The 72,089-nt window shown below is 42.8% G+C and overlaps 1 protein-coding gene across 2 annotated transcripts; it reads left to right on the top strand.

Annotated features, from left to right (window-relative positions):
- The first annotated feature begins 16,058 nt into the window (after positions 1–16,058).
- LOC122919527 lies at positions 16,059–28,577 on the top strand. Of its 2 annotated transcripts, none has more exons than XM_044268600.1 (2): positions 16,059–16,403; positions 27,186–28,577. In XM_044268600.1, exons 1-2 carry the CDS (start codon positions 16,062–16,064, stop codon positions 28,137–28,139), a joined length of 1,296 nt encoding a protein of 431 aa, XP_044124535.1. In that variant the 5' UTR covers positions 16,059–16,061; the 3' UTR covers positions 28,140–28,577. The 2 variants fall into 2 exon arrangements, with proteins under 2 accessions (XP_044124535.1, XP_044124534.1); XM_044268599.1 differs by having other exon boundaries at positions 16,059–16,415; positions 27,198–28,577.
- The last annotated feature ends 43,512 nt before the right edge of the window (positions 28,578–72,089 follow it).

Here is a 72,089-nt window from a genome sequence, read left to right as displayed (position 1 = left end):
GAGCGGGAGCCACCGAGCCAGTGTGCCTAACTGCCCATGCCCAGTAGGCCAGTGTAGTGAATGGTCCATGGATTCAATTTCTGATCTTCTTTTGTGCACTGCCAGCCCAGCAGTCTGCCACAGTAAAAAGAAAAAGTCTGGAGTGGAGTCCTGACTGTCCCCAGTAGTAAGTTAGTGAAGTGTTAAGTGATAGATAAGGATTATAGATTATTAGATAGTAGTATACATACTAGTACATACTTTGCACAAGTTTATTATTTACAACTTAAAGGGAACCTGTCACCAAAAACCGCTTATTAAGCTGTTAATACTATTAACAGCTTAATAAGCGATTTTTTGGTGACAGGTTCCCTTTAAGTTGTAAATAGTAAACTTGTGCAAAGTATGTACTAGTATGTAGTACCTTATAGTGCTGATTAGTAGTTTCCTAATGCACTTTTTCATCGTTTAGCCGCATCTAGCCTCCTTGAGAAATCAATGTTTTATTCAGCCGCTGCCCCGTGCTTCAAGTCGGGTTTGAAGTCAAGGGGGCAGCAGCCTAGGCGTCTCCAATCCTGCTCTCCCCGCCTCCCGCCCCCTTTATTAACACGCCGGATCTCAGTGCTGGAACCACGCTTCCAGCCCGCATGCGCAGTAAAGGGCTGCTGTAGCGCGATCCCGGCTCCGGCTCGTACACTCAGCCGGCTTCAGTTTCGCTACTGCGCATGCGCCCGGCATCTTCTGTAACTGCGCTAGTATGTAAGGCTGGCGGGCGAATGCGCAGTAGCAAAACTGAAGCCGGCTGAGTGTACGAGCCGGAGCCGGGATCGCGCTACAGCAGCCCTTTACTGCGCATGCGGGCTGGGAGCGCGGTCCCGGGACTGAGATCCAGTGTGTCAATAAAGGCGGCGGGAGGCGGGGAGAGCAGGATTGGAGACGCCTAGGCCGCTGCCCCCTTGACTTCAAACCTGACTTGAAGCACGGGGCAGCGGCTGAATAAAACATTGATTTCTCAAGGAGGCTAGATGCGGCTAAACGATGAAAAAGTGCATTAGGAAACTACTATGCAGCACTATAAGGTACTATTAACAGCTTAATAAGCAATTTTTTGGTGACAAGTTCCCTTTAAGCTCACTTACATAAGGAACGCGGGCTCTGTCTTACAATAGTTGCCGGCCTCCATCCCCTGTTGGGGGTCAGTCACTGTCAGGGACACTGTTATGGGGGGGGTAGATATCTGTGGATGATCATGACACATATAGCACAAGATGCTGGCGCTGCTATATATGTGTGTCATCCACAGATCTTCCCCCGCATCTGTGTCAGATTCCACACAGATGATCATGCCCCCATAACAGTGCCATCCACAGATATCCCCTTAACAGTCTATTAAGGGGATATCTGTGGATCACCGTTATGGGGGGATCTGTGGATGACACACTGTTAATAACAATGCATCACCAACAGTCAGATGCCCCCATAACAGTGTGTCATCCACAGATGCCCCCATAACAGTGTGTCATCCGCAGATGCCCCCATAACAGTGTGTCATCCGCAGGTGCTCCCATAACAGTGCGTCATCCGCAGGTGCTCCCATAACAGTGCGTCATCCGCAGATGCCCCCATAACAGTGTGTTATCCGCAGATGCCGCCATAACAGTGTGTCATCCGCAGATCCCCATAACAGTGTGTCATCCACAGATCCCCCCATAACAGTATGTCATCCACAGATCCCCCATAACAGTGCGTCATCCACAGATCCTCCATAACAGTGTGTCATTTACAGATCCCCCATAACAGTGTGTCATCCACAGATCCCCCATAACAGTGCGTCATCCACAGATCCCCCATAACAGTGCGTCATCCACAGATCCCCCATAACAGTGCGTCATCCACAGATCTCCCATAACAGTGTGTCATCCACAGATCCCCCATAACAGTGCGTCATCCACAGATCCCCCATAACAGTGCGTCATCCACAGATCCCCCATAACAGTGTGTCATTTACAGATCCCCCATAACAGTGTGTCATCCACAGATCCCCCATAACAGTGTGTCATCCACAGATCCCCCATAACAGTGCGTCATCCACAGATCCCCCATAACAGTGCGTCATCCACAGATCCCCCATAACAGTGTGTCATCCACAGATCCTCCATAACAGTGTGTCATCCACAGATCCCCCATAACAGTGTCTCATCCACAGATCCCCCATAACAGTGCGCCTGCACACTGAGGAGAGACAGAAAGGAGGGGAAAGAATCTGCGGAAGCAAGCAGAGGATGGCGCAGCAGACGACTGAACAGCTTCTTTTGTAAGTAAATTGTTTTAATTTTTTTATCTTTTATTATATTCTGGCTTTTGCTTAAAGGGACAGTAAAAAATGTTTTTTTGTTTTGTTTTTAGCTATGTATGATGCTTTTTGATAAATAAATGTATTGGTGCTGTAATGTGGACCCCAGGCCTCTCTGATGTCCTGCAGGCTGGGCTGGCGCTGTGGCAGCATACGGTTGGTCAGGCAGCAGAAAGGCTCTGAGACTGTCATTGTGTGCTCTGGAACTTTTCCCTTCACAGCCACTATAGCAGTCTCTCTCGTACAGTGCAGACTCTGCAGGAGGCATTCCATTTGCTCTCCGTCCTAATAGAAGTCTATGGGAATCAAAACGGAACCATCTGGTTCCCGTTATGCAAGACGGAAAACAAAGTCCTGTCGACAGGATAACAGCATAACGGGACCCAGACGGATTGGTTATGCTTTCTCATAGACTTCTATTAGGACAGAGCAAAACGGAATGCCTCTTAAAGGTTTCCGTTTTGCATTCCATCTGGCTATTCCATTATATATTCCGTTTGAAACGGAACCTATCACGGAATGGCATAACGCAGATGTCAACCCACCCTTAGGAATAGATTGTTTCTCAATACTCAAGCGTACCGAGGAAGAAAGGAAAACTCTTGAAAGCTTGTCTTTTAAGTAGTAGGTTAGTACAATAAAAATTGACACACTGTTATGGAGGATCTGTGGATATAATATATATATATATATACATACATACATACATACATACACACGCGCGCGTGTCGTGTGTGTTTGTGCTTTAGGGTGCACACCCTAATGTAATAGGCTGCGCACGCCTATGATGAGCACTATTGTACACATTCCTGTTCATTATATCTCCGTAAAGATTGCATCAGTTCAGCAAACCAGCGTATCTTTCATTGGGATTCGGCTTATACTTGATGTTAAGGTGTGTACCTAAAGCAACACGCAGTGGAGACATTACAGTAAAAAGGCTTTAAAACGTTGTCAGAAGCAGTTAAACAGCTTTGAATCGTCCTCCGCAGTAAAAGGACTAATAACTCCTTTCAGCCACGTGGAGTGAAACGAAAGTGAAACTAATTTCTCTCACTCACTACGACACTGATACTGCCTGTGTCCAGTCATCATCAATATCCACGCTGCCAGCTAAATCAAGATGCAGAACACAGGGAACAACACTCCGACAGTTAACCCTCAATGCTCCTATAAGGAAGATAACACACACAGCTTGCCAAGAATCAAGTCTAGATGCACAACACTGTCTAGAGCATCCAGTCAAACAAATCTGACTTCAGCTAGCGCCGATTCAGCAAGATCTAAGCGTACTAGTTCTAGACGTTCAGGCATCACCAGTCTGTCATCGGCTAGCGACAAAGCGACTAAGGCAAGAGCAAAAGCAGAGGCAGCTTGCGCCATGGCTTCTTATGCGGAGCAGGAAGCTGAATTGATGAGAGAGCAAGCAAAAAAGTGAATCTGAAGCACTTAAAAAGAAAGCAGAAGTGGAAGCATCTTTACACTTACTCAAACAGCAGAAAAACGCGGCAGCAGCCTTAGCCGAGGCAGAAGTTTTCACAAGGGCTGCTGAAGCTCAGTTTGATGGCATAGAAAACCAGATGTCATCCCACAGCGCAATCCAACGCACCCGTGAGTATGTACAGTCACAAGCAACCATGTACACCGACCAGCAGTCCAATGACGCACCTAGGTCTTCATTGACTCCACCAGCAATAAGCAACTTTGATACTATACAACATTGCAAGACTAAATCAGAATCTCAGTGTGGGAAGTCAAGTGGTCGCATGCTTAGAGACCAATCTGCCAACCCTCCAAGAGTGCAAACGGATGCTCGCGTACTCCCTCCTCAAGCAAATACAAGTCTGGATTATAGCAGAAAGACTTACAACAGACGAGAACAACCACCTAAACAAAGTGGATTCAGTCAAGCGCCTCATCAGCCTTACCAGCCACAACCATACCCTGAGTTTACACCCGAGAATTATTCGCAAGACGCAACAAGTGCTATAGAAGTGGCAAAATTCCTGATGCACCGTGAGATAGTGGGCGCTGGTCTCATGAAATTCGATGACCGTCCAGAAAACTACTGGGCCTGGAAGTCATCTTTCCTGAGCGGTACCCAAGACTTAAATCTGAAAGGAAAGCTTGACCAGCTTGTCAGATGGCCAGGCCCAGAGTCCACTGAGCAAGCCCAAAGGATCAGATCAGTACATGTTCATGATGCAGCAGCAGGACTTGCAATGGTGTGGCGGAGACTAGAACAATGCTATGGATCACCTGAAGTGATCGAGGATGCTCTTCTGAAAAGGATAGAAAACTATCCAAGAATAACAAATAAGGATTACCAAAAGCTGAGAGGTTTGGGAGACCTACTCTTAGAAATAGAAGCCGCTAAGTCTAGTGGATATCTGCCAGGTCTCTCATATCTGGATACAGCACGTGGAGTTGAGCCCATAATCGAGAAACTTCCTTACAACTTGCAAGAAAGGTGGGTAGCTCATGCTTCAAGATACAAGAAAGATCATTGAGTTGCATTTCCACCGTTCGCCTTCTTCGCTGAATTCATAGAAGACCAAGCTGAAATACGCAATGAACCAAGCTTTGCTTTCCTGAACAAGAGAACGGCAAGCTTCCCATAGGTAGAGCAGAAACCTCCAGGGCTTTACAAAGAACGCAGAGCAGCAGTTTCTGTAAGGAAGACAGAAGTTCCGCCTGAATCTGCAGCTAATCAGGAAGACAACACAAGGAAGAAAGCTGAGGAGTCAGACAAAATATGTCCTATCCACAATAAGCCTCATCCACTAAGAAAATGTGGCAGTTTCAGAATTAAGACGTTAGAAGAGCGCAAAGCTTATCTTAAAGACAATCGCATTTGTTTCAGATGCTGCGCTTCAATTCAGCATCTTGCAAAAGACTGTACAAAAACAATACAATGCGCAGAGCGTAACAGTGACAAACACTTGTCAACACTGCACCCGGGACCACCACCATGGAAACAAGAAGTTCAAGCAACTCAAGAAGATCATGGTGGGGAGCAAGGAGAGAGTACAACGCCAGCAGTAACCTCAAAGTGCACTGAGATCTGTACAGAGCAGGGCCGCTCAAGATCGTGCTCCAAGATATGCTTACTCAAGGTGTAACCAGCAGGTTTTAGAGAAAAAGCAATCAAGATGTACACAGTCATGGATGAACAGAGTAACAGATCTCTGGCAAAAACAGAATTCTTTGACCTCTTCGGTGACAAAGGAAGTCCAACTCCATACACCTTGAAGACTTGTTCTGGAGTTGTAGAGACAATAGGGAGAAGAGCAAACAACTACATCATCTAGTCATCAAATGGAAAGACAAAGGTGACTCTACCTACCCTCATAGAATGCGATGAGATACCAGACGACAGGTCAGAGATGCCCACACCTGAAGTTGCTCGTCATCACCCTCATCTGGTGTGAATAGCAGACCAAATACCAGCACTAGATCCAGATGCTGCAATCACCCTTCTACTTGGGAGAGATATTCTCAGATTGCACAAAGTCAGAGAACAGTAGAATGGGTCACACAATGCACCATTTGCACAACGCCTTGATCTCGGATGGGTCATCGTTGGAGAAGTATGTCTAGACGGACTGCACAAACCATCAATGTCTACAGAACACATCTGTTGCAGAATGGTCGTACATCTTGTCTTTGCCCATGTACCAACAGTCTACACATTAAAGAGAGATTAGATAACCTAACACATCATCGGAGTATCCAGAGGTGCATGGAAGACTTAGCCTCAACTGGAAATACAGATGAACTGGGTTGTAAGGTGTTTGAAAGAACACGAGACGATGACAAGCCAGCACCCTCGGTAGAAGATACCCTCTTCCTCGAGATCATGGACAGAGAAGTCCACAGAGGCAAGTCAGGTAGCTGGGTAGCCCCTCTACCCTTCCGGTCACCACGCCATCGCCTTCCTGTCGACAAGGTACAAGCAGAGAAACGCTTCAGTTTGTTGCACCGCACTCTACAAAGAAAGCCAAATATGAAGAAACACTTCCAAGCCTCCATACAAAAGATTTTTGACAACGAGCAGGCAGAAAGGGCACCACCACTACAAGAAAACCAAGAACACTGGTACTTACCAATATTTGGAGTGTATCATCCTCAAAAACCAGGTCAGATACGTGTAGTATTTGACTCTAGTGCGAAGCACGAAGGCATCTCACTAAATGACGTCCTTCTCAGCGGACCTGACCTGAACAACACACTCCTTGGAGTACTTATCAGGTTCAGGAAAGAACTTGTAGCAGTAACAGCAGATGTACAACAGATGTTCTACTGTTTCTTCGTTCGAGAAGATCACAGAGACTACTTAAGGTTCCTGTGGTATGCAGACAATGACTTTAACAAAGACATTGTAGAGTACAGGATGAAGGTACATGTGTTTGGAAACAGCCCTTCCCCAGCTGTAGCTATCTACAACCTGAAACGAGCAGCACAGCAAGGTGAAAGACATGGTCAAGAAGCCAAACAGTTCGTCATGAAGAACTTCTACGTGGACGATGGACTTGCTTCATTCTCCAGCAACGAAGAAGCATCCTGAAAAGTACAAAAGAAATGTTGGCAGAATCCAACATAAGATTGAACAAGGTAGCTTCCAACAGCTACAGAGTCATGGAAGCATTTCCAATGGAAGACCGTGCTAAAGACCTCAAAGACTTAGATCTAGGAACAGAATTACCACCCTTGCAAAGAAGTCTTGGGCTTAGTTGGGACTTAAAGACTGACAGTTTCACCTTCAGGGTCTCCAGAGAAGAGAAACCATTCACAAAAAGAGGTGTCCTATGTACAGTCAACAGTCTTTATGACCCCCTGGGATTCGTAGCACCCATCATCATGCAAGGCAAAGCTCTTTTGAGACAGATCACTACTGAGCAGGGACAAATTGACTGGGACGTACTTCTTCCTGACGAGAAGCAAATGCAGTGGAAGTTGTGGAAAGACTCATTGTTAGAGCTTGAACAACTCTACATTTCAAGACCCAACGTATTTGTTTCCTTGTCTGCTACAAAGAGGAGAGAATTATGCATATTCTCTGATGCTTCCACTATGGCTATTGCAGCTGTAACTTACCTCAGGGTAATAGACACTGAGGGACAAAGCCATGTTGGGTTCATCATGGGAAAATCTAAACTAGCTCCCAGACCTGCTCACACTGTCCCACGTCTAGAACTTTGTGCTGCTGTCTTAGCGGTAGAGATGGCAGACATGATTACGACTGAACTGGACATTGAGATCCATGCAGTGAACTTTTATACGGACAGCAAGATTGTGTTAAGATATATTCACAACGCTTCAAAAAGATTTTACACATACGTGACCAACAGAGTGACACGTATCAGAAAGTCTACAAGTCCAGATCAGTGGCATCACATCAACACGGACAAGAACCCAGCGGATCATGGGACAAGAATGGTGTCAGCCGCTGTACTCAAGCAAACTAATTGGTTCGTAGGTCCATCGTTTCTTGGTAAGCCAGAAATCAAAGAGACTACTCAGGTAGAGACCTTTCAGCTCATAGAACTAGATCAAGACAAAGAGGTAAGACCTCAAGTTGCAGTTTGCAAGACTTTAGTTACCAGAGACAGTCTGGGCGCCCATAGATTTCAAAGGTTTTCCAGTTGGAATCGGAAAACTTATCTGTCCAGCCAGATACTCCTTCAGAGCTACTAATACTGATCAGCGTAGCAACGACCATCTTGAACAAGCCAATGTCGCAATCATCAAATGCGTCCAGCAGGAAGTCTTTAAAGAAGAAATTTAAGAGATTCTCGACACAGTTCGCTCAAGAAGTTGAACCCTATCCTCGACGAAGACGGAGTACTAAGAATTGGAGGTCGTTTGTCGGCAGCGGATATGACTATCCAAGAGAGACATCCCTTCATCATACCTAAGAATCATCACATCGCTATTCTTCTGGTAAGACACTATCACGAGCAAGTTGCACATCAAGGACGACACTTCACTGAAGGAGCAGTACGGTTAGCAGGATTGTAAGAGACTAGTCTCCAGCGTGATCAGCCAATGCGTTACCTGTAAGAAGATTAGAGGGAAACTAGAGGTTCAGAAGATGTCAAACTTACCTGCAGACAGACTTGCTTCAGATCCTCCGTTCACTCACGTAGGTCTAGACGTTTTTGGACCATGGAACATCTCTTCTCGCAAGACTAGAGGAGGCAGTGCCGAAAGTAAACGTTGGGCTGTTCTGTTCTCTTGCCTGAGTACTATAGCGGTTCATATTGAAGTGATTGAATCTTTATCCACTTCAAGTTTCATCAATGCCTTCAGAAGATTTTTCTCTATCAGAGGACCAGCGAAATTGATTTGTTCAGACCGCGGCACAAACTTTATTGGGGCCTGCAAGGAGTTGAAAATCATCTCTACAGACTCTGAAACAGGTTCCTATCTTCAAGATCAAGGATGCACTTGGACTTTTAATCCTCCACACGCATCGCATATGGGAGGAGCATGGGAGAGGATGATTGGAGTAGCTCGTTGTATTCTGGATACCATGCTCCTGAAGGTTGGGTCTACTCGCCTCACTCATGAAGCTTTGACTACACTAATGGCTGAAGTTGTGGCCATTATGAACGCCAGACCTTTGGTTCCAGTGTCCAGATCCAGAGATGCCATCAGTCTTGACACCCGCAATGCTGCTGACCCAGAAGATGGAACCAGTGACAGCTCCCACTGGAGACTTTGACCTCAAGGATTTGTATACTAAGCAATGGAGACAAGTTCAAAGCCTTGCAGACATTTTCTGGAAGAGGTGGAGATAGGAATACCTGGTGACACTCCAGCCACGCAAGAAATGGCAAGATGACAAACCCAACTTACAAGTTGGAGACATTGTCTTATTAAAAGACACTCAGGCCCACAGGAACGAATGGCCTATTGAACTCATTGTGGGGACTGATCCTAGTGGTGATGCTAGAGTTAGAAAAGTTGAAGTTAGAATTGTTAGACAGGGCATTCCCAAGGTGTATGCTAGGCCAATTTCTGAAGTAGTTTTACTTCTGTCCAAAGGTTAGTGGCATAACAAATGGTACGCCAGGTGGGGAGTGTGCTGCCTTTGCAATGTATATTACATGCTTGCCACTCAGTAGTGCCTGTTTCTTTAAGACCCTCCATTTTCTTGAAGCCTAGAGGCGGGTCTTCTCTGTACTGTCTAGGGCTTGCTGGGACATATCCTGTTCATTCCAGCTCTAGCTACTGTAGTGACCAGATCCACAGGACATCTTAAAGCTATTACAGATTGCAAACCTGACGAACACCAAAGCCTGTGAGTAAAGGGGTTTGCTAGTTCAGCTTGTGTAGAGGGATGTTAGACATTGCAGATAGATAATGTGAGTTTCAGTGTAGTAAGCAAGCACATGTTAGTTAGGCCCTATCTTTTGTATTAGCTATGTATAATGTATGTTGCTTGAATTAGCCATGCTTATATTTTTCTTTTTATGTTTGTTTCACAGTTTTACCATATCATCTCATATCATATCATATGAACACTATTGTACACATTCCTGTTCATTATATCTCAGTAAAGATTGCATCAGTTCAGCAAACCAGCGCATCTTTCATTGGGATTCGGTTTATGCTTGATGTTAAGCTGTGTACCTAAAGCAACACGCAGTCGAGACATTACAAGGGGTTAATCCGCCGGCATCGGCTTTTACGGCAATGTCGGCGGATACAGCAGGGGCCCAGCTACCACGGACTGCCGGGCCCCTGCAGTGATCGCGCGGGCACCGCTCCAGTGCCCGCACGATCACTATGACGTACTATTACATCAAATTGCAGGAAGGCAGTGGTTCCCATGACGTAGTAGTACGTCATAGGTCGTAAAGGATTAATCATTCCAATAACAGGGCATCTTAAGAGTCCTGTATTGTTATTTATCGTCACTACCTCCCCGTCGGGAGTGGGTAATTTCTGCGCGCCCCCTCCTTTCCTTAAATTCTTCAGTTTTAATAGCTTTTCCCACATTTCCGCTCAATCACAATTACATTTCATCCATTGATCTCCTTTGGATGTGGTCGCTCTTTCTCATGCTCCCTCTCCGGTCTGGAACCCTGATTTGCCGCTAACTGTGATCAACATGGTAGGTGTCATGTTACATGATATTATTTTTTATTATGTACTGTCTCTTTAATGCCTATCTAGTTTGTCTCTTGTGGCTTTCCTTAGTTTGCATGCTGCTCAGTCTCCTCCCCCTCTTTGCTGTATCAGCCATTTTAATGCTGTAATTCATCTGACCTGTGTCTATTCTCTATACCTGCATGGAAGAATCGTTCTTTTACCTGTTGTAACTTGCATTCTACGGATCATACGACGAATAAACATCGCCAGATCTTCTTTCATGTGAGTTGGGACTGAGTAAGCTATCTGGAAAGGTGATTTGGGATGAATAATCTCTTCAGGGCAATGAGCTCCATGTGCTACTGAAAACCACATTCATAGCCTTTGCAGCCGATTCAGAATAGTAAAAGAACGTATCCAGCAGCCTGCACAGAGATAACTGCGTCACAGGACAGATCATAGTGAAGTGTAACTGTGTGTATTGCACGAGAATTCTGCATACAACCCCAGCACAGCTTGTTACAGCTCCTTACAGTATACAGACCCTCTTCACTGCTACAGTCAAGCCTGTGTACTGCAGGCCATCATGAGTGGAAAGGGCTCAGTGTGTGATGAAACACCACAGCATGCTTCACACAGAGAAAGTCAGGATGAGGACCCAGAGTTCACTGCATCGACCAAACGCTCTGTGAAACCCACTTGGAAGGTTAAAGAGAACTATGAATCCATGAGAACTGAACTAGCAACCAGTTTGAAGCAGATTTGGGATAAAATCCTCACCCACATTGATGTGATTTCATGTCCCAGCCATGAGGTACTGCAACTAGAGGGCGCCATAAAGCATCTCTCTGCTTCATACGAACTGTACCAGACTACAAGCAACAAATATAAAACTATTCTGCAAAGCATCAACACTGAGGAGTCCTTAGAGCAACTTAACAATGCCCAGCTTCTTAATGAGGAAAGAGAAAGCTTTATCCAGCGAACTAAAGCAAAGGCAGAAGCAAAATTAATGCTGCCACGGGACACTGTATCTCACAAATCTGTATCCACCAGACGTTCTAAAGGTTCCTCTAGATCCCGAAGTTCAAAGCACTCAACGCTTAGTGAACAGCTAATGAATGCCCGCGCCGAAGCAGAGGCTATCAAGGTACGGGCCGCATATGCAAAAAAAAGAGCAGATATGGAGACCGAGGTTGCAGTAATGGAAGCCGAGGCAGCGCATCAAAAGGCAGTAATGGAAGCCGAGGCAGCGCATCAAAAGGCAGCAATAGAAGCTCAAACGGCACGTCAAAGGGCAGCAATTGAAGCTTTAAAGGAACAGAGCAACTACGAGGCAGCTGCAGCAAAACTAAAGGTTTTGGAACAAGCTATCGGTGCAGATGAAAATGCTAGCGAAAGGGTCAGCGTCAAGGCAGATGTAGCAGATCCTTTTGAACGCACTAAGAACTATGTTCTAAACCACAGCAGTGAACACTCAATTACCTCCACGTTTCACGGCAACGCAAGGACTTCACCACATCGTCAGGTAAAAGCCGTTCCAGCCACTTCCTACATGCAAACCCACCCCAGTGCAGCTCCCGACTGTCATGCTGATCCCGCATATGTCACAAAACGGCACACTAAGCCGCAAGCAAGTCGCCAGCCTCCTGCTAACAGTACTGTTCCAGACCTTCACCCAACAATTCAGCTGAATGCCCTTGCTGCACCATATCTTCCCACGTCTCTTTGCAACGATACCATAAACAATGCGATCCACAACAATCAACCAGCAACCTCCTATGTAAAGTCAGAGGCAACCGATACAACAGAGGTAGTAAAGTACTTACTTCGACATGAGCTCGCCAAGTCAGGCCTAGTAAACTTCGACGACCATCCTGAAAATTATAGAAGCTGGAAAGCCGCTTTCAAAACTACATTAGGCGGTATCGGTTTTACTGCCGATCGTGAGCTGGATCTGCTGATCGGGTTGCTTGGCCCACAGTCAACAGAACGTGTCAAGAGCCTCAGGTCAGTTTACATCGACAATCCAACTGCAGGTCTCACCGCAGCATGGGAGCGTCTAGAACAGACTTACGGTAGTCCTGAAGCCATAGAGAATGCATTGCTCAAACGATTGGAAAATTTCCCAAGGATATCTGGTAAGGACAATATAGAGTTCCAGAGACTCAGCGACCTTCTTCTCGAAGTCCAGCTTGCCAAAACTGACCCTAAGCTACCTGGCCTCAGTTACCTGGACACTGCTCGAGGAGTTAACCCTATCATTTGCAAGCTTCCGCATGGCCTACAAGAAAAGTGGATCCAAGTTGGGTCATCATACAAACGGGAAAACAAGGTTTCCTTTCCCCCGTTCTCCTACTTCTGCAATTTCGTCAGGAACATTGCTGACACCAAGAACGATCCTAGTTTTGCATTCAATGAGTTCAACACTCCCTCACCTAAAGGTGACAACCTACAAACTAGCTACAGGAACCGCAGAGGTCCCGTGTCCGTTAGGAAGACAGACATTATTCCCACTCCCGCCCCAAACAAGAGCGGCAAGATCGAAAACCCAAACCGATTATGTCCCATCCACAAGAAGCCTCATCCCCTCAAAAAATGTATCGGTTTCAGAAAGAAGCCCCTACAAGAACGAAAGGAACTCCTAAAGACTTTTGGGGTATGTTATAGATGCTGTGCTTCCACCGATCACTTTGCCAAGGAATGTAAAACTCCTATCAAGTGCATAGAGTGCGGTTCCGAGGACCATGTGCAAGCACTCCATCCCCTTGAGTCCAATCCTTCACAACATGCAGACCTTCCTCCTGGGCAGAACCACAGCGGGAAGAGTACAGATCACTTACCTAATTCCACCATGGTATTTTCTTCGTGCACTGAAGTCTGTGGGGAAGACCACTGTGACAAATCTTGCGCTAAAATATGCCTAGTGAATATTCATCACAAGGATCAGCCAGAAAAGACTTTAAGGGTGTATGCTATCTTAGACGATCAAAGCAATCGATCGCTTGCACGATCCGAACTGTTCGATCTATTTTGCACAAAAGGAGAGGTTCACCCTTACACCTTAGGCACTTGTAGTGGAACTACAGAGGTTTTTGGAAGAAGGGCTCATGGATTTATTGTGTCCTCCCTAGAAAATAACCTACAATTACCCTTACCTACACTTGTAGAGTGTAACCAGATACCAGCCAACAAAGAAGAAATACCTACACCAGAAGTTGCCTTCTACCACCCTCATCTAAGGTCAATAGCCAGTGAAATCCCACCACTTGACAAAGATGCTAAAATCCTTCTTCTGCTGGGAAGAGATATTCTAAGGATCCACAAGGTACACAGGCAGGTCAGCGGACCTCCAGAGGCCCCATTCGCCCAGTACCTGGACTTAGGCTGGGTCATCATAGGCAACGTCTGTATAGGCAAAATGAAAAGGCCTACTAACATTTCTTCATTCAAGACAAATGTATTGCCAAATGGTCGTAATACTTACTTTGAGCCATGCCCACATCACTACTGGGTGAAGGAGAAGGTAACTAGCTGCAAGTTGCAACATCGCAACACAAACCTTTCCCCCACCTACGATGACAGCTTTGGTTCTACAGTCTTCAATGTAAGCAGTGAAGACGACAAGTTGGCTCCTTCGGCAGAAGACAAAGAATTCCTTAAAGTAATGGACAATGAGTTCTTTCAGGAAGATTCCAATAGCTGGGTAGCACCCCTACCCTTTCGCCTCCCGAGAGAGAAGCTACCAAACAATCTACATCAAGCAGTCAAAAGATTCTCCTCCTTAAAGCGTACCTTAAGCAGGAAGCCAGAGATGGAAAGACATTTTGTGGACTTCATACAGAATATCTTTGACAGGGGTCATGCCGAACCCGCACCCCCATTGAAAGAAGGAGAAGAATGCTGGTACCTCCCTTCCTTCGGTGTGTATCACCCACGAAAGCCAGACCAAATCAGAGTTGTCTTTGACTCCAGTGCCCAACATGAAGGCTTCTCACTTAACGACATGCTCCTCACAGGGCCTAACTTGAACAACAACCTCATTGGAGTCCTAATTCGCTTTCGTCAAGAACCTGTAGCGGTGATGGCCGACATTCAACAAATGTTCCACTGCTTCATCGTCAAGGAAGGTAACAGGAATTACCTCAGGTTTCTATGGCACAAGGACAACGACATCAACAAAGAGGTAATTGATTACCGAATGAGGGTACATGTCTTTGGGAACAGCCCTTCCCCAGCTGTAGCAATCTATGGACTAAAAAAGACAGCTCAGCTTGGAGAAGCTGAGTATGGATCCGATGCTCGTCAATTTGTTGAAAGGAACTTTTACGTAGATGACGGGCTCAAATCCTTTCCTACTGCTAAAGAAGCAATTAATCTTCTTACCAGAACAAAAGAGATGCTAGCTGTAGCAAACTTGAGACTTCACAAAATTATATCTAACAGCCAAGAGCTAATGAATGCATTTCACCCTGAGGACTATGCTGCCAGTGTGAAAGACCTTGACCTTGGGTCAGACGCACCCCCTATGCAGAGAAGTCTAGGTCTGCTGTGGAACATCAAAGTAGACACATTCGCCTTCCAGGTGTCAACCTGTGACAAACCCTTCACCAAGAGAGGAGTCTTGTCCGTAGTGAACAGCATCTACGACCCACTGGGATTTATAGCCCCAGTCACCATCCAAGGTAAGATGTTATTAAGACAGCTTACTACTGATAACATAGATTGGGACACTCCGTTACCTATTGAGAAACAACGAAGATGGGAGAAATGGAGAGGTTCTCTGAAGACATTAGAACAGCTCCAAATTCCACGTTGCTATGCCCCAGTCTCCATCTCAGCCGCTGTCCAGAGGGAAATCCATATTTTCTCTGATGCATCAGTTGAAGCTATAGCTGCAGTGGCCTATTTGAAGACCTCAGGAGTTAATGGAGACATACACTGCAACTTTGTTCTAGGCAAGACAAAGCTAACACCAAAACCCGCACATACCATACCCAGACTTGAACTTTGTGCAGCTGTGCTAGCAGTGGAAATAGCTGAAGTCATAAAGAGTGAAATGGACATTAACATTGATTCCTTCACATTTTACACAGACAGCAAGATAGTGCTTGGTTACATTTACAACCAAACTAAACAATTTTACGTGTACGTCAGCAATAGAGTAGAACGTATCAGAAGGTTCTCCTTGCCAAAGCAATGGCACCATATTCCCACTGACCTTAATCCTGCCGATTGTGGGACAAGAGCTATATCTCCAGTAGCTCTCCTCGACTGCTTGTGGCTGTCGCCTCCAAGATTTCTTTCTGAAAACTCCTACTCAATTCCCACGGACACTACCTATGAACTGGTACATCCTGACGATGATAAAGAAATCAGGTCTATGTACACCACACTGTGTACCTCTGCGAGTTCAGAACAAAAACTAAAGTCGCATCGTTTTGAACGTTTCTCAACCTGGTCATCAGCTGTTAGGACCGTTGCTTATTTGATACACATTGCCCATTGTTTTAAAAGGAGCTCAACTTCAGAATGTCATGGCTGGCATATCTGTACCAACCTCCCTACTGCAACGGAAATTGAGCAGGCGGAAAGGGTAATCATTCGCTGTGTACAACAAGAAGTGTACATGGAAGAGTTGCACAGATTCAAAGGTGGAATACCTCTATCAAAGGGTAGTTCACTATTTAATCTGAACCCTGTAGTCGATGACAATCAGTTGCTACGAGTTGGAGGTCGAATAGAGAAATCTGACCTGTGCAGCAAGGAACAAAACCCCGTCATCATACCAGGTCAGCACCACATTGCCACTCTTCTAATACGGCACCATCACGAACTAATACAGCACCAAGGCCGACAATTTACAGAAGGTGCTATCAGGTCAGCTGGCTTGTGGATTGTTGGAATGAAGAGATGTGTTTCTTCCCTGCTTTTTAAATGCGTCAAGTGTCGCAAGTTAAGAGGTAGACACCAACTACAACAAATATAAGGTAATGTCGCACTCGAATGAGGTAGGAATCCAATAAGAGGTGCTCCCACTATCAGACAACACCCAGTCTGAAAGTATGAAATGAATAAATAAGATTAAAGTGGGGCACACTCTTTAAAGTAAAGGGATCTTTAATGGTCTATACAATAATACACAGTAAGTTGATAATACAATGATGAATAAAAAAGATGAATAAAAAAGATAGTGACTTTATAAGACTAAAATAAAATAAAATTAAATTGAATTACAATGAATAAAACATAAATCCCATTAAATATGCTAAAATATTCATATAATATTCAAAAAATAATCGATGTAAGATATATAATAGCAATGAAATCCTGCACTGATAATTATAAGTGCATCTGAGAAAAGTGAATCTTGATTAAAACCAGTCTTTTGTATCTCTATTGGAAATTGAGCGAAGTCTTTCCTGATATAGATAAGTTAGTAAGGTTACAACAATGTTGCGATATACTTGTATATATTTGATCAATTCGGAGCATATAGCTTTCAACAGTTCGGATTGCAGCGTATAGCTACAAGATCATACAGCGGCGTCCCGCTGTGTTTGAAGAGAGCGATCGCTTGTGTGGGATCAATGCAGCCTTACCCGGAGGTCTTGGTACCTGACAGTGAGTCCTCGACTCGGTGAAATCAACTTGTGGTATCCCGGTCTCAAGGGCCGTTACTGAGCTGGCGTCAGTCAGGTTGTGTTCCACGCGGTCTTTGGCGTCTCCAATGACGCAGTGAGTCGGCTCTTTTTGTAACGGTGTCCAGACCTTTACCGGGGGTTGCAGTGTCCTTGCTGTCCTTTAAGGGGGATTCACACCAGACGCGTTTCGGGGCTTTGAAGTATTGACCCCTTCCTCAGTGGTTAATATCCCCCTGCTAATGGTCTTCTTTTATAGTAAGTAAGGAGTATACAAAAGACTGGTCTGGAGTTCCTATCTTCCAAGGATTGGAGTTAATATAAATTTTCAAGTACTTAAAATTATAACTTTATTACAACAAATAAAATAACAAAACTCATATATAATAAGTCACTGGGTTACTTGGAGTCAACTATAATATAAAAATAAAAATATAATATAAAACGCACCAGTACTGCATACAATTTAAATGCACCTCTGGTGCGTTTTTTCCAAGAACTTCATTTTTCAAGGATTTTTTCAGAATTAACGACATTGTAGCTTAAATGAATCCAACATCTTAAAAACACCAAAGAAGTTTAAAATTGATAAAGCTTTCATGTATGGACACTATTATCGACGACAGCATACAGTGATAAAAGGATCTTTAATTAATTGATCAGTATATCCCTTAAAATAATGACATATAACAAACGCACTAATATCGCATATAATTTTTGGCTGCGTTATAGTATAAATCTACAAAAATTGGAGTTAAAATTTAGCATTAACAGTAACAGTTAGCCATAGATTCTTCAGGGTAATTCTGGAATACGGAGGGGTACAGGATTAGTCGAGAATTGGGGAGATGATTTTTCAACTATTGTAGAATACTAGGATGGAGGCCAGATGTGGAGGAGAAACTGGACCAAATTGACATATAGTCCAGTTAATCGTCAACAGATGGCCCCCAACCTACAGAAACCCAAACAATTCAAAATCTGCATTCAACCCTAATGGTTGTAGGGTATTTAGTTCGTAAATGCGTTTTGTTTCTAGACGAGACATTTTCTCTACATGATTCCCACCTCTCCAATCCTTCTGTACCTTATCTATCGCTACAAATTTCAACCCCGAAGGATCCTGATTGTGCGCTATCTTAAAATGAAATGACAATGAGTGGGTTTCAAAACCTTTTTTTATATTGCCAATATGTTCCGCGATGCGTTTTTTCAGCGTTCTCTTCGTTCGCCCTACATATTGGAGCCCACAGGGGCATTCAATCACGTATATTACATTTTCAGTACTACATGTAAGGAATTCCCTGATTTTATGGCAATACTTGTTAGCAGTTGATATAATCTCTATTGTTTTTTTGGGGAACGAGGTAAGTTTACAATTGTTACATTTCCCACAACGGAAAAAGCCCTGAATGTTAGCCCAAGATTGAACCGTAGGGACACATGTATTCTTTTTCAAAACAGTGGGGGCTATTTTTATATTTAGATTTGGGGCCTTCGTAAATATAATTTTTGGCTTGGATGGTATAATAGAGTTTAATATTTTATCTTTTTTCAACAGATGCCAGTGTTTGCATATAATGGACCGGACTCTCCCAAAGTCTCCGTTAAAAGGTAAGATTAAACGTAAATTTGAATCTATGGTCTCAACTCTTGTGTTTTTTTTATCAATAAAAAATTCTTTCCTATCCATAGTTTTTACTTTATTGAGGGCAGCATCTAAAATTTCTCTAGGATATTGTTTATCAAGAAATTGGTCAGTCATGATTTTGGCTTCTTTTTCAAATTCCTCGTCCTGTGTACAGTTACGTTTCACTCTCCTCAGCTGTCCTTGTGGAATGTTGATTAACCAATTAGGGAGATGACAGCTGTTAAATAGGATGTAACTATTACATGCTGTAGGTTTTATAAAAGTTGTACATTGTAGTTTACCCTCATGATTAGAAATCCTCAAATCCAAAAATTCCAATGTAGTTTTACTAATGTTCCCCGTGAAGGTCAAGTTCCACTCATTATCATTAATTTCATTTAAAAATTGCTTCAATTGATCTTCCTCTCCCTGCCATATAAAAAATATGTCATCAATATATCTTTGCCAGAGCACCAGGCTCGTCCCCAGCCTGGGTTGAATATTCTCACATTCCCATTGGGCCATAAATAAATTCGCATAGCTGGGGGCGAACCTGGTGCCCATGGCTGTGCCCTGCGTTTGTATATAAAAATCATCTAAAAAGTTCAAATAATTGTGTGTTAGAATAAAATCAATAGCTTCGACCACGTATTCGATTTGTGTATAACTCAAAACACCCTCTAATTGCAGTTGAGATTTAACTGAATTTTTGCCCTGTTCGTGTTGAATTATAGTATAAAGGGATTGAACGTCCAAAGTTCCCATAATCCAATTTTCCTTAAAATTCAGTGATTCTATAATTTTTATCATTTGGGTGGTATCCTTGACATACGAGGGTACTTTTTTTACTCTGGATTGTAGTATCACATCCACGTATTGTGATAAATTTGAAGTCAAGGAACCTATTCCCGATATAATTGGACGGCCGGGTGGGTTATTCTTATCCTTATGGACTTTGGGCAAACAATAAAAGACAGGAATACGTGGTGATCTATTGATTAAAAAATTGTACTCATCTTCATTTAAAATGCCTATTTCTTTACCTTTGCTGCAAAACTCCTTTAATTCTGATAAAAAAATTTCTGTGGGGTCATTTAAAAGTTTTTTATAAGTATCACTATCTGAAAGCTGACGTGAACATTCAGAGTTATATTTCTCTAAATCTTGTACCACTATTGCACCACCCTTATCTGCTGGACGAATTACAATTTTTTCTTCTTTTTGTAACTCTTTTAATGCTTTCACTTCCGTATTTGTTAAATTATTACGTTTGTATCTGATTTTGTCTTTTAATTTACGTATATCGTGCTCGACACATTCTTTGAAACTAGCCATCTCTTGGCTAGTTTCATTTCTAGGATACTTTTTCGATGGTCTTTTCAAGTCAGTATGTGTAAATTTATCATTTAGTATTTCCCGATTAATAGGATTCTTGATAAAATATTTTTTTAGACAGAGACGTCTCATAAATTTCTCAACACCAATAAATGTTTCAAACTTGTTTAATCTATTAGTGGGGGCAAATTTAAGACCTTTATTTAATAAGGTGACTTGTGCATTTGTTAAGATTTTTGTGCTCAAATTTATAATAGAATCATTAGTGATAACGTTATTAATTATCTGTGTCTTTTCCCTCTTCTTTCCCCTTCCTCTACGTATCTTTCCCTTTCCCCTTGATTCCTTGTTCTCATTCGGTGTTCCTGATTGTTGTAGTGTTCCTGTGACTGTATTCTCTCTGCCCTGTAGTGATGAGGTCTGTGCATTTCGTGTGAAGTTTGTGATTTGTGTCTTAAATTGTACTGGTGATCTATTAGTGATTCTTGATTCTGTGTGCGTGCTCTTTGTGATGACTCGTGTCTCGTACGTGTCCTGTGGTGTGGTGGAGTCCTGTCTAAAAAATGTTCTCGTTCCTCCAAGATTTCAAATCTATTTTGCACCGGTATAGAGAAGTCATTTCCAAATTTTTCCCTGTTTTGTGTTTCTTCATTTTGTGTCAGATTCAATAAATTTGGTCTGACTGATATATCTCGTTGTATATCCCCAGTTTCAACCCTTCTTTTACTCATTCTATTCTCATAGTTCATTTTTTTCGTCTTTTTCTCTATAATTTCTTGTTCTATTCTGTCCAGATTGAGGCACAATCTGGACTGATAGGTCAGAAATTCTGTATTTTGAGGTAATTTATCTACCACTGGACGTAATTCATTTATTTTGTTGGTTGTCTCTGTCAGAATTTCTAGTCTTCTCTTAATAATTAGTTTAACAAGAGAGAGAGAGTACTGGTGTAGTGTTTCATCCCATTCTTTTGAAAAGGATTGGTTACAGAGGTCTTGAGCTGGATTTTTTGTTAGTGTTAGGCCTTTGGGGATGCTGTTGCATTCTATATGTCTAGTTAAAGTTTTGACCTCCCACCTTTGTTTGAGCTGTCTGACCAAAAGTTGTTCTAATTCTTTGAATGTGTCTCTCATAGATATATTGTCATTACTATTTTTGGACTCAAAAGATGCAAAGGAGAAATTGTCTACCATTTGTTTTTTCGTTTCTACATGATCCCAAATACTTTTGGACACCTCCTCATTCTGTGCAGACATAGTGGGTGAAAATATAGTTCAATAAATATAAGGTAATGTCGCACTCGAATGAGGTAGGAATCCAATAAGAGGTGCTCCCACTATCAGACAACACCCAGTCTGAAAGTATGAAATGAATAAATAAGATTAAAGTGGGGCACACTCTTTAAAGTAAAGGGATCTTTAATGGTCTATACAATAATACACAGTAAGTTGATAATACAATGATGAATAAAAAAGATGAATAAAAAAGATAGTGACTTTATAAGACTAAAATAAAATAAAATTAAATTGAATTACAATGAATAAAACATAAATCCCATTAAATATGCTAAAATATTCATATAATATTCAAAAAATAATCGATGTAAGATATATAATAGCAATGAAATCCTGCACTGATAATTATAAGTGCATCTGAGAAAAGTGAATCTTGATTAAAACCAGTCTTTTGTATCTCTATTGGAAATTGAGCGAAGTCTTTCCTGATATAGATAAGTTAGTAAGGTTACAACAATGTTGCGATATACTTGTATATATTTGATCAATTCGGAGCATATAGCTTTCAACAGTTCGGATTGCAGCGTATAGCTACAAGATCATACAGCGGCGTCCCGCTGTGTTTGAAGAGAGCGATCGCTTGTGTGGGATCAATGCAGCCTTACCCGGAGGTCTTGGTACCTGACAGTGAGTCCTCGACTCGGTGAAATCAACTTGTGGTATCCCGGTCTCAAGGGCCGTTACTGAGCTGGCGTCAGTCAGGTTGTGTTCCACGCGGTCTTTGGCGTCTCCAATGACGCAGTGAGTCGGCTCTTTTTGTAACGGTGTCCAGACCTTTACCGGGGGTTGCAGTGTCCTTGCTGTCCTTTAAGGGGGATTCACACCAGACGCGTTTCGGGGCTTTGAAGTATTGACCCCTTCCTCAGTGGTTAATATCCCCCTGCTAATGGTCTTCTTTTATAGTAAGTAAGGAGTATACAAAAGACTGGTCTGGAGTTCCTATCTTCCAAGGATTGGAGTTAGTATAAATTTTCAAATACTTAAAATTATAACTTTATTACAACAAATAAAATAACAAAACTCATATATAATAAGTCACTGGGTTACTTGGAGTCAACTATAATATAAAAATAAAAATATAATATAAAACGCACCAGTACTGCATACAATTTAAATGCACCTCTGGTGCGTTTTTTCCAAGAACTTCATTTTTCAAGGATTTTTTCAGAATACAGAATAGTAATGACAATATATCTATGAGAGACACATTCAAAGAATTAGAACAACTTTTGGTCAGACAGCTCAAACAAAGGTGGGAGGTCAAAACTTTAACTAGACATATAGAATGCAACAGCATCCCCAAAGGCCTAACACTAACAAAAAATCCAGCTCAAGACCTCTGTAACCAATCCTTTTCAAAAGAATGGGATGAAACACTACACCAGTACTCTCTCTCTCTTGTTAAACTAATTATTAAGAGAAGACTAGAAATTCTGACAGAGACAACCAACAAAATAAATGAATTACGTCCAGTGGTAGATAAATTACCTCAAAATACAGAATTTCTGACCTATCAGTCCAGATTGTGCCTCAATCTGGACAGAATAGAACAAGAAATTATAGAGAAAAAGACGAAAAAAATGAACTATGAGAATAGAATGAGTAAAAGAAGGGTTGAAACTGGGGATATACAACGAGATATATCAGTCAGACCAAATTTATTGAATCTGACACAAAATGAAGAAACACAAAACAGGGAAAAATTTGGAAATGACTTCTCTATACCGGTGCAAAATAGATTTGAAATCTTGGAGGAACGAGAACATTTTTTAGACAGGACTCCACCACACCACAGGACACGTACGAGACACGAGTCATCACAAAGAGCACGCACACAGAATCAAGAATCACTAATAGATCACCAGTACAATTTAAGACACAAATCACAAACTTCACACGAAATGCACAGACCTCATCACTACAGGGCAGAGAGAATACAGTCACAGGAACACTACAACAATCAGGAACACCGAATGAGAACAAGGAATCAAGGGGAAAGGGAAAGATACGTAGAGGAAGGGGAAAGAAGAGGGAAAAGACACAGATAATTAATAACGTTATCACTAATGATTCTATTATAAATTTGAGCACAAAAATCTTAACAAATGCACAAGTCACCTTATTAAATAAAGGTCTTAAATTTGCCCCCACTAATAGATTAAACAAGTTTGAAACATTTATTGGTGTTGAGAAATTTATGAGACGTCTCTGTCTAAAAAAATATTTTATCAAGAATCCTATTAATCGGGAAATACTAAATGATAAATTTACACATACTGACTTGAAAAGACCATCGAAAAAGTATCCTAGAAATGAAACTAGCCAAGAGATGGCTAGTTTCAAAGAATGTGTCGAGCACGATATACGTAAATTAAAAGACAAAATCAGATACAAACGTAATAATTTAACAAATACGGAAGTGAAAGCATTAAAAGAGTTACAAAAAGAAGAAAAAATTGTAATTCGTCCAGCAGATAAGGGTGGTGCAATAGTGGTACAAGATTTAGAGAAATATAACTCTGAATGTTCACGTCAGCTTTCAGATAGTGATACTTATAAAAAACTTTTAAATGACCCCACAGAAATTTTTTTATCAGAATTAAAGGAGTTTTGCAGCAAAGGTAAAGAAATAGGCATTTTAAATGAAGATGAGTACAATTTTTTAATCAATAGATCACCACGTATTCCTGTCTTTTATTGTTTGCCCAAAGTCCATAAGGATAAGAATAACCCACCCGGCCGTCCAATTATATCGGGAATAGGTTCCTTGACTTCAAATTTATCACAATACGTGGATGTGATACTACAATCCAGAGTAAAAAAAGTACCCTCGTATGTCAAGGATACCACCCAAATGATAAAAATTATAGAATCACTGAATTTTAAGGAAAATTGGATTATGGGAACTTTGGACGTTCAATCCCTTTATACTATAATTCAACACGAACAGGGCAAAAATTCAGTTAAATCTCAACTGCAATTAGAGGGTGTTTTGAGTTATACACAAATCGAATACGTGGTCGAAGCTATTGATTTTATTCTAACACACAATTATTTGAACTTTTTAGATGATTTTTATATACAAACGCAGGGCACAGCCATGGGCACCAGGTTCGCCCCCAGCTATGCGAATTTATTTATGGCCCAATGGGAATGTGAGAATATTCAACCCAGGCTGGGGACGAGCCTGGTGCTCTGGCAAAGATATATTGATGACATATTTTTTATATGGCAGGGAGAGGAAGATCAATTGAAGCAATTTTTAAATGAAATTAATGATAATGAGTGGAACTTGACCTTCACGGGGAACATTAGTAAAACTACATTGGAATTTTTGGATTTGAGGATTTCTAATCATGAGGGTAAACTACAACGTACAACTTTTATAAAACCTACAGCATGTAATAGTTACATCCTATTTAACAGCTGTCATCTCCCTAATTGGTTAATCAACATTCCACAAGGACAGCTGAGGAGAGTGAAACGTAACTGTACACAGGACGAGGAATTTGAAAAAGAAGCCAAAATCATGACTGACCAATTTCTTGATAAACAATATCCTAGAGAAATTTTAGATGCTGCCCTCAATAAAGTAAAAACTATGGATAGGAAAGAATTTTTTATTGATAAAAAAAACACAAGAGTTGAGACCATAGATTCAAATTTACGTTTAATCTTACCTTTTAACGGAGACTTTGGGAGAGTCCGGTCCATTATATGCAAACACTGGCATCTGTTGAAAAAAGATAAAATATTAAACTCTATTATACCATCCAAGCCAAAAATTATATTTACGAAGGCCCCAAATCTAAATATAAAAATAGCCCCCACTGTTTTGAAAAAGAATACATGTGTCCCTACGGTTCAATCTTGGGCTAACATTCAGGGCTTTTTCCGTTGTGGGAAATGTAACAATTGTAAACTTACCTCGTTCCCCAAAAAAACAATAGAGATTATATCAACTGCTAACAAGTATTGCCATAAAATCAGGGAATTCCTTACATGTAGTACTGAAAACGTAATATACGTGATTGAATGCCCCTGTGGGCTCCAATATGTAGGGCGAACGAAGAGAACGCTGAAAAAACGCATCGCGGAACATATTGGCAATATAAAAAAAGGTTTTGAAACCCACTCATTGTCATTTCATTTTAAGATAGCGCACAATCAGGATCCTTCGGGGTTGAAATTTGTAGCGATAGATAAGGTACAGAAGGATTGGAGAGGTGGGAATCATGTAGAGAAAATGTCTCGTCTAGAAACAAAACGCATTTACGAACTAAATACCCTACAACCATTAGGGTTGAATGCAGATTTTGAATTGTTTGGGTTTCTGTAGGTTGGGGGCCATCTGTTGACGATTAACTGGACTATATGTCAATTTGGTCCAGTTTCTCCTCCACATCTGGCCTCCATCCTAGTATTCTACAATAGTTGAAAAATCATCTCCCCAATTCTCGACTAATCCTGTACCCCTCCGTATTCCAGAATTACCCTGAAGAATCTATGGCTAACTGTTACTGTTAATGCTAAATTTTAACTCCAATTTTTGTAGATTTATACTATAACGCAGCCAAAAATTATATGCGATATTAGTGCGTTTGTTATATGTCATTATTTTAAGGGATATACTGATCAATTAATTAAAGATCCTTTTATCACTGTATGCTGTCGTCGATAATAGTGTCCATACATGAAAGCTTTATCAATTTTAAACTTCTTTGGTGTTTTTAAGATGTTGGATTCATTTAAGCTACAATGTCGTTAATTCTGAAAAAATCCTTGAAAAATGAAGTTCTTGGAAAAAACGCACCAGAGGTGCATTTAAATTGTATGCAGTACTGGTGCGTTTTATATTATATTTTTATTTTTATATTATAGTTGACTCCAAGTAACCCAGTGACTTATTATATATGAGTTTTGTTATTTTATTTGTTGTAATAAAGTTATAATTTTAAGTATTTGAAAATTTATACTAACTCCAATCCTTGGAAGATAGGAACTCCAGACCAGTCTTTTGTATACTCCTTACTTACTATAAAAGAAGACCATTAGCAGGGGGATATTAACCACTGAGGAAGGGGTCAATACTTCAAAGCCCCGAAACGCGTCTGGTGTGAATCCCCCTTAAAGGACAGCAAGGACACTGCAACCCCCGGTAAAGGTCTGGACACCGTTACAAAAAGAGCCGACTCACTGCGTCATTGGAGACGCCAAAGACCGCGTGGAACACAACCTGACTGACGCCAGCTCAGTAACGGCCCTTGAGACCGGGATACCACAAGTTGATTTCACCGAGTCGAGGACTCACTGTCAGGTACCAAGACCTCCGGGTAAGGCTGCATTGATCCCACACAAGCGATCGCTCTCTTCAAACACAGCGGGACGCCGCTGTATGATCTTGTAGCTATACGCTGCAATCCGAACTGTTGAAAGCTATATGCTCCGAATTGATCAAATATATACAAGTATATCGCAACATTGTTGTAACCTTACTAACTTATCTATATCAGGAAAGACTTCGCTCAATTTCCAATAGAGATACAAAAGACTGGTTTTAATCAAGATTCACTTTTCTCAGATGCACTTATAATTATCAGTGCAGGATTTCATTGCTATTATATATCTTACATCGATTATTTTTTGAATATTATATGAATATTTTAGCATATTTAATGGGATTTATGTTTTATTCATTGTAATTCAATTTAATTTTATTTTATTTTAGTCTTATAAAGTCACTATCTTTTTTATTCATCTTTTTTATTCATCATTGTATTATCAACTTACTGTGTATTATTGTATAGACCATTAAAGATCCCTTTACTTTAAAGAGTGTGCCCCACTTTAACCAACTACAACAAATGGCAAGCCTGCCATTTGATCGCCTAAGTACAGATCCACCTTTCACCTACGTTGGAGTTGATGTATTTGGTCCATGGACTGTGGTAACTCGTAGGACTCGCGGTGGAGCAGCCAATAGCAAGAGGTGGGCCGTGTTGTTTACCTGTCTCAGCGTACGAGCTGTACATATCGAGGTGATCGAGTCAATGGATTCGTCTTGTTTCATCAACGCTTTACGAAGATTCTTCTCCATCCGAGGACCTGTCAAACAACTAAGATCCGACTGTGGTACCAACTTCGTTGGAGCCTGTAAAGAACTTCAACTAGACAATTTCTTAGCAAACAATGGATGTACTTGGCTGTTTAATTCACCACATTCTTCGCATATGGGAGGATCCTGGGAGCGAATGATTGGAATCGCTCGAAGAATTCTCGATTCCATGTTGCAGGACCACAAGTCTTCACTATTGACTCACGAGACTTTGAGTACCTTTCTCTCAGAAGTATCCGCCATCATTAATGCAAGGCCTCTAGTACCAGTATCTTCCGATCCTGATGCTCCAATGATCCTTACCCCAGCCACACTCCTTACTCAGAAGGTTGGAACTACCGTGATATCTTCTGCCGAGATTGACCCGAAGGATATCTATAGGCGTCAATGGAAACGGGTGCAACACCTAGCCAATGTGTTTTGGCACCGCTGGAGAATGGAGTACCTGCATACCCTTCAAAGCCGTTCCAAATGGCAAACACCCAAGCCTAACCTCAAAGTGGGAGACCTCGTTCTTCTGAAAGATAGAGAAGTCTGTCGCAATGAGTGGCCTATGGGTCTTGTAACAAGCGTAATGCCCAGCGATGACGGAAAGGTTCGAAAGGTTGAAGTTAAGATAACTAAAGGAGGTTCTGCTCGGACTTTCTCACGACCAATCACGGAATTGGTGCTTCTTCTCCCAAGTGAGTGACTTAGGCAGGAGTACCGGCTATACCTGTTATGGCGGGGAGAATATCACTATCACTATTGACTGTGCTACTGTTGAAGTCCCACGATTACAAACGATAGACCGCAGGACTCAAGCCATCTGTTTTTTGGACGTCATGTTTCATTGTTCATTTACTGCATACCTTCTTGTGTTTGCGGGTATCTCGTATCTATGGTTTACACACCAGTTTTACCTTTAACGTTTCTTCCCCTACAGGTTCAAGTTGGACTTATCTTTATATATGTAATAGACTTTGAAATCTAAAGATTTCAGGCGGGGAGTGTCATGTTACATGATATTATTTTTTATTATGTACTGTCTCTTTAATGCCTATCTAGTTTGTCTCTTGTGGCTTTCCTTAGTTTGCATGCTGCTCAGTCTCCTCCCCCTCTTTGCTGTATCAGCCATTTTAATGCTGTAATTCATCTGACCTGTGTCTATTCTCTATACCTGCATGGAAGAATCGTTCTTTTACCTGTTATAACTTGCATTCTACGGATCATACGACGAATAAACATCGCCAGATCTTATTTCATGTGAGTTGGGACTGAGTAAGCTATCTGGAAAGGTGATTTGGGATGAATAATCTCTTCAGGGCAATGAGCTCCATGTGCTACTGAAAACCACATTCATAGCCTTTGCAGCCGATTCAGAATAGTAGGTGCAGAAAAGAACATCAAAAGTTGATAGAGCAGATATCAAATTGGATCGTGAACATCACGAGGACGTGCTACATGGTGGGGCAGTATGTTTGCACAACAATTACTGTACTTCCCCTTTAAGAACAGGGGTATGGTGTGTTGACCAACATTCTCTACTACTAATGTCCTATTGGACTCAATTCCACCAATTTTCCCTGCGCCTACCTATTTAACTAAGACTTTTATTCTCAATTACTTAATATTACTGGTGTGAATAGCTAATTCATTTAAATTAAAATTCCAGTAGTCACTGCCCTTCATATATCACTTAGACCACCTTGTCAGATTGTCAACTGACTAGTTTAACCTCCTATACACTTGTGCCAACAGGCTGCGCGCTGCCTGTATATTATATATGCACTGTGTGTGTCATTTTACTTGTACTGGTTTAACGGCAGTGATTTACTGTTATAAAATCAGAGCCTCACGCTGCCCCCCGACATGTTTCGCCGTATCACGTAGTCTTCAGGGGTTAGGGCAGAGTGCGAGCGTGTCCTCCTCGCGGCTGGCTTTTAAAAGGTTTGTTGATGACGTGGTTGCTAGGGGCCTCACTAGGGGGCGTGGTGGAGATCACTACTGGGATTCTAATTGGATGCATTACATGGCCCGGCCTACTGTCGTCATGGCCTCCGCCCCCCGACGTCAGCTGCCTCCTACGTTCTTCCTTTTGGTTGGTCCACGTCATTGGGGAGCGTCTGGTCGCGTCATAGTTCCGCCTACCCGACGTCACTTACCTCCTGTTTTCCTCCTTCTCATTGGTCCTTGTCGTCAGGTCATCGCGCATGTCCGGTAGGCTTGGCTGTTCTCCGGTGCCTGTGTCAGTGCGCATGCCCTCTGACTTTGTCCCCAGCCTCTTTAGAATTCTGGATTTGATACTTAACTACAGCGCATGCCCACAGACTTAGGCCCAGACTAAGTTTGTTTTAAAAATAAAAAAAATAGAGCAACCTCCTCTGCGGTAAGACTTGTTAAAAGAGGATTAAATGAAAATAAATTAAATGGAAGCCTGACTGGAGAAAATGGCCACTATAAGGAACTTCATGATTCCACTATACAGGTGAGATACAGCTACAGGTATATATGTACGAGCGAGTACGCGTTAGGGGATACAATAGAGAAATCTTACTGAAATGAGACAATAAAAAAATGGAATGAGACCAACCATGATTGAGGTAGTTTGAGAAGTGAAGGCAGAGGTACACAAAGGACATCGAATGCTTCTAATAGCTCGTGATTCCGAGGTACAGGTATACCCCTGGACATTACTCATGGTGGGTCCCTCCCTCTTGTCCCTCCTCGTCGGTCTCCCCCTCTCCTGATATTACCATCCTCCCTATTTGGTATTTCCTTCCCTCCTTTTTCTGTTCAGAAGGAGGCATAAGAAAAGTATAGCAGTATATGTATGCATAAAATAAACATCACGAATAATAGAGAAAATAGTGGGGACACAAACCAAAATGAATAAACAATACGTGAGCTGGATAAAATTCAGTCAAAAGTAATAAACAAGGAATTAATGTGCCTAAGTAGATATGTCCCATTAATGATGAAGAATATCAGGATCTCTGGATATAAACACGGCAAAGGCAAGGTATGAGTAGAAAGTAAACTAGGGTTAGAAGTGAAAGATATGAGGAAATATCACCTGAATGGAACCTAATAGCAAGAGTCATATGAAGAATGATATTGCCAGAGCCGGGGCCTAAGTCTGTGGGCATGCGCTGTAGTTAAGTATCAAATCCAGAATTCTAAAGAGGCTGGGGACAAAGTCGGAGGGCATGCGCACTGACACAGGCACCGGAGAACAGCCAAGCCTACCGGACATGCGCAATGACCTGACGACAAGGACCAATGAGAAGGAGGAAAACAGGAGGTAAGTGACGTCGGGTAGGCGGAACTATGACGCGACCAGACGCTCCCCAATGACGTGGACCAACCAAAAGGAAGAACGTAGGAGGCAGCTGACGTCGGGGGGCGGAGGCCATGACGACAGTAGGCCGGGCCATGTAATGCATCCAATTAGAATCCCAGTAGTGATCTCCACCACGCCCCCTAGTGAGGCCCCTAGCAACCACGTCATCAACAAACCTTTTAAAAGCCAGCCGCGAGGAGGACACGCTCGCACTCTGCCCTAACCCCTAAAGACGCCGTGATACGGCGAAACATGTCGGGGGGCAGTGTGAGGCTCTGATTTTATAACAGTAAATCACTGCCGCTTACCAGTACAAGTAAAATGACACACACAATGCATATATAATATACAGGTAGCGCACAGCCTGTTGGCACAAGTGTATAGGAGGTTAACCTAGTCAGTTGACAATCTGACAAGGTGGTCTAAGTGATATATGAAGGGCAGTGACTACTGGAATTTTAATTTAAATGAATTAGCTATTCACACCAGTAATATTAAGTAATTGAGAATAAAAGTTAAGTCTTAGTTAAATAGGTAGGCGCAGGGAAAATTGGTGGAATTGAGTCCAATAGGACATTAGTAGTAGAGAATGTTGGTCAACACAACATACCCCTGTTCTTAAAGGAGAAGTACAATAATTGTAGTTCAAAAATAGGGTCAAAATCCCAACAATTTCCCAATACCTGGGAGAGACAACCTACAGGAGGGACAATAGTACACCCCAATCGGTGTGTAGGAAATCAATGGCAGGCTTTCTCTCAAACCCGACAACGACTCAAACGTTCTTGGCAGAGGCAGGGAGAGTGTTCTCTACCGAAAGTCTTCCAGTAGACTGTCTTGATGTGGCTCAGGCCTTCAAAGAAATTAATAAAACATAAAGACGATACATTAGAGGCGTCTGGGAAACAGCTAGCCTAGAAACCTACACCCAACAAAAAATCGTATATAGAATGAGAATCAACATCACTCCTAACTCTCATCAGGAAGACAGCGAATTTATAAAAGGGTGGGAAATACTTCTAACAGAAAACTCATTGCGGATGCAAGCGTATCTGTTAGACTACGAACAAAAATTACGACGCAATTACAAAAAGAGATTCAAGAGATCCAAACATTTAGAAGTAAACCAGAATTTGTGGAGTACGAACAAAAGCTGCAAAAAAACGTAGAAAGCCTTCAAGGAGAAATTAAAGAGCGCAAGCATAGAAAATATAATCGAGATAAAAAAGATTTCGATATTGGTAATATATACCTCAGAAAACAAGGGGGGCGATTCCCGTATAGACAAAAAGAAAATTGGAGAGAATATACAGACATTTCCGAATCAGAAACCTCTGAAATAGAGGGTAGTAAAATCCAAACAACAGGAAACACGAAACGCAAATCTAAAAACAAACCACCTTACTCACAGAGAAAAAATTTCCAAAGGAATCCTACCTCTAATAGTAATCCGAATCCAATTGGAAATACAACATGGACACCAAGTCAAGACCCGGGCCAAAATTCGTACGCACAGTACTCACAATCTCCACAATATCCACAATCATCCTCCTTACCTGTATCAATAAATGCTGCCCCACAACCCCAAACTGCAACCCAGGTTTTTTTTTTAGGGCTAGGAATGGGAGTACAATTACGCGACAGAGAGAAATGGGGCTACAATGAAAAAATTTGAGAATAAGAGCATTGAAATTAAGAGAAGCGAATATAAACCCCAGTGCGAGTAATGAGGGGGCAATGCAGATCATTAACAAAACAAAAATGAATCTGACAACTGAACATATTAGTCTGATACAAAAAGGCCTTTCCTTTACCCCAGCACCACACTTCAACTGTTTTCTGTGGGTGAAGGACATTAACCTATTCGCTAGGAAACTAGCACTACATAAGGAATTTAATTCCACTGAGCAAGTGGAAGTCAATGCACTAAATTGTGAGAGAGAAGCAGTTGAAACCCTTGAGTTGTTGCTGAGAGAAGGAGAAGGTGAAGTAATAGCCCCCAGTCCACCATTCAGCACACTAACTCCCAAGTCCAAATTTACCCCCCCATTTGGGAAATATGCAAACATTCAAACATTTGTGGACGTTGTCACTAGGGACTTGCAAAAAATCAGAGCCCCCAAAAGGAACAAGTACAGCAACTTAACTACAGAAGAGCAAACAGCTATGAAGGATCTAATGAGCAATGACAACTTAGTCATAAAACCTTCGGACAAAGGAGGAAATATTGTTTTACTGGAGAGAAAGGATTATGAGCAAATGATAATGGATCTCCTCAACGAGAGTAACACCTATAAGGAGCTAAGAACAGACCCCACTGAAAAATACATCTTAGAACTAAAAAAACTTCTCAAAAATGCCAAAGAACGTAATTTAATTACTCAGGAAGAGTATAAAGTTATGTACAGACCGCGACCCACCATAGCAACCTTTTACGCTATTCCTAAAATCCATAAACAAAGGGAACCAATTCCAGGGAGACCCATTGTCTCAGGTAATCAAAGTTTATGTGAAAGCATTAGTGAGTACGTGGAACAGGTTATTTCTCCGTTTGTTAAGACACTACCGTCATATCTAAGAGACACCAAGGATACTGTCGTCAGGTTGCAGGAAATCCAAGTAAATTCCCACACGCTTATAGCAAGTCTCGACGTTGAGGCACTTTATACTAGTATTCAACATCACCTTGGCATACAAGCAACACAATATTATTTGAACACAAAGGGGACACAATATTATGAGCACAATAATTTTGTCATTTCACTATTAACCTTTCTGTTGAAGCACAATTATTTTATGTTTAATGGAAAATATTATTTACAGGTCACTGGCACCGCTATGGGCACGATTTGTGCACCAAGTTTCGCGAATTTATTTTTAGGGTGGTGGGAAGATTGTATAGTTTTTAGGGACACTATGGAAAGGTACACGCAACACATATTATTTTGGGGTCGTTATATTGACGATATTTTAATTTTCTGGGATGACACTGAAGCACAATTTTATGATTTTGTAAGCCAACTGAATGATAATCAGATTGGCATGAAATTCACAGCTGAAATACATAAAAGTACTCTCAACTTCTTGGATCTCAAAATAAATCTGCAACCTGATGGCAGAATCCAAACTGAAATACATCGGAAAGTAACATCAACAAATAATCTGTTACACTGGCAAAGCTTCCATCCCGACTCTCTCAAGAAAGGAACCCCGGTGGGGCAATATCTTAGAGCCAGGCGGAATTGCTCCACCGAGGAAGCATTCCAAAAAGAATGTAGTATTTTATACTCACGATTTCATGAGAGGGGATATTCCCAAAAATGTCTGCACCGAGCCTATAACAAAGCCAGGAAGACAGAAAGACTTGATCTGTTGACAAATAATAATAAAAAAACAAGAGAGGGAGAGAAGATTATACGGTGTATAGGAACGTACGATACAGAACATAGTGCTATACAAGAAATTTTGAGATGGCACTGGCATATTTTAAAGGCTGACATGCATTTACAACAAGTAATACCAAAATACCGAGCTATGACATTTAGAAGAGGACAGAAGTTAAAAGAAAAGCTGGTCCATAGTCCCTACCAACCCCATTAAACAACTATAAAAACTACTTGGCTGTCCCACAATGGGTCATACCCTTGTGGAGACTGCACCTTTTGTAGTCGGATGAAAACTACTAAAACCTTTATGAACCCAGTGGATGGGAAAAATTATGAAGTCAGGGACTACATTAATTGCAAGACAAAGGGGGTTGTGTATGTTATCAGTTGACAATGCCCCAAACTATATGTTGGGAAGACAATTCAGGAGTTGAGAAGAAGGATATCAAGACATCTGAGCAGTATTAATACAGGAGAGGACACCAGCCTGGCCAGACACATGAGAGAAAAGCATAAAGACCATAGTACGGATTTTAAATTTTGGGGACTGATGAAAGTCAAATCAGGACCACGTAAAGGAGATATAGATAAAAAACTCCAACAAGAATAAACCAAATGGATATACTTACTAAATAGTCTAGCCCCAAGAGGATTAAATGAGGGATTCACGTACTCGTCCTTCCTGTAGGTGCCATCATCCCAATCTAGGAAGAAAGAAAATAGAAACAAAGTAATATAATAAATATTCAAAATAGCAAACAATATAATTTTTTTATTTTTTATAAAAAAATAGAGCAACCTCCTCTGCGGTAAGACTTGTTAAAAGAAGATTAAATGAAAATAAATTAAATGGAAGCCTGACTGGAGAAAATGGCCACTATAAGGAACTTCATGATTCCACTATACAGGTGAGATACAGCTACAGGTATATATGTACGAGCGAGTACGTGTTAGGGGATACAATAGAGAAATCTTACTGAAATTAGACAATAAGAAAATGGAATGAGACCAACCATGATTGAGGTAGTTTGAGAAGTGAAGGCAGAGGTACACAAAGGACATTGAATGCTTCTAATAGCTCGTGATTCCGAGGTACAGGTATACCCCTGGACATTACTCTGTCAACTCGAAGGAATGGGACTAGGGACCTGGTGGGTCCCTCCCTCCTGTCCCTCCTCGTCGGTCTCCTCCTCTCCTGTTATTACCATCCTCCCTTTTTGGTATTTCCTTCCCTCCTTCTTCTGTTCAGAAGGAGGCATAAGAAAAGTATAGCAGTATATGTATGTATAAAATAAACATCATGAATAATAGAGAAAATAGTGGGGACATTTATTAGGCCAAAAAGGGAATTACTCCAATATTGAGATCTGGGGGCAGCCACTAATAGAGGGAAAACGCATGGTGGAAAAGTGAGCTGGGGACACAAACCAAAATGAATAAACAATATGTGAGCTGGATAAAATTCAGTCAAAAGTAATAAACAAGGAATTAATGTGCCTAAGTAGATATGTCCCATTAATGATGAAGAATATCAGGATCTCTGGATATAAACACGGCAAAGGTAAGGTATGAGTAGAAAGTAAACTAGGGTTAGAAGTGAAAGATATGAGGAAATATATGAGGAAATATCACCTGAATGGAACCTAATAGCAAGAGTCATATGAAGAATGATATTGCCAGAGCCGGGGCCTAAGTCTGTGGGCATGCGCTGTAGTTAAGTATCAAATCCAGAATTCTAAAGAGGCTGGGGACAAAGTCGGAGGGCATGCGCACTGACACAGGCACCGGAGAACAGCCAAGCCTACCGGACATGCGCGATGACCTGACGACAAGGACCAATGAGAAGGAGGAAAACAGGAGGTAAGTGACGTCGGGTAGGCGGAACTATGACGCGACCAGACGCTCCCCAATGACGTCGACCAACCAAAAGGTAGAACGTAGGAGGCAGCTGACGTCGGGGGGCGGAGGCCATGACGACAGTAGGCCGGGCCATGTAATGCATCCAATTAGAATCCCAGTAGTGATCTCCACCACGCCCCCTAGTGAGGCCCCTAGCAACCACGTCATCAACAAACCTTTTAAAAGCCAGCCGCGAGGAGGACACGCTCGCACTCTGCCCTAACCCCTGAAGACGCCGTAACTTATGGGTCTCCAAATTGGGCACATGCACTGAGCTTGGCCTTTGCTCCTTGGAGGTGCTGGCCTGCCCTGCAGCCAGTGTATTGTCTGAACTTATGTTTAGCACGACTGGAGGGGGTTATCACAGGTTATTTTTCCCAATGTTTTGGAGTGTACCCTAATTTAAAAAAAATATATATATATTAAAAACCAAAGGCTACCTCCACCTCCACTGCCGCTTCCACCTACACCGCCACATCCACTGCCTCCTCAACCCCCTACTCCATATGGATCTCATCCTCCTAGATCAAGATTATTATTTTTTATGTTTACGTATTTCATGTTATTTAAAGTCATTTCCCTATCCACATTTTTTTGCAGATCACTTGCCATGCTCTTAACCACATTTTGATGCCATTTGCAGCCCTCTAGCTCTTTCCATGACATTTTTAAAGCCATTTTAGTGCTCAAAAGTTCGGGTCTCCCTTGACTTCAATGGGGTTTGGGGTCAAGTTCGGGTTCCGAACTCAAACTTTTTTGTGAAGTTCAGCTGAACCCGTCAAACCCAAACATCCAGGTGTCCGCTCAACTCTAATTATAATCTGTTTGCAAAATTGAACAAATAGTTCATTTGGTGTAAGAGGTCTCTTTCTGGGTTACATCCTTTCTCCTCAGAAATTCTGTATTGATCCTGCTAAAGTGTGAGCTGTTGTTGATTGGGCTAGGCCTACCTCCCTCAAGGCCCTTCAATGGTTTCTTGGCTTTGCCAATTATTATAGAAAATATATTAAAGATTTTTAAGTCATTGCCAAACCATTGACTGATTTAACCAGTAAGGGAGATGATCTTCTCAAATGGCTTTTTTGTCTGACTTTGAGATGTTAAAAGGTAGTTTTTAATTGGGCACCGGTGCTCATCCAGCCTGATGTTACACAACCTTTTGTTGTGAAGGTGGATGCCTCTAAGGTAGGAGATGGTGCTATGCTAGTTTAGGGACCATTCTCCTGTCACGCTCGTGTGTGGGAGGAAAACCACACCGAGCGTAGGAGGGAAAGTGGATACCAGAATAAGGCTTGGAAACTAGGGAAGGAAGATGGACGCCTCCTAGATAAAACCCTAACTCTAGTCTCGACAGACAACCAGTATGAACAGGCTCCAAAGGTAGGCAAGTTCATACACTGGATACCTAGAATCCTATCTCACCCTATAGGACCCTGGAACTAGTGTCAGGACTGAATCTACCTGTTCCTCCAAAGGGAAGGATGAACAGGAGTCCCTAATGACAAACAACACGGAAAGCAACACACTATATATATATATATATATATATATATATATATATATATATATATATACACACACAAAAACAAAAGGGAAAGGAAACACTAATCTTCAATGAAGCGTTGGTAGCACCAGTAACTCGGCCGAGACCCAAAAACAAGAGAACCACAAGTCCAACAGAAGATATAAACTGCATAGCATAGTGGGAGAAAAAACAATAAATGGAGAATATTAAATGACCACAATAGCCACACCTTGGGGAAAAAAAGGTGTGGCAAGCACCAGAAAAAACACAGACGTCATTTTATCCAAAAGGAAAACATGTCAGATCAAACCACATGTTGCCAGTCTCACAGATCTCCTGCCACCTGTCGCGGGAATGTCCGTATGTCTCGGTACATCCGCGACAGTACCCCTCCTTCTACGGGTGACCTCTGGGTACCCAGGACCAACCTTATCTGGATGAGACCTGTTCGAATGTTTGACCAAACGACTGGCATTTACGTCAGATGTCAATACCCACATCCTCTCCTCTGGTCCATTACCCTTCCAGTGAACAAGATACTGAAGAGATCTATGGAGAACTCAAGAGTCAATAATCTTGGTAATCTGGAATTTCAAACTTCCATCCACCATGATAGGAGCGGGTGGCAAGGGGGACGACTTTAAAAGTTCAACATATCTATTAAACAAGGATTTGTGAAACACATTATGAGTTTTCATAGCCTGAGGAAGTTCAAGACGAAGAGCTAGAGGATTAATAATGGCAGTGATCTTATATGGACCAATAAACCTTGGACCCAACTTCCAAGACGGAACCTTCAACTTAATATTTATTGTGGACAGCCACACAAAATCACCCACACTTAGGTCCAGACCATTAAGACGTTTCCTGTCAGCCACACTATTATAGACGTTGCCCATATTCATCAGGTAATTTTGAATTTTCCACCATATAGAAGACAATGATGCCGAAAAACATTCCTCCTCAGGGATACCGGAAGTATCAGAACCAGAGAATGCACAAAATTGCTGGTGAAACCCATATGCCCCAAAAAACAGTGACTTACCAGTGGACTCCTGTCTATGATTGTTTATGGCAAACTCGGTCAAAGACAAAAATGAGGACGATTCCTCCTGGTTCTCAGAGACAAAATATATTAAGTAAGTCTCCAGACTCAGATTAGTGCGCTCCATCTGCCGAGTACAGAACGCCTTCCAGAATCTGGACACAAACTAAGTCCCATGATCCAAGACCACGTCAGAGGGAATGCCATGAAGTTTCACTATGTTGTCAACAAACACTTGCGCAAGTGTTTATAGCATTGCCTGGCCTACCTAATGCTAAAAGTGCGCCATTTTACTAAAATGACTAACTACCACCAGAATAACAGTTTTTCCAGACGAATTAGGCATATCAGTAATAAAATCTATAGACAAGTGTGTCCATGGTCTGGATGGGCAACGGAAGTAGAGATCCAGAAGGTCGAGCATGTGTCACCTTAGCGTGTGCACAGATACTACAGGCCAACACATAGTCTTCAACACACTTACGCAACCCCGGCCACTAGAATCTAGGAGAGATGAGGTCGGCAGTGGATCTACTCCCAGGGTGTCCCATAACATCCGTACAGTGATGTTCCTCAAACACCTTATGACGCAATTCTGATGGAACAAACAATTTCCCAGAGGAGCAAGACTCTGGTGCGTCTCCCTGAGCCGGAATAAGGCCTGGAAACTAGGGAAGGAAGATGGTGTCATGGTCTTACCTTCTTGCTGTTCTCCTTCATTTGACATGTGCTGGCGGCCATCTTGGTTTCTGGGTTTCTTGTAGCCTCCCACCCTGCGGCTTCTCCTTCCCACTGGGAGGAGCTGGATGCCTAGCTCATATATATAGGAGGTCTGTGGCTTCAGTTCCTTGCTTGGTCCTCCTGTGTTTACATGCTTCTAAGACTGCTGCTGCTTCTGGTTCCTGATCCTGGCTTCGTCTGACTACCCTGCTGGTTCCTGATCCAGGCTTCGTCTGACTACCCTGCTGGTTCCTGATCCAGGCTTCGTCTGACTATCCTGCTGGTTCCTGATCCAGGCTTCGTCTGACTACCCTTCCGGTTCCTGACCTCTGGCTTCGCAAGACCCTGCTTCGGTTTAGCCATCCGTTTGGACTTTTGCCTTACAGCTTTATTTTCAATAAAGCCTTCTTATTTCCACTTACCTCTTGTTGTACGTCTGGTTCATGGTTCCTTGACATTAGGACCAAGCCATGAATTCTGACGATACAGGGCCAGCCTCGCTACCTACACTGGTTGCCAGACTTGATCAGCAGGATCACCTGTTGGGTCGGTTCGCTGTGGCGTTGCAAACCCTGCTTGAACGCACAGCTCATTTAGCTTGCGTTGCCGATGGGTCGGTTGTCGCTCCTGGGCCCGCTCCTACTGCCGCTCCGGTTGTTGCGCCAGAGTCTACCCCGACACCTGTTGCTGCGCCTGCGGTGTTTCGGGGGTATGACCAGTTCTGCCCCCCTTCCACAGCGCTTTGGGGGAGAGCCAACTCAGTGCCGAGGTTTCCTTAACCAGGTGGGCATTTATTTCGAGTTGCTGCCACATGCCTTTCCTACTGAGAGATCAAAGGTGGGCTTCTTGATCTCGCTGCTCTCGGACAAGGCCTTGGCCTGGGCCAGCCCTTTATGGGAGAACAACAATCCGGTGGTTGCCGAGTTTTCCGGTTTTGTTGCTTCTCTTCGGAAGGTATTCGATGTGCCGGCTCGTGCTGCCTCTGCTGCGAAGCTCCTTATGTCCATCAGACAGGGTTCACGATCCGTAGCTGAATACGCCATTGAGTTTCGTACCCTGGCAGCAGAGGTGGGCTGGAATAATGAGGCTCTGGTCGCTGCTTTCTCTCATGGTCTCTCGGATGCCTTGAAGGATGAGGTTGCAGCTAAGGACCTACCAGTGGAGCTCGAGTCTCTTATTTCTTTCCTGATTTTGATTGACACCAGACTCAGGGAGAGACCTTCCTTTAAGGAGAGCCTGCGGAGGTCTTCTAACAGATTGGCGCCTACGTTTGCTGTCCCACCCGTGCCTCCCTCTCCTCCCACGCCTCCTGGGGATGACTTGTCTGGGGGTGAACCCATGCAGCTGGGGTTTGCTCGCCTGTCCGAGGGGGAGAGGGTACTCCGGAGACGCGAGGGCCGATGCATGTACTGTGGTCTCGGTGGGTATTTTCGTTTGGCATGCCCGAACCGTCCGGGAAACGCTCGCACCTGAGATCCTGTCGGGGGCAGATCTTGGGTGGAGTCTCCTCGTCCCCGGTTTCCCGTGTTGACAAACCACTGATTACTGTTGTCCTCTCCTGGGTCGGGGGCTCGGTGACGACCCAGGCGTTGGTGGACTCTGGTGCTGGTGGTTTGTTCATTGATAGTGTGTTCGCTGCCGCCAATTCCATTCCTCTGCAGCCTCGAGGTTCCCCACTGGCTCTTGAGGCGATAGACGGCAGACCCCTTCTGCCGCCACACGTGACTCATGAGACCCTTCCAGTGGGGATGGTCATTGGTGCCGTTCACAGAGAGTCGGTCTGTCTCCAGGTTATTTCGTCTCCACACTACTCGGTGGTCTTGGGGTACCCCTGGCTCCAGAAGCATAATCCGACTTTCGATTGGAGATCGGCCGAGATCCTCTCGTGGTCACCGCAGTGTGGGGCTAGTTGTATCCATGGGCCTGTCAAGTTGCTGTGTACTTCCTCGGACTCTCTGTTGCCTCCTGAATACGAGGAGTACCGGGATGTATTCGATAAGGTGCGTGCGGTTGCCCTACCTCCGCACCGCCCATACGATTGTGCCATAGAGTTACAATCTGGTGCCGTTCCTCCTCGTGGCAAAGTCTATCCACTGTCGGTAGCGGAGAATGAGGCCATGGAGGAGTACGTGAGGGAGGCGCTTTCACGCGGACACATTCGCAAATCCTCGTCCCCGGCAGGGGCTGGATTTCTCTTTGTGAAAAAGAAGGGCGGTGAGTTGAGGCCTTGCATCGATTACAGGGGTCTCAATCGCATCACGATCAAGAACGCTTACCCGATACCCTTGATTTCCGAGCTGTTCGATCGCCTCAAAGGGGCCACGGTCTTTACCAAACTCGACCTGAGGGCGGCATATAACCTGGTAAGGATCAAGGCGGGCGATGAGTGGAAGACCGCGTTTAACACCAGGACTGGTCATTATGAATCCTTGGTTATGCCCTTTGGGTTGTGCAATGCGCCCGCAGTCTTCCAGGAATTCATCAACGATGTTTTCCGTGACCTGTTGCAGCAGTGTGTGGTGGTCTATTTGGATGACATCTTGGTATATTCGGAATCCATGGAGGCCCACATTCTGGATGTCAGACGAGTGTTGCAACGTTTACGAGAGAACAAGCTGTTCGGTAAGCTTGAGAAATGCGAATTTCATCGATCCCAGGTAACCTTCTTAGGTTACATCATTTCCGCTGAGGGGTTCTCCATGGATCCTGAGAAGGTTTCGGCTGTCTTACAGTGGCCCCAGCCCAGTGGTCTTCGTGCCCTGCAGCGCTTTTTGGGCTTCGCCAATTATTATCGGAAGTTCATCAGGGACTTTTCCATGCTAGCCAAGCCTCTCACGGATCTGACCAGGAAGGGCAGTAATCCCCAGGTCTGGCCACTCGAGGCCATCCGAGCTTTTGAGGCTCTAAAGTCCGCCTTTGTGTCGGCTCCGATTCTGTCGCATCCCAACCCTGGGTTGCCTTTTGTCCTCGAGGTGGACTCGTCTGAGACGGGAGTAGGCGCCCTTCTGTCTCAGCGTAGAACACCAGCAGGGTCCTCTGCTTCCTTGTGGGTTTTACTCCCGGAAACTGTCTTCCGCGGAGTGCAACTATCAGATTGGTGACAGGGAGTTATTGGCCATCGTGCAGGCCCTTAAAGAATGGAGGCACTTGCTCGAGGGCTCGGTGGTTCCGGTTCTCATCCTGACGGACCACAAGAATCTGACCTACCTCTCTGAGGCCAAGAGATTGACACCACGTCAGGCCAGATGGGCTCTTTTCTTGTCACGTTTTAATTACGTGGTCTCCTACCTACCCGGTTCCAAGAACATCAGAGCGGATGCCTTATCACGGCAGTACTCCGAGCTGTCCGGGGAGGAGTCGATTCCGACTTCGGTCATACCTCCGAATCAGATCCTGGCCGCCATTCGCACCAGCCTGACCTCTCCCCTGGGTGAGCAGATTTTGGCGGCTCAATCTGGTGCTCCCTCTGGGAGACCCAACGGCAGATGTTTTGTGCCTGAGGAGTTGCGCACTCGGTTGTTGCGAACCTACCATAACTCCAAGGCCGCGGGGCATCCTGGAAAGAATCAGCTGTCCTGGGCTGTTTCACGTCTGTTCTGGTGGCCTTCTCTACGTTCCGACATCGCCGCATATGTAGCGGCATGCTCCGTTTGTGCCCAGAGTAAGTCCCCTCGGCACCTTCCGTTGGGCCTTTTGCAACCCATAGCCACCGGGGAGCGTCCATGGTCACACCTGGGGATGGATTTCATTGTGGACCTCCCTGCATCCCGAGGCCATACGGTCATTCTCATGATTGTGGATCGGTTTTCCAAAATGTGCCACTGTGTTCCTCTCAAGAAGTTATCCTCTGCACAAGAGTTGGCCATGATTTTTGCCAGGGAGGTCTTCCGGTTGCACGGTTTGCCCAAGGAGATTGTGTCGGATCGGGGGAGTCAGTTTGTGTCCAGGTTCTGGCGCGCCTTTTGCTCCCAGTTGGGGATTCATCTCTCTTTCTCCTCGGCCTACCACCCTCAGTCCAATGGGGCCGCAGAACGATCCAATCAGGCCTTGGAGCAATTCCTTCGTTGCTATGCCTCCGATCACCAAGACATTTGGGTTGACCTCCTGCCTTGGGCTGAGTTTGCCAGGAACACGGCGGTGAACTCTTCCTCTGGGACGTCTCCCTTCATGGCCAATTATGGGTTCCAACCTGCCGTGTTACCAGAGGTATTCTCTCCCCAGGATATTCCGGCTGTGGAGGATCACCTTTCCGTCCTACGTGCTTCTTGGGTACAGATCCAGAGGTCCCTTGAGGTCTCTGCGCAGCGCCAGAGACTTCAGGCTGATCGCAGACGAGCGCCCGCTCCTTCCTACCAGGTCGGAGACCGCGTATGGTTGTCCACCCGCAACCTCAACCTTCGGGTGCCCACTCCCAAGCTGGCGCCTCGCTTTGTTGGTCCCTTCCGAGTGCTTTGCAGGGTAAACCCGGTAGCCTATGCCCTTGCGCTTCCTCCTGGCATGCGGATCTCCAACGTGTTTCATGTCTCCCTGTTGAAGCCACTGGTGTGTAATCGTTTCACTTCCTCGGTTCCTCGGCCTCACCCGGTCCAAGTGGGCAATCGTGAGGAGTATGAGGTGAGCAATATCCTGGACTCACGCCTGGTCCGCGGTCGGGTGCAGTTTTTGGTCCATTGGCGTGGTTATGGTCCAGAGGAGCGTTCCTGGGTTCCCTCCGCAGATGTCCATGCTCCTGCCTTGCTCCGAGCCTTCCACGCACGCTTCCCTCAGAAACCGTTCTTTACTCCGCGGAGGAGGGGCCCTTGAGGGGGAGGTACTGTCATGGTCTTACCTTCTTGCTGTTCTCCTTCATTTGACATGTGCTGGCGGCCATCTTGGTTTTTGGGTTTCTTGTAGCCTCCCACACTGCGGCTTCTCCTTCCCACTGGGAGGAGCTGGATGCCTAGCTCATATATATAGGAGGTCTGTGGCTTCAGTTCCTTGCTTGGTCCTCCTGTGTTCACATGCTTCTAAGACTGCTGCTGCTTCTGGTTCCTGATCCTGGCTTCGTCTGACTACCCTGCTGGTTCCTGATCCAGGCTTCGTCTGACTACCCTGCTGGTTCCTGATCCAGGCTTCGTCTGACTAACCTGCTGGTTCCTGATCCAGGCTTCGTCTGACTACCCTTCCGGTTCCTGACCTCTGGCTTCGCAAGACCCTGCTTCGGTTTAGCCATCCGTTTGGACTTTTGCCTTACAGCTTTATTTTCAATAAAGCCTTCTTATTTCCACTTACCTCTTGTTGTACGTCTGGTTCATGGTTCCTTGACAGATGGACACCTCCAGTCCTGACAGACTACCAGTATGATCAGGCCCTAAAGGTAGGCAAGTTCATACACCAAATACCTAGAATCCTATCTCACCCTATAGGACCGTGGAACTAATGCCAGGACTGAGTCTTTCTGTTCCTCCAAAGGGAAGGACGTACAGGAGTCTCCCTTAGGCATAATGACAAACAGGGAAATGCAACACACACATATATACAGTGAGGAACAGAAGTATTTAAACACCCTGCAATTTAGCAAGTTCTCCCACTTAGAAATCATGGAGGGGTCTGAAATTCACATTGGAGGTGCATTCCCACTCTGAAATCACATTGTATGATTTTTAAAGAGTTTATTGCACTGAGAAACAGCAAGAACTCTGGCTCTCAAAGACCTGTTACTGTGCCTTTAAAAAGTCCACCTCTACTCCATTCATTTATCTAACTTAGTAGCACCTGTCTGAGCTCTTTAAAGACACCTGTCCACCCCACAGTCAGTCAGACCCCATCTACTACCATGGGCAAAACCAAAGAGCTGTCAAAAGACACTAGAGACAAAATGATTGACCTCCACAAGGCTGGAAAGGGCTACAGGGCAATCGCCAAGCAGCTTGGTAAAAATAGATCAACTGTTGGAGCTATTGTTAGAAAATGTAAGAGGCTAAAGATGACTGTCAGTCTCCCTCGGACTGGGGCTCCATACAAGATCTCAACTTGTGGGGTATCACTGATGATAAGAAATATGAGGAATCAGCCCAGAACTTCAAGGGAGGAGTTGGTCAATGACATAAAGAGAGCTGGGTAGCACCAGTCACTGTCGGTAGAACACTACGCCGTCATGGCTTCAAATCATGCATTGCACGGAAGATTCCCCTGCTCAAGTCATCACATTGTCCAGGCCCGTCTGGTTTGCCAATGACCATCTGGATGATCAGAGGAGGCATAGGAGAAAGTCATGTGGTCAGATGAGACCAAAGTAGAACTTTTTGGTCTAAACTTCACTCGTCGTGTTGAGTTGCATCCCAAGAACATCACCTGTACTGTGAAGCATGAGGGTGGTAACATCATGCTTTGGGGGTGCTTTTCTGCAAAGGGGACAGGGCGACTGCACTGTATTAAGTAGAGGATTAATGGGGCAATTTATTGTGAGATTTTGAGCAACAACCTCCTTACCTCAGTCAGAGCTTTGAAGATGGGTCGTGGCTGGGTCTTCCAACATGACAACAACCCGAAGCACACAGCCAGGATAACCAAGGAGTGGCTCCGTAAGAAGCATATCAAGATTTTGGAGTGGCCTAGCCAGTCTCCAGATCTAAATCCAATAGAACATCTTTGGAGGGAGCTGAAACTCTGTGTTGCTCAGCGACCGCCCCGAAACCTGACAGATCTAGAGAAGATCTGTGTGGAGGAGTGGGCCAAAATCCCTGTTGCAGTGTGTGCAAACCTGGTCAAGAACTACAGGAAACGTTTGACCTCTGTAATTGCTAACAAAGGCTTCTATGCCAAATATTAACACTGATTTTCTCAGGTGTTCAAATACTTATGTTCAGCAGTGCAAGACATATAAATTCTTTAAAAATCATACAATGTGATTTCCTGAAATTTTTTTATTTATTCTGTCTCTCAGAGTGGGAATGCACCTACAATGTGAATTTCAGACCCCTCCATGATTTCTAAGTGGGAGAGCTTGCAAAACCGCAGCGTGTTCAAATATTTCTGTTCCTCACTGTATATATAAATAAACAAAATACAAAAGGGAAAGGAAACACTTATCTTCAATGAAGAGTTGGTAGCACCAGTAACTCAGCCGAGAAACAAACACAAGCTAACGACAAGTCCAACAGAAGCTATAAACCGCATAACATAGTGGGAGAAACAATAAATATAGATGGTTAAATTACCACAATAGCCACACCTGGGGAAAAAAAGCATGGCAAGCAATTTTGATCCAACAGGAAAACATGTCAGATCAAACCACGTGTTGCCAGTCTCACAGACCTCCTGCCAACTGTCTCTGGAATGTCCGTATGTCTCGGTACGTCTGTGACACCTCCTTGACTAACCTAAAACCTTGTGCATTTTTCTTGAAAATTCCTCTCCTATGCTGAGAGGAATTATGATATCTGCAACCGTGAATTGTTAGCCATTAAGTGGCATCACTTCCTTTAGGGAGCTCAGCACCAAATTACTGTACTCACAGACCATAACAATTTGATTTATCTGGATATGGCCAAGAGCTTGAATCCCTGGCAAGCACGGTGGGCCCTGTTTTTTGCGCAGTTTAACTTCTTAGTTACGTTTCGTCTTGGTATGCTAATGTGAAGGCGGGTGCCTCATTGTATAGCTTTAGTATTGAAGACTGCATTGACTACCTTTGTCTCTGCGTGTGAGGTGTGTGCTAGGGCCAAGATACCCAGGAGATGTCCTGCTGATTTGCTTTGTCCCTTGCCCATTCCACAGAGACCTTGGACCCACATTTCTATAGACTTAAAGGTAAGCCCCTCCTCTAAACAGGCTCAGGAGGCCAGGGAGTTCGTTAGTCGGAATACGGATGTGTTTTCGGACCTCCCTGGACAATCCAGCATGCCATTGCCATGGAACCTCAGGTCAAAGTCCAGTTAAAACCATACCGGGTACCCGAGACTCAGCGACAAGCAATCTTGGAGGAAGTGCAGTTAATGCTGCAACTAGATGTCATTAAGGAGTCTAAAAGTGAGTAAGCCAGTCCTATAGTCTTAATACCCAAGCCAGATGGGACATTACTGTTCTGTAACGATTTTCGTGAACTGAATGACATTTCCAAATTCGATGCATATCCCATGCCCCGGGTGGATGAGCTTATTGAGAGGTTAGGAAAAGCCCGGTATTTTTCTCTTTTGGACTTCACAAAATGCTACTGGCAGGTGCCCTTAAATGAGGCTGCCAAAGAGAAAACTGCCTTCATCACACCTGAAGGGCTGTATCAATACAAGGTGCTACCCTTTGGTCTGCATGGTGCCCCTGCCACTTTTCAACGGCTTATGGACATTGTGCTGTGTCCACATCGTCAATACGCTTTGGCTTACCTGGACGATATTGTCATCCACAGTACCGACTGGGAAAGTCACCTACCCAAAGTGTAGGCTGTAGTGGACTCCCTTTGGAAGGCAGGACTAACTGCTAACCCTAAAAAATGTGTGATAGGGTTAGAGGAGACTAAGTATCTATCACGGCTGAGGATGGGGAAAATCCTCAGCCGTGCAATGCCAGAAGATGTTAATGGCTGCTCGGCCAGGACTACAGAATAGGGAGCAGGTCACCTTCTAATACATCCCTAATCCGTCCCTAACTCCTAGCTGCATGGGCCGACCTTGAAGATAGGAGGGCCCATGCTCAGGAACCGCGGATCCCTACTCACCCTCCGACCGGTCCCTGAACTAGGAGTAGGGTAAGACGACTTGTTCCTTCTGGACAGGGAGGAACTGGAGTCTCACTGGCCAAGCTGCAAGGAATGGGGGAACACATACAACATACAGATATGACAGTCGAACTAAAGTAGTTCCAAACGTACCTGTCACAGCCACGCTGACTGGAACCCATGCATGACAACTAATGTCCACAAAACACTCAGGGACACAGCACACATATCACACAGGTAACCAGGACATCCATAGTTGCAATAACAGATAAGAAAGGAAAACATCAGGTGAACATCAGTATAAAACCTAAACTTATGACCACAAGGGTGGCCCCCACTGGCAGGTGATATAACACAGGAGGATACTCCAGCTAGCCATGGCTGAAGTACCCCCCAGACTGGAGATAACAATGAGGCTTTATAGGCCCAAGTAGTCACACCCACACAGACACGCCCAGTGTTCACACACACAGAAGGGAATTAACCCTTCCAACACCAGGAAGTGTAGTGAGACCACATAAGGGGAAATACACACAAATACTCACTGCAGCTGTTACCGATGACAACGACATGTGCGGCAAACGTGTCCTGGGAGCCGGCCAAAAGGCCGAGACACTGCCACCACATGTACATCAAACCAAACGTTGCCACGGGCAGCTACAGTGAAGGGAAAATGTCACAGTGCACACCAAAAAAACACCGAGTGCACACCAGACATACAAAAGTGCATAACATATACACATTCAACTCAGGTGTAACTACATGCACTTGACAGTAAGCAACCTAGCACCAGCTCCGGCTGCTATACTGCCAAGTACCATCACATGTTGCCAGCGGCAACCACAAGTGAGGCAACAGACTAGCGGCCCTCACCTGTGGCTGAACAGCAAGACCCAAACCGCAGGCAACAGCATGCGGACACAGGAGTCACGACCATGACCATGGCCGTGACAGTATCTGGGGTATGTCATTGGGTGCAGTCATCAAACCCCAAGTGAACAAAATAGGTCGGGGCCAAATTTGCATTGCCTCTGTCACCACTAGACAAGTAAAGTCATTCCTCAGAATGGTGGGCTATTACATGAGGTTTGTCCCCCACTTTGCTACGGTGGCCGAGCAATTGACAGGGCTCTTGAGGGGACACAAGTCAGTGATGGTTCGCTGGGATGATCGGGCGAAAAAGGCTTTCTCCGCTTTGAAGTCGGCCCTGTGCGGGTCCTCGGTTTTGGTGATGCCCGACTTCAAAAGGAAGTTTATAGTACAGGCCGATGCCCCCGAAGTAGGCTTCGGTGCTGTACTGTCTCAGGAATTCAACAGGGAGGAGCATCCCGTTGTCTTTCTTAGCCGTAAACTCACCCCAGCCGAGACCCGGTATAGTATAGTGGAGAGAGAGTGCCTGGCTATCAAGTGGGCACTCGATTCTCTCCACTATTATTTATTGGGGAGAAAATACCACCTGATGACTGACCACTCCCCTCTCAAGTGGATGGGCCAGGTTAAGGACAGAAATGTCCGGGTCATCTGATGGTTTCTCTCCCTTAAGTTTTCGGTGGAACACAGGGCAGGCCGGTTACAGGGAAACGCGGATGCCCTGTCCCGGGTACACTTTATGGTGTGTGTTCACCCCCGCGGGGTTGAACAAAGTGGGGGTATGTAACACAGTGAGAGTTTAGGTCTGGGAAAACAGGTACTTTCCTCCCAGCATGTGTTGCTGGGTTGATTTCCAATCAGATGAGGTCAAGTACCGGACCTGATTTTAAGTGCCAGTCCGGGTTTTGGCAGCACCTGACTGTTCTTAAATAGGCAGCTCGGCTGAAAAGCCATGTCTGTGTGCTGGGATCTGAGGCCTGTGCTGAGTCAAAACTGCCACCCAGGTGACTTTTTTATATTAACTTGCCATTGGGTGTGAAGTAACACCGACAGTGCAAAAGTGACGTTTTGTTTTTGGCATCATGTGTGAAAAAACACTGAAGTTTGAATTACGAACTTGTATTTTGCCTCTGTACTGCACCCGCTTATCCAAACTACCAGAGCAAATTCCCACACTGCCAAAATCAGAGGAAAAGGTTTTTGTCCCTGGCGGACTTTGCTATAACAACTATGTTAGCTCCTCTAGTGGCATTGTAACTATGATTTTAATCCGTGCTTTGCCTCTGTATCTGGGTCCAGCTCTATAAATCCCGCTGTGGATGCTTTCTTTGACGATCTGTGCAGACTTTCGACCCAGGCTCGCAAGAGCCTGGAAAAAGCTCAAAGCATCCAATGTGAACAAGCAAATAGAAAGCAGTCTGTAGGTCCAACATTTGTGTTGGGTGATCTAGTATGGCTTTCTACAAAAAAATTACATCTCAGAGTACCTTCTAGTAACATAGTAACATAGTACATGAGGCCCAAAAAAGACATTTATCCATCCAGTTTGGCCTGTCATCCAGCAAGTTGATCCAGAGGAAGGCAAAAAACAACAACTGTGAGGTAGAAGCCAATTTTCACCACTTTATGGGAATAAAAAAATAATTTCCTGACTCCAATCAGGCAATCAGAATAACTCCCTGGATCAAAGACCCCTCTCTACTAGCTATAGCCTGTAATATTATTTCACTCCAGAAATACATCCAGGCCCCTCTTGAATTCCTTTATTGTATCACCACCTCCTCAGGCAGAGAGTTCCATAGTCTCACTGCTCTTACCGTAAAGAATCCTCTTCTATGTTTGTGCACAAGCCTTCTTTCCTCCAGACGCAGAGGATGTCCCCTCGTCACAGTCCTGGGGATAAATAGATGATGGGATAGATTTCTGTACTGACCCCTCATATATTTATACATAGTAATTAGATCTCCCCTCAGTCCTCTTTTTTCTAAAGTGAATAACCCTAAATTTGATAATCTTTCAGGGTACTGTAGTTGCACCATTCTAGTTATTACTTTAGTTGCCCTCCTCTGGACCCTCTCCAGCTCTGCTATCTCTGCCTTGTTCACAGGAGCCCAGAACTGTACACAGTACTCCATGTGTGGTCTGACTAGCGATTTGTAAAGTGGTAGGACTATGTTCATATCACGGGCCTCTATGCCCCTTTTGATGCAACCCATTATCTTATTGGCCTTGGCAGCAGTTGCCTGACACAGGTTTTTGCAGCTTAGTTTGCTGTTTATTAAAATTGATAGATCCTTTTCCATGTCAGTGTTACCCAGTGTTTTACCATTTAGTATGTACGGGTGACTTGCATTATTCCTTCCCATGTGCATAACTTTGCATTTGTCAGTGTTAAACCTCATCTGCCACTTATCTGCCCAGGCCTCCAATCTATCCATTTTCCTCTGTAGTAGTATACTGTTCTCTTTAGTGTTAATTACTTTACACAGTTTAGTGTCATCTGTGAAAATTGATATTTTACTATGCAAGCCTTCTACAAGATCATTAATTAATATATTGAAGAGAATAGGGCCCAATACTGACCCCTGAGGTACCCCACTAGTGACAGTGACCCAATCTGAGTGTGTACCGTTAATAACCACCCTCTGCTTTCTATCATTCAGCCAGTTACTTACCCACATACAGACGTTTTCTTCCAGTCCGAGCATTCTCATTTTATATACTAACCTTTTGTGGTACAGTCAAATAAGAATAGACTGGGCACTCTGGTTCATGGACTACCATATGTTTATTAAGTGATTCTGGTAAAATACCTTAAATCATTAAAAAGATATGATTATTAAAAAACAGTACACAATTCTAAGATAAATGATCCAATACAATATTAAAACATCATGGTGTTATCCCGACTAAAATCACTAAATCTCATATATAATATAAAAGTCTCTGGAAATCTCATATAATGTAGAGAGTAAAATGATAAAAAGGCACTAGATATCTGTCCGTTCCTATGAAGATAATTCCTGGGTACAGGAACAATTCAGTTAGTTCTTAGGTGAGCGTTATTGCGGCGTCCCGCTTTACTCACTTAAATCAGCGCTGTCTTGTTGGGTCCTTGCGAGGTCAGCTTGTTTGTAGCTGTTTTCCGGTGCCGTGTGTTGGTGCTGCTGCACAATAAAGGAAAAAAGGACTCTGCCGTTCAGAATAATCGCTCTGGACACCGCTCCGCTAGGTAATAGAGCCGGTATCCTACGAGCTCAGCGTACCCTCTTCCACGCTCCTACAGCCAGACGCTTGTCTGATCTCAGCTGTGTTCCTGTTCGTTAGTTGGGATCAGCGTGTCAGGTCATGTATCTCCGGCATAATCGTTATTAGAGTCCTTTTCAGTCAATAAGCTGGCACATCTTTAGGGGGGTATTGAGCCAAACCAACCTTGGTTTGGCTCAATACCCCCCTAAAGATGTGCCAGCTTATTGACTGAAAAGGACTCTAATAACGATTATGCCGGAGATAGCATCTCTTAGAAAACCTTCAAACAGTTTGCCCACAACAGATGTTAAACTTACCGGCCTATAGTTTCCAGGCTCTGTTTTTGGACCCTTTTTAAATATTGGCACCACATTTGCTATGCGCCAATCTTGTGGGACATTCCCTGTCAGTATAGAGTCTGCAAATATCAGAAATAACGGTCTGGCTATAACATTACTTAATTCCCTTAGGATATGGGGGTGTATGCCATCCGGTCCTGGTGATTTGTCTATTTTAATCTTTTTTAGTTGCTGTTGTACTTCTTCCTGGGTCAGACAGGACACTTTTAATGGGGAATTTATTTTTACATTCAGCATTTCATCTGACAGTTTATTTTCCTCGGTGAATACATTGGAGAAAAAAATATTTAACAGCTTTGCTTTCTCCTCGTCGCTCTCTACGACTCCCCCCTCATTACTCTTTATAGGGCCGACACCTTCAGATTTATACTTTTTAACATTTATATAATTGAAGAACATTTTAGGGTTAGTTTTACTCTCTTTGGCAATTAATCTCTCGGTCTCTAGTTTGGCTGCTTTTATTTGTTTTTTTACATGTTCTATTTTTCCCTTGTAGTTTTTCAGTGCTTCCGTGCTACCCTCCTGTTTTAGTGATTTATATGCATTCTTTTTGTTATTTATTGCTTTCTTTACAGTTCTGTATATCCACATTGGTTTCTTTTTGTTCCTTAACCTTTTATTCCCATACGGTATGTACCTCTTACAATGAGATTTTAGGATGCTTTTAACGATATCCCATTTTGTGGCTGTATTTTTTTTTTATAGGACTTTGTCCCAGTTAGTTAGGTCTATGGCCTCTCTTAGTTGGCTAAATTTAGCTTTTTTGAAGTTTGGTATTTTTGTTCCTCCCTGTAAAAACGCTCTTTTGAATGATAATTAGAAGCTTATTACTTTATGGTCACTATTTCCCAGGTGTCCCCCAACCTGCTCGTCTGTTGTTCTGTCAGGCCTATTGGTATATACTAAGTCCAGTATGGCCGTTCCTCTAGTCGGGTCCTGAACCATTTGGGAGAGGTAATTGTCTTTGGTTATTGCCAAGAACCTGTTTCCTTTATGAGCTTCAACCAAAATGTATTGGACCATATAAAAATTGGTCTGTAATTAATACAGTATCTTTTTGTCTCTGGCTGCCATTCAGAATTCATGATGTCTTTCATAAGTCCTTGCTTAAAAGATACATTCCTCCTGCTATTTATCCACATAAACCTCCTGATCCAGTGGTTTTCCTCTGGATGAGATTGAGTATGAGGTAGAGAGAATCCTACCTTCCTCCCAGAAGGTTCAAGGTTCGTTCCAGTTCTTGGAAAGGGTGTGGTCCTGAGGAGAGAACATGGGTACCTGCTCAGGACATCCATGCTCCTTGTTTAATCAGGAGGTTCCATGATAAATTTCCATCGAAGCCTGCTCCCCATGCTGAGGGTCCAGTGACCCCTTTTAAAAGGAGGGGGGTAATATCACAAACTGGCCTGTTCAGGCTCAAACAGTGAGATCTCCAACTTCGGCACAACTGAGCCGGTAGAGACATGATGCAACAGCGTCATTAGCAACTAAATGCAATGCTTTTTCTGTGTTAAATATAAGAGTGAAACTGGATCGCACATCCTCAATACTATGCTTTTATCTAATAAATGCTTCTCAGCATAATTAGCATCGCTTCTCTGCGCAATCTATCGTATACCTATCCCTATGTTGCATGCTGTACATGAGGCATTAGTGTACAATTTGATCAAAGAGCATAGGCTCACTCACCACAACAAGGTTGCCTCTTTGAATGGGAACCTACGCGGTTTGACTGCTGGATCCTGCTGGTGCGGTGCTGTGGCACCGGTGGTGGCCACGCCAAATTTAGAGTAGATTCCCATTCAAAGAGGTAACCTTGTTGTGGTGAGTGGACCTATGCTGGTATATGATAAATTGTGCTGAGAAGCGATGCTAATTATGCTGAGAAGCAGTTATTAGATAAAAGCATAGTATTGAGGATGTGCGATCCAATTTCACTCTTATATTTTAGGCGCAATGCTCTTTCTCTCCACAGCAGGCATGTGCTGGAGGAGACTAGCAGTGGGGTGATTGTTCAGCTGATCATTCCTGTGTGCTGTGTTCTGACTAATGGAGCACCGAGTAAACAGAAGGGATCGGCATCCGACTTCCTGTTGTGTCCGCACGAGGAAGAGGAAACTCCAAATCGTGATGCAGAAAATCTCAGCGCACCCGCGGCTTCTTCAATTCATATACTTTTTATTTATAGCAAACATGTTTGCTATAAATAAAAAGTAGCTATAAATAAAAAGTATATGAATTGAAGAAGCCGTGGGTCCGCGGAGAGTTTCTGCATCACGTAATGGAGCACTGAGTCATGGACCTATCAGCTTCTGATCCAGGGACTCAGCGCTCTATTTACACCCCTGCTGGCAATAACACCAGTTGCTATTTTTGTGGTTTGGATTGCTACTATTGGATTTGACTTCAGTTTGACTCGAACCTCTCTCTCTCTCTCTGCTCTGTGATTTGGTACCATATTGAACTCCCGGCTTTGACCTTTTTCTGCACAACCTTTCTCTGTGTGTTTTTCTGTTCTGGGTTCCAGTTGTGTGAACAGGACCCTGCAGTTTTTACCACAGGTGCTTGGTTTGACTCCCTGCGCTTACCAGCATAGGGATGGCCGACCAGTTATGGACTTGACACTTAGGGCTTGCTCTGCAAGTAGGCAGTGACAACGGGTTGGGCGCAAGTTAGGGTTCACCGTGTAAGTGTGTTTTCCCTGCCTACTGTGCTGAAAACTGGTCTACAAGCCAGGCAGTAGAGTTAGTAATAAAAGTAGAAACAGAGTCAAAACATAACAGCAAACAGGTCAACAATTAAAACAAAAGGAATGAGGGCCCTGCTCACAAGATCTTACAATCCATGAGGAGATAGGGGTAACACATAAAGGTAACAAGTGCATTTCTTGTACAATGGTCCAGCAATCTTAACACAATAGGGGGTAGATATAAGGCTGCATGAGCCAGTCACCAGCCGTAATCTGTAGTGCTTGGGATGTGGTGGATACTGATGGATCAGGTTCAGTAGAATGATTCTAAATTGGGGGTGGGGAGGTGGTGATTGGAAGAGAGTTAGATCAGGGGGTGTGATAGGCTAACCTAAAAAGTTATGTTTAAGCACTCCCAAAAAACTATGGATGTCATGAACCTAATTGCTTGGGGTAGGGCATTCCAGAGAACTGGTGCAGCTTGAGAGAAGTCTTGGAGATGGGAGTAAGAGTTTCGGATTATGGCAGATATTAGTCATTAGCTTAACGGAGTGAGGGAAGAGATGTAGGGGGGCTGCATCACTGTGGAGAGCTTTGTGAGTGAGAATGAGGACTTTAAATTGAATCCTGTACTGTATGGGTAACAAGTAAAATGGCTGGCACAGGGAAGAGGCACTGGAGTAGCAGTTAGAGGGAGTGGGAGTTTTTGTCATTTTCACAGTCAGAGAGGTGCGGATTCTAGAGATATGTTTGATGTGCAGGTGGCATGAGCAGGCAAGTGATTGATTTTTCCTTCACCCTTATATTCAGTGTGAAACATAACACCGAACCGTCACAACAGGCACAGGAAGAAGATTATTTTATTTTGTTTGTTAAATATAAAATAAAATAACACAAAGAAAGAAACAACGCATATCGGGGATCAGCAGATCCATTTCATCGAGTTAGGGTTTTATACAAGATATATGTAGGTCACGGATATATATATATATATATATATATATATATATATATATATATATATAGGTGTCTAAAAGGTGCCAAAAATAGAGGGGTGTGTCCATGTGAAAAAAGAAGATGGCTCATTTACGCTGTTATAATCTAAATATAAATTTACATTAATGATAGGTTGACCTCTTTTTATGTATTTACATTTTATTATCTCTGGTATCTTCTCCCTCACCTGTAACCTTTCCCACTACATTGATATATTACTGCAAAAAACATAACACTGAGATAGCTGGCGTGTTGCATGGGTGTGCTGGTAGTGTCACTTACTGAGATGGAGAAATTTATTTAGGTAGGTTAGTAGATGGAGAAAACACCACTAGTTCAGTTTTTTAAAGATTCAGATAGAATGCATTAGAAAATATGATGTTAGAGACAGCAGATCCTGTCACTGGTGTTCTGTATTACAGCAAGGGTGATGTCACAGGAAGAGTACATAGTTGGGTGTCATCGCCATAGAGATGGTACTGGAAGCCAAATCTGCTGATAATCTGTCCAATACAAACTGTGTAGAAAGAAAAGATGAGAGGACCTAGAATTGAACCTTGAAGAACACCAACAGCAAGAGGAAGAGGAGGAGAGGTAGAGCCAGCAATTGACAAACTGAAAGATAATTCAGAGAGATAGGAAGAAAACCAAGAGAAAATTATGTCCTTAAAGGGTTTCTGTCACCTGGATTTTAGTGACAGAGCTTTTCACATCATCACATCAGTCTGCTCGTTTTGTATTAAAATATACTAGTATTACTACCCTAAGTGTTGTCATTTGTCTAGAAAATCACTTTTATGAATATAGTAATTACCTGAGTAAGGAGCCCAAGGGGCTGTCCCTCCAGCCGTTGTATCCCAGATGCGCCCCTTCTCCTGGAGCCCAGCACTGTCCCACTGCTAATTTATTCACTCCTCATTGCCAGCTGGCACATGTGCAGTGCGTCCTGTAAGGCCGATTCCAGGCGCTGACATGTGTATCCACGGTGCATGCGCGAGATTATGGCTCAGCAAACGCATTACGTCCGGCAATGAGAAGTGAATAAATTAGCAGTGGGGCGGTGCTGGGCCAGAGGGACAGATCCTTGGGCTCCTTACTCATGTAATTACAATATTAATAAAAGCGATTTTCTAGACAAAGAAAAAAACTTAGGGTAGTAATACTAGTATATTTTAATACAAAACGAGCAGACTGATGTGATGATGTTAAAAGCTCTGTCACTAAAATCCAGGTGACAGAATCCCTTTAAGGCCGATAGATTGACGTATGATGAGGAATAGATCTATAGTAGGTCTATAGTGGCAAATACTGCAGAGAGATTGAAGAGAATTATTGAAGAGTAGTCACCATTGCCTTTAGGTGTCAGGAGGCAATTTGTCACTTGGGGAAGGACAGTTTATGTAGAATCTAGGGTGCAAAAATCAGATTGTGATGGATGAAAGAGAGTTAGCAGTGAGATAACGGATGAAGCAAGAGTAAACCAGACACTCCAGGAGTTTAGAGATGAAGGGGAGATTATAGACAGGTCTGTAGTTAGCTGCTCTGGATGGGTCAAGAGAAGTTTTTTTTTAATGGGGTTATGACAGAATGTTTGAAAGAAAATGGGAAGATACCAGCAGTCTGTAAGAAGTAAGTTTGAGGTGCAAGCCAGGGTTTCTTTCCTCTCAGTTTGGAGGTTCTTAGTGTAGGGAGCATGACTTCATTCAGGCTTCAGAGTCATTATAGTGTTTTGCAGACAGCTCTGGACAGGAGATGGAGGAGATTGGGGACAATGATGACTGTAGAGAGTCTGTGAGTTTCTTAATGTCAATGGAATGTAGATTCCTGAGTAGTAAGAAGCTCCACTCCTCGTCAAACTCAAAGTGACAGGTCGACACGCCCCTTTCCCCACCCATAACCCAATCCACTCCACGCACAATCCCTCAAAGGCCCGCCCAAAGTGCCGCCCATCACACACCCCAAACCACGCCTAATTACCACCCATTCAACGCCCCTTATACTGTGAATCATTCTCCCTTGTCGACATGACATTTATGAATCCAAAACAAGCCCTTATTTTTTGCTGGCAGCGTCCATTTTGTAAAAAATACGGTGTCCATTTTGCGAAGGACGTGGTAATGTCAGAGCATGTTTAAGCCATTGTTCGGACATGTCCTAAGACGTTAGGCATTATGGAAATACGGAGTCCATTTTTAGAAGCGCGTCAGGGATATGTCCGAGCATGTTATAGCTGTGTTTGGACAAGTCCTAAGACGTTACATTTTGTCTTGTTATAGAAATAACTAAAATCGAAGTCGTACGTGATTTAAGTAAAAATGTCTTTATTTACGGCGCATCACGGAACATTTTTCAATAACGCAGTAGGGTAGGCACGTTTGAACATAATTACAGCAACATATACATAATTGTAATTATTTCATGTGCTTTGTTACAAAGGAACATACAACACGGTCATTTTTTTCTAAAATCACTCGTAAATATTTTTAATACATTTTCAAAAGACACGCCTTTAGCGATACAATGTAAGATATAGATGCAGTAATGCCCGCAGACCAAACTTACGGCGTCCTGTATTTGTCTGTTTTGATACCTTATAGTCTTAGATAAAAATTTCAAATTTTGTCCTATTTCAAGTCCCACAGCTATCACAAATATTCAACATTTATGGCATGTCATCTATTTACCTATCTCACATCTTTTTACCCGGTTGTCAAGCCTGGGAATGATGTAGTGACATACCAGTATAACAGTTATAATGAAAGCGATACTTTCACTTGAAGATGCGCATTAAGGAATTCAATGTATGGCTTGGTGAATGGTGTCTGAACCAAGGGTTTGGCTTTGTGTCTCATGTTAGCTCTTGTTGGAATAGAAAAGAACTGTACAAGAAAGATGGTTGGCATCTTTCTCTCAAGGGAACGAATGTCCTCGGTGAACAGTTCCAAGTATTTGCTAAGAAGCATTTAAACTAGGAAAGGGGGGCAAAAGAGTGATAATCCAGCAGTCCGACTGCCCCCCGGAACAATGCCAGAAGAGGCCAGTAGCACAAAGGTTAAGAAATGACAAGCTCAGAGTCTTGTCTACAAATGCTCGCAGTCTAGGGAATAAGATCAATGAACTTGAGGCTATAATGGCATCTGAGAATATAGATGTAGTGGCTGTTACTGAGACGTGGTTCAAGGGGAGTAATGACTGGGATATATCAATACCAGGGTTCTCTCTATACAGGAAAGACAGAGTAGGCAAGAAGGGGGAGGGGTGGCCCTGTATGTGAAAGATAGCATAAAATCTAATTTGATACAAGTTAGCGAGAACAATTTGGAGTCAGTTTGGGTTACCTTGCAGCTTGATAATCATAAGGTAACTTGTGTAGGTGTGATATATAGACCACCTAGCCAAGTCAAAGAATTAGATGATCTACTAGTTGAGGAAATAGCTAAAATGACATTGAAGGGGGAAGTTATCATTATGGGAGACTTCAATCATCCAGATGTAAACTGGAAAACCAAAATAGCTAGTTCTGCCAGGAGTACAGATATTCTAAATTCCCTACTGGGATTATCTCTACAGCAAGTAGTGGAGGAGCCAACCCGGAAGGAAGCCATTTTAGATTTAGTATTCACAAATGGGAATTTGGCATCTGATATTACTGTAGGGGAAAGCTTGGGATCTAGTGATCACCAGTCAGTGTGGTTTACTATAAGTACAGTGACTGAGTCACTCCACACAAAAACAAAAGTTTTAGATTTTAGAAAAACGGACTTTTCTAAAATTAGATTAGTGGTACACGAGTCCCTATCAGACTGGAACAGTTTCATTGGAGTCCAGGAGAAATGGGACTACTTAAAAGTGGCACTATTGAAGGCAACAGAAAATTGCATTAGGCTTGTCAGTAAAAGCAAAAAAAGGAAGAGACCACTGTGGTACTCAGCAGAAGTGGCCAAAATCATTAAAAACAAAAAGATAGCATTTAGGAATTATAAAAAAAAAAATGAGGATGACAGACAAATTTATAAGATTAGGCAGAGAAAGGTAAAACAAGTTATAAGAGCTTCTAAAGCACAGGCAGAAGAGAAATTAGCTCAGTCAGGGAAAAAAGGCGATAAGGCATTCTTCAGATACATAAATGAAAAAAGGAAACTAAAACAAGGAATTACCGAATTAAAAACCAAAGAAGGACGGTATATGGAAGAAGATAAAGAACTAGCTGAGTGAATACTTCTGTTCAGTTTTCACAAAGGAAAATGAAGGAGAAGGACCTTAGTTAGGAAAGAAGACTAATGAATCTTTTGACGCATGTGTCTTTACAGAGGAAGAGGTTCTAAGTCAACTGTCTAAAATTAATACAAATAAGTCACAGGGGCCTGATTGGATACACCCAAAGCTATTAAAAGAGCTCAGCGGTGAACTAGCAAAACCATTAACAGATTTATTTAACCAATCACTGGCAACAAGAGTCGTCCCAGAAGATTGGAAATCAGCAAATGTTGTGCCCATTCACAAGAAAGGTAGTAAGGAGGAATCGGGCAACTATAGGCCAGTAAGCCTGACATCAATAGTGGTGAAATTAATGGAAACCATACTTAAGGAGAGGATTGTGGACCATCTAAAATCCCATGGATTGAAAGATGAAACACAGCATGGGTTTACTTCAGGGAGATCATGTCAAACTAATCTTATTGATTTTTTTGATTGGGTGACTAAAATAATAGATGGAGGAGGTGCAGTAGACATCGCTTATCTAGACTTTAGTAAGGCTTTTGATACTGTCCCACATAGAAGGCTTATCAATAAAGTGCATTCATTGGGCTTGGACTCCCATATTGTTGAATGGATTAGGCAGTGGCTGAGGGACAGACAACAGAGGGTTGTAGTCAATGGAGTATATTCAGACCAAGGTCTTGTTACCAGTGGGGTACCTCAGGGATCTATTCTGGGACCCAAATTGTTTAATATCTTTATCAGTGAAATTGCAGAAGGCCTCAATGGTAAGGTGTGTCTTTTTGCTGATGATACAAAGATTTGTAACAGGGTTGATGTTCCTGGAGGAATACACCAAATGGAAAAGGACTTAGGAAAACTAGAGGAATGGTCAAAAATCTGGCAACTAAAATTTAATGTTGATAAGTGCAAGATAATGCACCTGGGACGTAAAAACCCAAGAGCAGAATATAAAATCTGTGATACAGTCCTAACCTCAGTATCTAAGGAAAGGGATTTAGGGATCATTATTTCAGAAGACTTAAAGGTAGGCAGACAATGTCATAGAGCAGCAGGAATTGCTAGCAGAATGCTTGGGTGTATAGCAAGAGGAATTACCGATAGACAGAGGGAGGTGCTCATGCCGCTCTACAGAACACTAGTGAGACCTCATTTGGAGTATTGTGCTCAGTACTGGAGACCATATCTCCAGAAGGATATTGATACTTTGGAGAGAGTTCAGAGAAGAGCTACTAAACTGGTACATGGATTGCAGGATAAAACTTACCAGGAAAGATTAAAGGAACTTAACATGTATGGCTTGGAAGAAGGACGAGACAGAGGGGATATGATAGAAACTTTTAAATACATAAAGGGAATCAACAAGGTAAAAGAGGAAAGAATATTTAAAAGAAGAAAAACTGCTACAAGAGGACATAGTTTTAAATTAGAGGGGCAAAGGTTTAAAAGTAATATCAGGAAGTATTACTTTACTGAGAGAGTAGTGGATGCATGGAATAGCCTTCCTGCAGAAGTGGTAGTTGCAAATACAGTGAAGGAATTTAAGCATGCATGGGATAGGCATAAGGCTATCCTTCATATAAGATAGGGCCAGGGGCTATCCATAGTAGTTAGTATATTGGGCAGACTAGATGGGCCAAATGGTTCTTATCTGCCGACACATTCTATGTTTCTATGTTTCTATGACACGTGTATTGTTTCTTACATATGTAAATGTAGTGATTTATTGAATATATTGTTTACAAAGTTTTTACTAACTACGCATGTTGATTACAGAGCATGTACACGATATATGGATTGTATATATATATATTACCCAGATATTATGTTTTGCCTGTCGATTTATATAAACTAATATGTGCAGCAATTGTAATTTATGCCGCTCATCATTTCCGATGTGCAAATGCTGCTAGCCGTCGGAGATTTTTAGGAGTCTTCCGTTGACGACATCAGAAAGCAGATTATTTAAGACGAAGCTTCAGACCTTGCAACAACAGCCTAGTAGGCCAATTCGTATAAAACGAGATATAGCGTCGCGACATCGCGGATGGATGGTAAGAGTAATTATTGATGTTTTATTATATAACGCTGTCATGTTAGCTTTTGTTACATTTCAGGCATGTTTATTATAGGAGGGGCATTGACAAGATTCTAAGACCTGCGAACGGCATTACGTGTATAGAAAAATTTCCATGACCCCTGGGCCCAGCAATTCTGATGAACTAAGGGAGAATGAGCCGCCGAGTATTATTAATCTCAACACCAGCGTCAGGCCATATAAAACAGCAACGCATACGATCCAAAGCACGTAAGTCGCAATCCTCATTGTTGATGCATTCTATTTTAAACAGCATGTATATTTCTGACACTCTTTTTAAAATAGTAGCAATAAAAATAAAAATTTATACGATTGATGATATTGGAATAGTTGTGCCATGCGATATAAAACAACAACAGCAAAGCTGCCGACCTATGAAAATAAAAATGGACACAGCCCGTGTTTCCAGAGATAGACCAAAGAAATCTAAAATCCCCGGTAAGACTCTCTGATAGCCTCTTAAATAGCATTGTCTATAGCTTTAAATGTGTATAGATTATAATAGCGATCCTTTCCATCTAATTTCAGTTTTTCAGATGCCGGGGAGCGCCGCAAAGGTTGTAACAAATACTTGGACCCCAGACATGCCAGAGCTGTGCACCAGCACCCGTGACAGTTTGAAATGAAGATTCAGCGATAGAGATTATCGAATGTCCTAATGCGCGTGAGTTGCAATAAAAGCGTCACACTATTTTAATGTAATGCCTCTGTTTAAAATACTTGTTACTTAGATCCTAATGTTTGTTTTTAAATTTTAGCCAACGTATATGATAAATGATATTTCAGATTTGTGCGACATAACAGCCATGCAGATACCCCAGATACACAGACTTTTAAATGACGTATTACATTTGACATGTTAGACATACACTACGACGCACAACAGACCGATCCGTGTCAGACAAACAGCGCACAATATCAATACTTACCTTGTGTTGGGACGAAAATACATACAATGTTTTGAGGTCTCTCGCTCGCTACAACGACAAAATGTTACGTGTAGCGAACTATTTAAAATGTACTGTCAAAGACTCTATGTCTTTAGCATTTAACAGCCCCAGCAAAATTAGTGTGAGACAAATACACGCAGCGCATTACAAACATACAAGACTGATCGCCCATATTGACGCGCTTGAAAAAGAGATGGCAGGGGTGAATTGACTAGAAATGATTGGAGGTGGTTGTCCTGTTAAAAACACAAAAACATCTGTAAGGTCGCAAGCTAGAAAGTTATAAGCAGCTATAAAAATTTACTTTGCTGCTAGACGCTCTAAAAAAGCTAGAAAAAAAAAGGTGCCAATGCTGTATCAGGACTGACATGCCGGCATACATTAGAGTAGAACAAACTCCAAGCCGTCCGCAGGTGATGCAAGAATGGCACACTCGCTCAAACAGTTCACAAACTATCAGGCCAACAACTGATCAAACAAATCGATTACAACCACGCGGCTCAGAAAACTGACGGAATCACCATTAACACAGATGTTACAGATGAAGCCCCTGAACCCCACGACGTTAGACCCGTTTATTTAGAACGTATATTCAATCAACAGCGTGACTTAGTGGATTTTAACAGCTCCATGTACACCGAGCATTTTAGATTCGTTAACCTGGAATCCGTTCGTTCACTTGTTGGAGCTGTTGATGCAATTATCATGTCTATACAAGCTTTGTTACATAGGGTTTTACAGGACGCTGACCTGAGTGATTTTATTCAGCTGCGTTTAGACAGCGGTGAGACGATTTTTCAACGTGACATACTAGAGATGAATTTAGCACCAAAACATTTTTGAACAACATCGCTAGGGCTTTACAGAGTAACGCGGAGTGCATAGCGGGTAATTCACTTAAACTAGTTATAGTTGTCAGGAACCGTCACGGCGGTACCAGAAGGCGTTTGGGTGCAGTCACTTATAGTCAGATTATTCAATATAAAAAACTATATTTGTACGACTTTAACAATTACGATAATATTGTTTGCCTGGCCACTAGTGTGTACGCTATTTTAGAGGGTGAATCTGTAAGCAATGCTGTGTTGTTAGAGAAAGCGCAACAACTGCATCGAGATTTACAAATACCCGAAGGGCATTTGGTATCTTTTAGTGATATTCAGTGTTTTAAAAACATTTCAACACTACAATTAAAGTTTGGTACCACAATAGAGGTCAGTGGCGTTATCATCATACAGACACGCCAGCTAGAGAAAAGATTGTCTATATATTACATCATTAAAAGCATTATTACAGAATTAAAAATGTGAAAGCTTAAATTGGGGCCACCTTTTTTTTTGCGAAAAGTGCAGCTCTGTATACAGCCATAAATACGAGCACGGTTGTCTGCAGTTTTGCAAAGCGTGTCAACGTACAGACTGCGTTGAACAGAATGATAATGTACGCTGTCCAATATGCAATGTGTTTTGTCAGTCAGTTCAGTGCTTTGAAACACACAGAAATCTGGCACTTAGCCATAATGCGCTTTGTAAGAAAACATATTTTAGTGATTTTTGTTACAAATATATAGAGTGTTGCATCGGTCACATGTGTGACGGTCTGAATTGAGTCGTCTGCGGCGGGTGGGTTGACAAATTTGCAGAACACATCTGTTACATGCAGCCTTACAGCGTCAAACAAATGACTGACAAGTACATCTTTTATGACTTTTAATACATGCCAGAAACAGGTTTACACATTCCCAATTACATTTACTCGACTACATTATACAGGCCTAATTACTGGGAATTCAGCGGAAAAACTTGCACAAGCGACCTTGTATGCTTTTTGCCAGAGACTAGTTTTCGGGTTACATGCCCATAGCCCATACTGCCGGACGTTATGACGCTTATTTTGTTGTACAGGAGCTGATCAAGGAAAAATTTAAAATTGCCATAATAAACCAAGGCGAGTGGTTAATGTGTATGACCCTAAATGATTTAAAAATTAGATTCATAGATTCTTTGAATTTTATTCCCATGAAGCTCAGTAAGATGCCAGAAGCTATGGGGTTTTCAGGAGCCAAGAATAACTTCCCGCATTTCTTCAATACAGAAGAAAACCAAAATTACATAGGCCCCATACCCAATGTATGTTATTACGGAATCGATTACATGATGCCCGGGGAGTAAAAATAATTCCTGGATCGGTACGAAAAACATAAAAATGATACCTTTCATTTTCAGGAAGAGCTAAAAGCTTACTGTAAGCAGGATGTGAAAGTCTTGAGAAGGGCTTGTGAGGGACACTATTATGGCCATGACTGAAAAAAGCGTGAAGCAATACTTTAGTGACTATTTTGTATTTCTTTTCACGTTTAAATGTATTGACCCATTACAACTTATCACTTTGGCATCCGTCTGCATGGTTATGTATCGGTTTAAATTTCTGCCCGAAAAAAACAGCGATTGTTCCTGCAGATATTTACCACAAGACCCAGAAACGATTTTCCACACCTGCTATTCAGTGGTTCCTTTACATTAAACATACAGAAGGCATTTCTATGCAACACGCGTTAAAGGGCGATGAAAAGAAGGTGGGAAAATACTTTTTGGACGGCAATGCACTGGTTAATGATACGCACACAGCCTTTAAATTTCAGGGGTGTTTTTATTACAGCTGTCCAGTGTGCTATAACGAGCTTGACCGCAATGATCTTACTAAATCATCCTACGGTCAGCTGTACCACTTTTTCTTAGTCAAGAAAAGACAACTACAGAGACAGGGCAGTATGTGTCATCTGGGAACACGAGTGGCGCGAAATGATTGCAGGGGATGAAGGGGTCAAAGACTTTCTGTTTAAAATGAAATTTCCAGTACCTTTGGACCCTTTGGAAACTTTATCACAAGGTTCAACCCGGTGAAACATCGCATTATTATGATTTCACGAGTCTGTACCCATTTGGTAATAAAACTAAGACGTACCCCGTAGACCACCCAGAAATCATTTATGATCATTTTTGACACATCAAAAAATACTTTGATATTGTCAAAATTAAAGTGTACCCGCCCAGAGATTTTTTTTTTCCTGTCCTGCCTGTAAAACTAAATAGAAAACTAATGTTCCTGCTTTGCTATACATACGCTTTGAATTCCCAGAAAGAAATTTGCAACCACACCGACGACGAACGTTACCCGACAGGTACATGGTGCATCATAGAACTAATTTTAGCGGTTGAAAAAGGTTACAGGATAGCGATCTGGCATTTCCCAAATACAACGGATGAGCTGTTTGCACCGTACATCAAGTTACACCTTAGGGATAAACAGGAAGCTTCCGGCTACCCCAGCCGGTGTAAAATAGACTCTGAAAAAATGTCGTACATAGACGCTTAAAAAAAGAAATAAGGTGTTTGCTTGCGACCAGATAAAATAGTGTGAACCCTGCAAAAAGACAAATATCAAAACTGTTTGGGTAGCGTTCTAACTTGCCGCGTACCAGTATAGTCACGGACTCTGACGAGCTTTTCAAATTTGCGTTTATAGCGTACTACGACCTCTCAGAGGTTAATTTCATCGATGACAAGACGGCTGTAGTCATCGGCGGTATGTAAAAGAGCGCTACGCGGTCAACAAAAACACAAACATTTTTATAGCCTGTTTTACAACTACCTATGCCAGACTTGAATTATACACACTCCTAGACAGACTGCAAGAACGTTGTGTTTATCACGACACAGACTCCGTCATATTCGTGAGTAGAGACAGGTACTGGAATCCTCCATTGGGGGATTTTCTCAGTGAACTAACTAGTGAAATACCCGATGACACGTACTTTACCGAGTTTGTATCTGCGGGTCCAAAAACGTACAGCTACAAACTCAACAATGGGAAAGCAGTATTAAAGGTTAAGGGTATAACTCTAAATGTCGCTAACTCTCAGCTTGTTAATTTTGACAGTTTAAAAGATCTTGTGTTGGATTACTCATGCAATCAAGATCCCAAGATGCAGAAATCAATAGGTATAGAGCAAAACTGCATTTTCAGAAATAGGAAGCTTTGGGACTTTGTCACGGCCTTTGCTGTGTGCGCTGTGACACTTTTGCCATGCTTGCAGTGGCCCTAAGCAACGTGTTGCAGTTATAGCATGCACGGCCAGTGTCACGGCCTTTGTTGTGTGCGCTGTGACATGGTTGCCACACATGCTGTTGACTGCGGCAACGGGTTGTTTTTTATGCTTGTGTGTTCACTTCCCTCTGTCTGGTGCTGTAAGGGTTAACTCCCTGACTGGGTGTGGTCACTTGGCTTTTATCTCCTGTGGCTTCCTGGCTGGAGTCAGTTGTACTTCAGCTTTTGTTGGTGTTGGAGCTCTGCTCCAGTCCAGGGTGCTCTATCTGCCCAGTCCTTGAGGACCACCTTGTAGGACATCAATGTCATCTGCGATGTCATCCCTTTGTCTCCCTTGTATCCTCTATGTACCCAACCTCACCTGTATGTTTGATGAGGGTTTATGTTCTGGGTTTGTTGTACGTCTTGTTAGTTGTTACATGTCTGGGATGTTGTTGGTGTTTGTCCCTACATGTGTGCAAGACGTTACCCTGTGTGTGTTGTACCTCCGGAAGGGGGCTGGTTTCCCAGAGAGGTGAACCATAAGTCTGTATGCAGTGCTGCCTAGGGCTGCAGTGCACCTTGCTGTTTCGGGACCAGGACTCAGGAGTGCTGGATAGCTGTGTGTGGTGTTGTTTGTACGATGTCCTATTTGGTGTGTGGGCACCTGTACTTTTGCATGGGTTCCAATCATGGTGGCTGCGGCAGGTAAGTGTGTTTCTGGTGTTCTTACCTGCCGACTCTGTTGCTGCATATGGTCTTTTCCTTTACCTTCTGCTAGGCCATTTGAGACTCCTGTTCATCCGTGTCTGGGAAGAACAGGTCATCTCTCCCCTGCTCCTATGTGAGGGATTATCAGGGCGACAAAGGGCCAAAGGTATCCTGATATGAGCCGTTCTACCATCCAGGTCTACTCATACGGTGAGGAGTTAGGGTGAGTATTAGGGACGCTTTAGGAGGTGACCTGCTCCCTGATTCCCGCGTCTTGGCCTGGCTGCTCCTCCTTTATACCTGACATTGTACGGTGGGGGGTTTTCCCCACCCCCCACCATGACAGACATAGAGACAAGACCGCTACGTGAAATGCAAAAGGGCATCTACACAAAGAGGCGCCTGACGACTGACTTTACAACATTACCTTTTGGTTATTAAACATGGCCACACAGTTTCAACACCCGTTTACGGAATTTGGGGGTCCGGCTAAAATACAAGAAAATAGTTTTTTGCGTAAAACGTTTGTTAATACAAGCGGATACGCTAATGTCGCACAAACCCGACAATGTCATTTGGTTTTACGCATGTTGGCAGAAATTGTACGATGAGCTAACCCTTTTGTTTACAAATATTAGGTTTATAAAGGGAATACCGCAAAATTTTACAGACAATGAGCTATTCCCGTAGTACAAGGTAAATTTGGCAGTTGTTGATGATCTTATGGAGACGGTTTGCGAAAATCTTGAAATACATTTTGTCAGGGTAAGAAAAGCCGGACCATAAATTTAAACACTAAATACATGGTTCTTTTTAAGGACCCGCGTGATAAATTGAAAGTTATTATGTTGGCTCAGCAAATGCACCCTGGTAAAACACTTTTCTTTTTAGAAGCTTTTAAAGATGCTACACACGCGCCTTACGGCTATTTACTCGTAGATTTAAGATCTTACACAGCCAAGGAACTACGACTAAGAACCGGTATGCTCCCACCAGATCTTCCGGCAGCTTATGTGTGTGAAAAGAAGCTCTAAAATGTGATATTTTGCATCTCTACAAAATATAGATTTGCCACTCCTGTAAAGATGTCGCACCCCATTAAAGACAAGAAGCGCAATTTGAACCAGAGCTGGGGTTTTATAGGTTCGCTGCTCGGCTTTGCAATACCTTTAATCACTAGCTTAATAGCTAATAGAGTCGGCAGCTCTTAATGGGGCATGTGGAGAAAATGTTACTGGTTTTCAGACACGAGCTGGACTGCCAAAAAAATAAAAATCTGTAAAAACACCAGAGATACGCCAAACCATAACACAGCATTTAGAGGACGAAATTAGCAAAATACTACACAGAAATGACTTTTCAGATGATGAAAAAATTAAGAGATACACTAATGTGTTATAGAGATACTTGACGCTCAGCAAACAGTCCGGTAAAGAAATGTCCACCTTAACTTTGATTACGCAGTTGCAAACAACAATTGACAAATGACTCTTCTAGCGGTGACGATGTTAAAGATACTTGGCAATGTTAATATTTGGCATTATTCCTATATAATATAGGAATAATGCAAAACTTTTGTTGAACAAACTGCGATGATCAGGTAACAAGCCGTATTGGAACGCTAGGGGTGAATTAATTTACAAAGATCAAGTTATACCAGGATCCAACATCATCGACCTGATTCAAGTCGTGACGCAGAGTCACGGTTTGCTTAGGACTAAAACGCCTCATGGGTGGGGCTTCTTCATGGAAACCATCACCGAACTGAACATACCATCAACCGTGATAGGTAATACAAAAACGAGAGAACTTTACGATAATTTAAAAAGGGGTCACCTGATGAACCTTTTGAAGAGGTTCGTACCCCTATTAGTCAGCAGCCGTTTATAGCAACAACACCTGTGTTAACGCGAGGCTCTTTACTACCTAAAAAGAGACCGTCACCTTTGTTACACATGTCTTGGTTAATGTTGCAAATTTTACTTTGAATGTATTTGTACGTAGCGTCTGATAATGTTTTTATTTGTTTTACATAACTTTGTTACAGAAGTCTTGGTTAACGTTGCAAATTTTACTTTGCTTGTATATAAAAATGTATTTGTATGTAATATCTCAATGTTTCACATAAAATTAAGTTTTAAATAAAAAGGTAGTCAGTTATTTTTTTTTACAATAAATAAACAACTTGATTAGTTAAAATTGCATAAACTGTTAGGGTACATCGTTGATGGCAGCTACTTAAAAACGCTGCTAAAATTACTGCAAACACCGAAATATTGAGAAAACAGTATTACACGCCAAAAGCTGTCAGTTCTTACGGCGGTGTTCAGAGAAGTACGAAAATTTGGAATAAGAAAAGACGATGTAAAAAATTGGTTGAACAATGAGGATACTTACACATTGCAAGAACCGGTAAAAAAATCATTTAAAAGAAACAAAGTCATGCTGTCTGATATAGATGACCAATGGCAAGCCGATCTTGTGTTGATGATAGATTTTTCTAAAGAAAATAACGGTGTAAAATACTTGCTAACAGTCGTTGATATTCTTTCCAAATATGCTTGGGTGTCTGGACTTTCCAATAAATCCGGTGCAACAGTATCATCCACTTTTGAACAGCTATTTAGGTTAAGCGGGCAGTCACCCAGGAAACTTCAGACAGATCGGGGTCGAGAGTTTATCAACAAACCTATGAGAAAACTTTGTGAAGCCTTTAAAATACATCATTTTTTTACTTTGAATGCGGTCAAAGCATTTCTGGTAGAGCGTTTTAATAGAACACTGAAAACAAGAATGTGGCATTATCTTAGAGAACAAAACACATACAGATACATTGACAAGATACAAGACCTGGTATATAGTTATAATAGCACGTACCAGAGAACCATTAGGTGTTGCCCTGTTGAAGTAACAAAAGAGAACTCTTTAACCGTTTGGAAAAATATCTATGGCGATTACGTCTCAATTAAAAAAAGTTAAACCATTATTAAAAATAGGTGACCAGGTCAGAATTGTACGCTATAAGCATACATTCACAAAGGGCTATGCACAAACCTATACGTACAAGGTATTTACCGTTTACGTGGTAAACACTAGGGACCTCAGACCCCTTTATAAGTTGAAAGACCTGGCCGACAAGCTCATTGAAGGATCGTTCTATGCAGGAGTAAAAAAAGTACTCCTTGATAAGCGTTGCTTTTACTGGATAGAAAAAATAGTGAAAAAGAAGGTTAGGGGGAAAAACGCAGTATTTTTTAAAGTGGGTCGGTTACCCCGAAAAGTTTAACTCTTGGGGTGCAAAAACGCAGTTGCAGAGAGTGTAAACTATGGAAGACGGTTCGTTTTTTATTACGCTACACTGCAACGCCTCCGCCAAACTTTAGCCCGAAAATACCATCGCTGATCACACCACTAAATTAGCAAAAGCCGTCCATCTTCGCGGTCCTTATGAAGTGGCGTTAGTAGAGATTCAGTACCCGCATATGTGGAAAAACGTTGGACCCAGCGATGGTGTATTCTATGTCGCCTGGCGCGATGACCCTGTCTGTGAGATTTTTTGTTAAATCGGGTTATTACCCTAATATAAACGAGCTGATCAAAGCCATTAATAACAAACTTGATTCTATAAAAATACCTCCTGATCAATTGCATCTAAGATACAACGATATTGACAGAACTGATTATGTAACAAAATTGAGCTTATACAAGTTAGGCAATATATTGGGGCTTCAGGGGTACTCGCACGCATATCATTTTGTGCTACAACGAATCTGGCTTGCCTGTTTTAGAACATTTCACGGATGATGATTTAGTTTTAGAA

Source organism: Bufo gargarizans, chromosome 9 (genome assembly GCF_014858855.1).
Source record: "Bufo gargarizans isolate SCDJY-AF-19 chromosome 9, ASM1485885v1, whole genome shotgun sequence".
In the NCBI taxonomy this organism is placed as follows: domain Eukaryota; kingdom Metazoa; phylum Chordata; class Amphibia; order Anura; family Bufonidae; genus Bufo; species Bufo gargarizans.
Note: the sequence above shows the minus strand (reverse complement) of the source record. Positions and strands in the feature narration are given on the sequence as shown.

What these genes read in the sequence shown, in the direction of transcription:
- LOC122919527 (XM_044268600.1), top strand. Translation starts at nt 16,062, where the DNA reads ATGGAAGAGTTGCACAGATTCAAAGGTGGAATACCTCTATCAAAGGGT. An exon ending in GCAAGTTAAGAGGTAGACAC is followed by an intron (nt 16,404 to 27,185) that starts CAACTACAACAA and finishes CCCCACTTTAAC; the next exon opens with CAACTACAACAAATGGCAAG.